Source organism: Punica granatum, chromosome 7 (genome assembly GCF_007655135.1).
Source record: "Punica granatum isolate Tunisia-2019 chromosome 7, ASM765513v2, whole genome shotgun sequence".
In the NCBI taxonomy this organism is placed as follows: domain Eukaryota; kingdom Viridiplantae; phylum Streptophyta; class Magnoliopsida; order Myrtales; family Lythraceae; genus Punica; species Punica granatum.
Window position 1 is genome coordinate 9750156 of NC_045133.1, and position 72089 is coordinate 9822244.

At 37.1% G+C, this 72089-nt stretch overlaps 4 protein-coding genes across 5 annotated transcripts; all 4 read left to right on the top strand.

Annotated features, from left to right (window-relative positions):
- Window positions 1-18568: 18568 nt before the first annotated feature.
- LOC116215721 (putative hydrolase C777.06c) lies at window positions 18569-23237 on the top strand. The gene is made up of 10 exons (XM_031551555.1): window positions 18569-18912; window positions 19526-19661; window positions 20272-20399; window positions 20851-20998; window positions 21102-21207; window positions 21378-21436; window positions 21997-22032; window positions 22109-22218; window positions 22349-22418; window positions 22889-23237. The coding sequence occupies exons 1-9, from the start codon at window positions 18734-18736 to the stop codon at window positions 22404-22406; spliced, it is 960 nt and encodes a 319-aa protein (XP_031407415.1). The 5' UTR covers window positions 18569-18733; the 3' UTR covers window positions 22407-22418; window positions 22889-23237.
- Window positions 23238-26273: 3036 nt separating this feature from the next.
- Window positions 26274-27840, top strand: LOC116213257. Its single transcript, XM_031548128.1, has 3 exons — window positions 26274-26608; window positions 26829-26894; window positions 27087-27840. The coding sequence occupies exons 1-3, from the start codon at window positions 26435-26437 to the stop codon at window positions 27621-27623; spliced, it is 777 nt and encodes a 258-aa protein (XP_031403988.1). The 5' UTR covers window positions 26274-26434; the 3' UTR covers window positions 27624-27840.
- Window positions 27841-36044: 8204 nt separating this feature from the next.
- Window positions 36045-39655, top strand: LOC116214818 (WD repeat-containing protein 25-like). Its single transcript, XM_031550295.1, has 4 exons — window positions 36045-36522; window positions 37183-37347; window positions 37934-38418; window positions 38819-39655. Exons 1-4 carry the CDS (start codon window positions 36258-36260, stop codon window positions 39188-39190), a joined length of 1287 nt encoding a protein of 428 aa, XP_031406155.1. The 5' UTR covers window positions 36045-36257; the 3' UTR covers window positions 39191-39655.
- A 17162-nt stretch (window positions 39656-56817) lies between these two features.
- On the top strand, window positions 56818-60859 carry LOC116214262. 2 transcript variants are annotated; one of them, XM_031549644.1, is made up of 6 exons: window positions 56818-56979; window positions 57405-57579; window positions 58135-58818; window positions 59265-59715; window positions 60028-60109; window positions 60243-60859. In XM_031549644.1, the coding sequence occupies exons 1-6, from the start codon at window positions 56950-56952 to the stop codon at window positions 60459-60461; spliced, it is 1641 nt and encodes a 546-aa protein (XP_031405504.1). In that variant the 5' UTR covers window positions 56818-56949; the 3' UTR covers window positions 60462-60859. The 2 variants fall into 2 exon arrangements, with proteins under 2 accessions (XP_031405504.1, XP_031405505.1); XM_031549645.1 differs by having other exon boundaries at window positions 60255-60859.
- Window positions 60860-72089: the final 11230 nt, after the last annotated feature.

Below are 72089 nucleotides of genomic sequence, written 5' to 3' on the forward strand. Positions count from 1 at the left end.
GTAATTTTGACCGAGAGAGGTTTGGCCAATTTTGACCCGGTCAAGTTCAGTTAATTACTCAAAAAACACTAATTTTTCATATTTTATCAATTATAATATGAACTTTTTCTTTAATCTAAAATGCAAAAACTATCGATTTGAAATCAATTTTATCACGACGTCAACTTTACTGTTAATTTTAAACGGAAATTTCTGACGTGTATTACCAATACCACATGGCTCATGATGTTTTGTCGTGCGGGACTCACAGAAATTTTATTAATAAACTTTTACTAGTAATAAAAAACAAAAAAAAATCAAAAGGGACAAGAGGAGGGGCAATGGGGACCTCAATCCTTGCCATCACCCCTAGATTGAGGTCTCTAGTGACCAGAGATGGCGTTAGCAATCCCAATCGAGAGAAGTCGAAGGAGGTGGTTGGGATTGGGGCCCTATCGACTAGAATCGGAAGAACTCTCAATGGAGATTTACTTGCTTCCTTGGGGTAGGGCCTAGATCCCAGCCACCAACCCCCTAATTGGGGTCGCCGGTCCGCTATGGTCACAAGCGACCCCAATAGAGAGAGTGGTGGCCGGGATCAACGCCCCACCCATCGGAATTAGAACAATCACCAAATTGAGTCAACGGTGACTATAGAGAGTGTCAGCGACCCCAATCGGGGGATTGGTGGCCTTCAGCGAGGCCCCACCGCCCTTCCTTTTGTCCCTTCAATTTTTTTTTCTTACTTTCTAGAATATTTTTCTTATTTTCTAGATTATCCGTCGGTCCCGCTCAAACTATTATTATGAGCCATGTGGCATCGATAATACACGTCAACAATTTTCAGTTCAAATCAATAGAAAAGTTAACTCGTGCTATTAGATTTATAGTTTGTACAGTTTTATGTTAAAAAAAAGTTCGTACTAAAATTGATAAAATGTTAAATGTCTTGTGATTTTTTAGGTAATTAACCCGATCAAATTATGTTTCATTTTGTTCGATTTTGGGCAACTTCGACCGACTTTAGGTAATTTTGGTCGGTTTTGGGTTTGAATCATACAATGATGATTTTTTCTGGCACGTCTAATATTCTAAAATGGGTAAATTGAAGTAACACGTGGCCAAAGTGACATATCTTGTAAAAGATTCATCTGTTTGAAATATACTAGTGAAAAAATCACATGCAATAGCATACTTTAATATTTTCACATTTATATATTTTAATGCAAGACGGAACGAAATCTTACAAAAGTACATGTATTCCACTTGAATACTGAAAATAACACAACTATTTGGTCGAATACTTTAAATGCATGAAACTTAACAACCAAAGAAGCATTATTACAATCAGCTAACAAATTCACCTAATCATTGGAGGTAAACACAAGATATATATCAACCAATGAAGGCAAATTAATTTTAGTATACAATTTTTACGGCTTACACAAATATTATAGTATATTTTCATAACAAATATTACTAAAACAACTAAAGATACATCATATATAATATTAATTTCCAAATTCTTGGACGAAATGCTAAAATATCATTTCTTTAATTCTAAGCATAATTTTCTTTTTTGACATGTAAGAGTGAGTGCTATCAAGAGGATATAATACCTAAATATGTTAGTCTAAGATGAAAACTGAATAAATATTTTTTCTATATGACGAAGATGCATGGATAGTTAATTCATTTTAAAAGAATCGCATTATAATTGATGATGTTTCATCAGCATGTATGGAGCTGGAAATGGATCCAAAACGCCTAAGCAACAACTTTTCGATTCATTTTACATGCTTTGATGATATTAGAACAAATAATATATCCCACAATTTTAAATTCACCCAAAAAAATAATATATTTTGATTGAATGTGACTCTTCACAAACCCATTGTTATTTTAGTTTTAAAAAATGGAAATTACATAAAATAGAAAAATATGCGGAAATAACAAATCCAAGATCGAGAATTCAAACACGAGCAAACCAAGCAACAAAATAGAGTAGAAGATGGGAGGAGAATCTAGAGACCAAGATTTACATGGTAAAACTCAAAGCAGGGAACATTCACGGCGTAGAGCACGAAAAATCTACTATGAAGAATCGAAGATTACACACACAAGCTTGATCGATCATTAGAAGAACCCAAAAACTCCAAATTGCAACAAACCTAATTTCCTCTCTTCTTCTCCTACTCTCTGAATGTGTTCTCAAGTGGTTTAAGTGTTACATTTACAAGAGAATGACAGAGATATATAGGGGACTAAACCAAGTTATTAGAAAATGAATCGAACTCAAATTGGCCCGAAAACAGGCTCCAAATCATGAGTTAGCACAATGTACTGTAGTACCATGTACAAAGCCACTTCAAGGGATGTTACGGCAACTTTTGCTAAGCTGCACTGGAGGGACCTCCAGGGGCTGTGCTGTGACACCTCGGGCATTTTGTTGCGGCAGTTGTTCCCAATTGCTCCCAAACCCCATCTCCCTAATCTTCGATCGATTCCATCCTCCTTAGTCGAGTTCTTTGAGTCTCTCGAGGTCAAGGTGTGAGGCACACATCTCGACAATTCTCCACCTTGCATTGTATTTGACCTCACGCACCTCATGCTCTGTGTTTGCCCCCTTTAGGGCTCCACCTTTAGCTTTGCAAATGCTTACCAAGTCTACTCGATTGTCGATTGTCCTGACTTTCTCAATCTCTACTACTCCTTGACTAGTAACCTCTCAGATAAAGCGTTAACGGACATTGATATGCTTGGGCCTCTCATGGTAGACTTAGTTCTTCGTCAAGCAAATGGCACTCTAACTGTCAATGTATACCACCGACTTCTCTAACTCAACTCCGAAGTCACCAATGTATCCCTTCAACCATATGCTCTCCTTCACCGCTATCGCCAAGGCCATGTACTCTACCTCTATTGTCAACAAGGCAACCGTGGACTACAAGACTACATTCCAATTCACAGTACAACTTGACAAAATGAGGACATATCGGGTCATCAATTTCCTTTTGTCTCTATTCGTCGTATAATCAAAATCAGTGTAACCAATAATCTTACACGAACATTAGTGCCTCTACAAAACAACAAGCCCACATCTGCAGAACCTCTGAGATATCAAAGAATCCATTGCACATCACTCAAGTGATCATTCTTGGGATTGACCATATACTGACTAACCACATGAGTCGCTTTAGTTGTATCAAGCCTACTGCAAACCATTGCAGACATCAAGCTTCTTACCGCAACAGCGTAGGGGGCCCTTGACATGTAACTAGCCTCATCATCAGTAGAAGTTGACATAGCAACAGAGAAACTAAAGTTCAAAGCTAGAGGTACCAATCAACTAAAAGTTAGCATGGTTAAACCGTTGCAAAACCTTCTCAAGATAGCCCTTTTAAGATAAAAATAGTGTCCCTGCAACTCAATCCCTACATATCTTCATGCCAAGTATATTATTTGCAGCTCTCAAGTCCTTCATCTCAAACTCACTATTCAACCGAGACTTCAACGTGTCTATCTCCTCTCTACTCTTTGTAGTAATCAACATATCATCAACATTCAACAGCAGATAAACAATCGTACTTGTTTATAGAGAAATCATTGCTACAGGTAAACAAATCAAACCTCTTATACCATTGTCAACACCCCATTTTGGCACATCAATCCAAACAATAGTATCAGCAGCAATTCAAGCCACGACTTGAGCAGGAATACAGAAGAAGGCTTGACAGAGCAAGAAATCACTATTCATCCTCAAGTCAGCAAAAACAAGCAGATGACATGTACATACAGTAGAAGAACTTCATTGGTCACTAAAAGACAACAGAGTGACTAAAGAGCTCAATAACATCCAAACCGGTGTTTTCAGAATAAAACGCCAACAGCGCTATTTTCCGCTGGTTCGCTCGACCATAAGAAGATAGTCAATATTGGACTCCAAAAATCAACATCAGTGCTAAGCAGATGAAAAGTGCCTTCAAATGCATTTCGCAAATCATTTGCTCTATACATAACAACTTTCTGTATACAGACAATTTTTCAGTGAAAGTCCAAAATTGTCGGTTTCTCATAGGAAAGGTAATTCCAAATGTCAGATGCGGCCATGCCCCACAAGCGTACAGAGCATGAGCAATGCTTCAGATTGTCTCTTGGAAGACACACTGACACTTCAAATGACTTCCAAGTGACAAAACGGGCATATCTCTCTTCGGAAATGCATAACCAGAGACTGGTCTGACGGAATTACGGCAAACGAAGTTCATACTGCATTGCCCTGAAAATACTAGCGAACATTCGCAATTGGGCAAAACGGACAGCAAAAACCTTCTCAGTTTCCCGAGTAACCTCCGAGGAGCAGAAAAGGCCATTTTCAGTGGAAATTCATATCCGGAGGTCCTCTTTGAGGAAACTTGACGGGTGCCTACCCTACACAGTGCTAGCCTTCTCAAGGCTTAATGTGGAATCATCGGAATGAATCACCCAACTCATCTAGACCTCTCAAGCAGTGCTTTAGAGGTCTCAAATGTACTTTTCAAGTCTTTAGAGGTCCGATCTCGACAAACAGAGATTACAGTGATCTTCGGAGCGCCCAAGCAACTCAGAAAGCAATCTGAGAAATTCAGTTTCGGCCTCCTAGGACGTCTCCAGCTCCACGTTTGCATTACCGGCTTAAGGGTCAGTTGTTCACGTTGTCTGACAAAGTACGTCAAAATGATCAACATGACTCACATATACAAAATATGCTGTCAGAAGCGGTTAACTTCGCTCTGATCACCTGAAACGGGTAAAAACGGCTTTCAAGCCTCATATGGACCCAGGGGATTTTTCCACGAAAAGTGGCAATCTTTAGCTCATTGGATCCGTTTTCTCGCGTATATTGACAATTTGACGTTCAATTCGAACCACGAATTTCGAACGCGCGATCAATCGAGACTAGAGCTTACTCCCAACTCAACTCCAACCCAAGCGGGACCCATGGCATCTTCTTCCCCTTGCTCAAGACAAAGCTAGCCAAGTTGCATACAAAATATCAAGCTTTATCCTTCTTACACTTAACCATCACCATCCAAGCCATTAATGCATTTGGCTCTTCCTCATGAAAAATACACGGATGACATTCATCCTCATCTTCATTAAGCTAATTGACTTTTGCTAAGCAAGCCCCTAATTACACTTTGCTTTCACTAATTGCGCTTAAGCTTTCCCTATATATTGCATAAAGTTCATTAAATTAATGACAACACACATTGCCATCATCTCTTGCATTTCACTCAAGCATTTCTCTCTCAAAATCCTCTCAAGACTCCTCATAACTCCAGCAATTTGCAGCAGCAAGCACAGCCCCGAAAACATGTCAAAATTGCTGGAAAGCTCAACCGTTTTCCAGTGACCGCCCATCCGGCTTAACCAAGCTTCAAACAAACTTCATACCCCACATGTATTCAACCTCCCGAGTCCATTTCCGGGGTTAGTTTCAGCATTTGAAGCCTCCAGCCCACCATTCCAGGACTGTCCAGAATCGGGTCCCTTTTAAGCTTTCCCGGCTTTTTGGCAACCATCATTCCGATTTAACTCAGAATTTCACCAAAATTCATACCTCACATGTTTTCGACCCCCTCTATCCATTTTCGAGCTTAGATTTTAAGTTTGAAGCCTCCAACAGCCTGAATCAGGTGTGGTCAGTACCGGTCCAGAATCTGTCCAGATTCGGATCCCGGGTGGCAGCAGACTTGTGCGCCGTGCCAAACCTTATACCGGACCATTGTTGGAAATCTAACTCGTTCATATCCTCATACACTTACCAAGGGTCTTCCAGGAGGAAGGATCCATCAAGCAACCCATTAAAACCCACTCAAACTCAAACTGGATCTAAAAAGACAGTTTTGAGCTTACTGGTTTTCTTGTCTTTTCAAGTTAACGCAGGTTCCCACACGCCACGAGCCACCCATAGGCACCTCCGGCACCCCCTTGAGAGGTTTCCCAAGCCGGGCCAGCTCGTGCAACCATCCCGAACCACCGGTGCAAGCTTGCCAAAAGCGGGTGCATTCTCGGATGAACAGTACCACCCAGGATCCAATTTTTCAGAAAGCCTTTTCCAGCCGTTTTACCGACTTGTCCTCGACCCTCGAGGCTAGGTATAACCATTCTTGACTTAGAGCAATTAATACTTTTACATTATCATTGCGTTTGTGGGGTTATAAGGCAGTTCGAGACCAGTTTACATGCCAAGTTTACTTTCTTATATTTTTTTATGTTATGTCATGAATGACTTAATCGTTTAACATGTCAATCATGTCGGGACGGGTTTAAATCGGAGTCGAGGAGACCGATTTGGCTCGGAATGACCAAAGGAGCTCTCGGCTTAACTTTTGGAAAAGTACCCGAAAGTTTTTCTTGATTTTTCTGGGCCATGACCGGCCTCCTTGCCTCGACTTAAGTCATTTCCCGAGTCTTATGTTTTTCCGCATCCATGAAGTCGGTATCATTTTATTGATTCCGTAAATAACATGTTTGTGCGTGTTTATATGTTTAAATGCGCTTTTTCGATATTATGGCGATACCGACTTTGCAAAAATCATGTTATTTATTGTGTTTAACGTTTGAGCATGCGAGAAATAGTCGAAATCGGGTTAAAGAGATCGATTGAAACCCGAAACGGGTCAAGGAAACCCAAGGCTATTCCCAAGAGGAAAGAGCCGAGAGTTCTTTGATCTTATTCGGGTCAGTAACGATCTCTTTACCTTGATAAAATCCATTTATCGGATTGTGTATAATTGCAATTTCAATATCATTGCAAATCTCGCATTAAAATTCCTTTCAGAATGTCATTTTCCAAACAAAATACATGGATTCATGTATCGATAACTTTTTCGAGGCCATTTGAGTTTCGAGGGTATTTTGGCCATTTGACCAAATTATCCTCAACCTTCCTGGACCCATCTTGGTCGTCGTGTCATGAATCGTTTTCATTAAATTAAGCTTTTCGAGTACTCAGAATTCATTCAATGGATCAATTCATGATCTATCTGATTGTCTATAACCCGCACATTGACTGCATTCGGCATTTAATTTTAAGTTGTAATTCACAAACGGGTTAATCAGGACGCTCACATGATTAAACCCATTTCGCCCTGACAACTTTCGTATGAATTCGTAATTAACTGATAACTCGCATTGATGAGTTGTCAAATGACGTTATTGCCCTTTTCAAAACTTGCATTTTCAAAACCCGAAACGCGCAATCCGATGTAGCATGGACGTCAAGGAAGGACTTCAGTGTCTCAACTTGAGTTTTTACCTGATTTCAAGTAACTCAGGTTAGGATACAGAAGATTTTTTTAGATCACTTCCGGTTAGATCGAATGGTTCTTTGGCTTTTTCGGGGTTCTTACACAACCCTAGACGATCCAGGAATTGGTCGACACCGACTATAGGCCGAGGTGGCCCGCACTGCGATATTTTCCCTTTTCTGAAATAATTTTCAAATAAAGGGCAAAATCGTCTTTTCACAATTCAGTGACATCCCTAGTGTTAGCTTGACATAAGCACTACGGTGTCAGGATAAGAATAGGCTACCTGTTCATGTGCAGGTTCATCTGCAAAGCCTTTTCTTATCCACTGATGAGTTTCTGTCATCCTAGCGTAGACTTGGGTAACTAGAACGGTTATCTCTGTCTCAAAACATGCAAAATGCTGATCAATTGTTCACTCGACCTAACCAAACATTAGACAATGGTTAGGTGGAACTCTAGGTTCCAAATCTAGAGTCAATACATGAGTTTGGTTAATTCAGTGGTATTTCAGTGTCACAATACAGAATAACTGTAAAAGCAATCCACACACACAAGACTTGACTACAGATACCACGTCTGTCAAGTTTTCAAAGCAAAGCCGAATGCAGAATGTTTTACACGCGTTTGCTTGTTTAGCATAGGCATTTGCTTACAAAAACACCCATGAGTTAATAATCTGTTAATCCACGTAAACTCGGCAATAACAAACACATTGTCTGCAATCTGCACGTTATTTGTTACTTTTATACTATTGCTTGTCCATGTGAATCGAGTTCGACCCATAGGACACATTACACTTAGGGTTCAACGCCCTAACCATCGATCACAGGGTCCAATGCCCTATTCACTAAGAGCTCAGTTGAATTTCAGTTTTTTGGTGTTTCCCTGAACTCACGGTGAGTCTGAGCGGAATAATAATCGAACGCGAACTAATTGGGATTCGACCATTTGCTATTTGTAATTTATTGTTTTTTCTGAGAGCACTGTAAGAATTTATTTTGTACATTCATTCTGTAAGAATCACAGTCGGTGAGCGAATGGTCCGAGAGTCGAACTAATCGAATCGGTCTAATGCTTGCCTAGACAAAAGTAATCCTAAGATTTTGTGGTTCTGGTTCACGCAGAAATTCAAACATCATAGTTTGATGAACTGTAACGCAAGATTGTGAATTGATTCCCCGACACACGGGTCTACTTCTCTCTCGACTTCTCAATCGACATCGTTTAGTTCACCGAATTTTTGATGTCAAAACGTGTGAGCCGAGTGCAACTTAATTCACGCGATAAATAATTAAAACATGCAAGCCTAGCAAATTAGAGTACCGAAAGGGCATACGGGATATAGGCCCGCACGTAACATGAACCCCCGAATTCGGACTATCCAGTTCTGCATAGACCAATGCCTTAGCAAAGCTAGGTGTATCATTACCACTTGACCTGGGCAACTCACCGGCCCTTGACCTTCAGGTCGTAAACAGACAGTGGCGACTCCTTCTCACGCGTGTCCATCACGCATCCCCACGAGAAGGTGGACAATCCCAAGCCGCGCGATCCAAAAGCGCTCATGCGGGCCCCGACGAGAGTTCACATTCGGGTCCGTAAACCATTGTCGAGTTAATTATTTGAGCCCATATAGAGACTTCTTCAACAAGCACACGTGGTCCTCCTTTCTGGGAACAATAAATCTCTCCGATTGGTTCATGAAGATTTGCTCCTCAAGCTCTCCGTGAAGAAATGCAATTTTAACATCGAATTACTCAAGCTCGAGGTCGTATAAGGCCACCAATGCAAGTAGCACCCTGACAGAAGTATCCTTCACAACTGGAGAAAATACTTGATGGAAGTCTAACCATTCTTGATGCAGCATAAGACATGGCAAATCGGTACCTCGAGAAAAACAGGTTTTAAAGATCCTGTCTTGAGAGAAACGACCTCCAAAGCACAACTCATGGTCTTTGGCCGTGACTAGACGTGATTTAGGCCGAATTCCATCATTTATGGTCTCAAACGGACAATTTTATGTTATTTGGGCGTTTTGCAAATTTTAGGGAAAAGTTTATTTCTTTCGTTGTAATTTCGTTTAATTCTATTTAAGTGATGTAAGCCTTAGGGCTAAACAGTTGTCTTTGGATCATCTAATAAATTTTGGAGCTATCGTGCTCTTTCGTCCATTCTCGAATTTGATTCAAGTTGGATGCCGATTTCCTAAGAATTCGAAGAATCAATAGGGGATTGAAGGTTGTAGTTCCGGTATTCTGCGAAATCAACGGATCTGTGACAGATTATTCGCATGTACGTTGTGTCAGTTGGTATCAGAGTCGCATTTGCTCTTGGATCAGCGATGTCGCCCCGAAGAACGATTAATCAACGTCGTGCTACAGAGGATGACGAATTGGATCGAAGGATTGAGTAGATCATCGATACCTGGCTAGAGGTGGTGTTGGAGCGTAGGCTAGATGTGGTTGTGGATCGCCTAGCCGAGAAGATGGGAACACTGATGGAAGCCCGACAGGAGGTCGACCCGAGGCGCGGTCGAGTCCCTAATCCGACTGCGGACTAAAGGATGTTGAGTATGATTCATATTCTAAAGAGGACGCGACTGAGTATGTTAGAGGGGATCGTAGGAGAGGTCGATTACTGACCGCAGAAACAGACCATAGGCGATGGGAGACGGGACTTAGGATCGATATTCCCGAATTCTAAGGGGGCTTGCAGCCGGAGGAGTTTCTAAATTAGCTAGCGACGATAGAAAAGGTCTTGGAGCTCAAGGGGATTCCTGATGATAATCTTGTGGCGACTCGACTGCGTGGTAGGGCGACGGCTTGGTGGCAGAAGGTGAAGATTACCCGTAGCAAAATGGGCAAACCTAAGATCACGTCGTGGGAGAAGATGAATAAACATTTGAGGGTTGCCTTTCTGCCTTATAACTTTCAACGAATCATGTACTAACGCCTGCAGAACTTGAGGAAGGGCAGTAGGCCGGTGGACGATTACACTGTCGAGTTTTACCAGTTGGTTGCTCGTAACGAGCTTCAGGAAATCGAGGATCAGCTGGTGGCGAGATATATTGGCGGACTGAGAGTGCAGCTACAGGACACGATCAATTTGTTTGACCATGTTAACGTGTCTTCCGCCCATCAGAGGACCTTGATTGTCGAGAGGCAGCAGAAGAGAGTGGGCAGCGGGGTGACTAGTAGAGGTGTCCCCTTTGTAGGAACTGGTGGGGTCGTTCGGGCTGGCGGTGCTGCTCCTGGGCATCCGTCGAGGCCTGCCTACATTGGGCCTATCAGTAGCGGAGCTAAGTGCTTCAAGTGTGAAGAGTCTGGACATCAGCAGTTTGAGTGCGGAAATGGGGAAAAAAGGGCGATGTTTACCGAAGAGGATCCGTCTGATGACGCAGTTTTTATAGCAGGAGGCGATGGAGAGCTCGAGTTCGACGAGGAAGAGGAGATTGTGACAGGAGATGGGGTGCCTAATTTGGTGGTGATGAGGTCTTGTATGACCCCAGGAGCTACGGACGAAGACTAGCTGCGTAACAACATCTTACAGTCTACTTGCACTATCGATGGTAAGGTCTATCGTTTCATGATAGACTCGGGCAGCTACGATTTTGAAAGAATTCCATAATGTCTTTTCCGGAGGAGATGCCAAATGGATTACCACCTTGGCGGGACATCCAACACCATATCGACATTCAGCCTGGTCTGTTCCTTCCGAACAAGTTACACTACAGGATGAGCCCGGCTGAGCATGAGGAGTTGAGGAGACAGGTGGAGGAGCTGGTATCGAAGGGGTTCATTCGGGAGAGTATGAGCCCGTGTGCCGTCCTAACGCTTCTAGTACCCAAGAAAGATGGATCATGGCGTATGTGTATGGACAACCGAGCCATTAATAAGATAACGGTCAGATATCGTTTTCTCATTCCTCGTTTGGATGATCTGCTTGACCAGCTGAGTAGTACTAGGATTTTTACTAAGCTGGACTTGAAGAGCGGCTATCACCAGATTTGGATTCGGGTTGGTGATGAGTGGAACATCGCGTTCAAGACCAGGGAGGGATTATATGAGTGGCCGGTAATGCCGTTTGGGTTGTCAAATGCGTTGAGTACGTTCATGAGAGTGATGAATTAGATTTTGCGGCCTTTCATTGGCAGGTGCATGGTCGTGTATTTTGATGACATCTTGATCTATAGCGCCGACCTCGAGCAACATCTTACCCACTTGCGCAGAGTATTCTCTATCCTTCGTCACAAAAAACTTTATGCTGCATTGAAGAAGTGTATTTTTATGAGGTCGAAAGTTCTTTTCTTTGGTTATATTGTTTTTGCTGATGGTTTGAGAGTTGACTCGTTCAAGGTCGAGGCAGTCAGATAATGGCATATACCTGCGAATATTATCGAAGTCAGGAGCTTCCATGGTTTAGCATCCTTCTACAAGCGGTTTATTCCCCACTGCAGCAGTATTATGGCTCCCCTAACTGACTACATGAAGGGCGGCATATTCGAGTGGACTGAGAGTGTAGAAGCGGTATTCCAGGAGATCAAGGAGCATTTGACGACCGTCCCAATTCTTGTCCTGCCTGATTTTCAACAACCCTTAGAGCTGCATTCTGATGCATCGAGGTGGGGTTTAGAGTAGTCTTGAGCCAGAACAACAGAATGACAGTTGAGGTACATGGCTTTAGTTCTTTTGCTGAGTTGCTTGAAGTTGACCCATATTTTTCTGTGACACTTGCTAGAGTTCGAGCTGGAGAGAGAACTGAGTACGCATTGCAGGATGGTTTTCTTTTCAGGGGTAATCGCTCTATATCCCTTACTGTAGTTTGAGGGCCCACGTTATTCAGCAACTGCATGGCGAGGGTCAAGTGGGGAGAGATAGGACCTTGCATTTGGTCCAGACATCCTATTTTTGGCCAACGATTCATAAGGAAGTGGAGAAATACGTGCAAAGCTGTAAGGTTTGTCAAGTGTCCAAGGGTACTGTAACTAACGTGGGGTTGTAGATGCCCCTGCCGATTCCCTCGCAGCCATGGGTGGATATTAGTATAGATTTGGTCCTCAGCTTGCCCCATACCCAGCGAGGCAATGATTCTATATATGTGGTCGTTGATAGGTTTTCCAAGATAACACACTTTATTTCGTGCAAGAAGACCACTGATGATGTGCAGGTTGCTCAGTTGTATTTTCAGGAGGTATACCGTTGGCATGGTCTGCCTGTCTCTATTGTATCTGACAGGGACACCCATTTCCTAAGCCACTTCTAGCGGAGCCTCTGGAAGATGGTGAATACCCAGCTGAACTTCAGTACGGTTTATCACCCGCAGACAAATGGGCAGACAAAGGTGGTTAACAAGTCCTTGGGCAATATGTTGAAGGGTTTAGTAGGGGAGCACGTGAAGAGTTGGGACCAAAAGTTGAGCTAGGCAGAGTTGGCGTACAATCACGCTGTTAATCGCAACACCGTCTTCAGTCCCTTCCAAGTGGTGTACTCCGTTACTCCCAGGGGTCCCCTTGATCTGTTACCCTTGCCAGATAAGATCAGGGTCCATGGTAAGGCAGCTGACTTCATTCACAAGCTGCAAGAGATTCATGAGTCAGTGCAGAATAATTTGGAGAAGGCTACCATGAAATACAAGTCCACTACTGATCGAAGGAGAAGGCACGTGGAGTTTGAAATTGGTGATTTTGTCTGGCCTGTCCTTAAAAAAGATCGTTTTTCTGCTGGTGACTACCATAAGCTCGTTGCCAGAAAGATTGGTCCTGTGGAGGTCGTAGAGAAAATCAATCCGAACGCCTATTGGCTTAAGCTTCCCAGCCACATTCGTACTACTGATATGTTTAATGTGAAGCAGCTGATTCTTTACGCAGGTGATAGCTCGGACGATGACGATTCGAGGGCGAATTCTCTCCACCCATGGGAGAATGATGCGGCAGAAGACATGACAAATCGGTATATCGACAAAAACAGGTTTTGACGACCCTGTCTCGAGGCCTTTGTTCATGACTAGATGTGATTTAGGCCGAATTCCATCATTTATGGTCTCAAACGGACAATTTTATGTTATTTGGGCATTTTGCAAATTTTAGGGAAAAGTTTATTTTTTCGTTGTAATTTCATTTAATCCTATTTAATCAATGTAAGCCCTATGACTAAACAGTTGTTTTTGGATCATCTAATAAAGTTTGAAGCTACCGTGCTCTTTCGCCCATTCTCGGATTTGATTCGAGCTGGATGCCGATTTCCTAGGAATTCGAAGAATCAATGGGGGATTGAAGGTCGTAGCTCTGGTATTCTGCGGAATCAACGAATCAGTGACATGTTGTTCGAGTATATGTTGCGCCAATTCTCTTAGTGTAAAACCCTTCACCACCAGTCTCGCCCTTGAACTCTCTCCCACCGAGATTCCCTCATTCCTCCTGTACACCCATTGCACCATACAATCTTCTAATTCTTGGGAGGCTTCACAAGCTTCCATGTTTGATTCTTCTAGATTGACTCGATCTCCTCAATCATGGCTTCTCCCCTACTGAACCAAGTCCTACTTTGAATAGCTTCCATGTAGCTTGACGGGTCATCACCCTTGATCTCTTCCGCTATACTCAATGCATAGGCTACAAAATTAGGGCATATCACTAACAAAAATCTGCTAGCCTTTAACATTGGGTGGGTTATATCTACCTCTTCTCTCTATCTCTAATGAGATTATAGTCTTGGAGAAGTTGTTGTAATCAGAGCAAACTTGCAACTTTCTGTTCCAACAAGAAAGAACTTACCATCTTAAGCACTTTTTCGAGTAAATCAGTGGCGGCTTCAAGTTTTTGCTGTCAATAAGGAATGGTGGTGATGAAGCTTCGTTCTCTGTCAAGAAGAAACCACAAAATGGAGGATGAAAGCTATTCGAACGCAAAGACAAAGGGATTAGGGTTTGAAGAATCGAAAAAAAAGTAAGCCATTTACCTTGCTAATGGAGTAATGGTGGAGCTAGTATTGTGTGTGAAGGAGCAACTCCTTCAAGGTGCACGCAAGGCAGAGAGCAGAGACTGATGGAGGGAGAAATGTTAATGAGGGCAGGTTCACTTATCTATCATCTTTAATATATATCACATATGTACATATGTAGATATTATATAAATTTGTCTGAGAGAAGGGAAAATCCAAGAATCGGCAGGATCTCTTAAGAGATTTCACTATCTTGTGATTTTCTTTATATATATATATATATATATATACTAGTCGTGGAGCGATGCGTTGCACAAGGTATAGCATGATAAATATTTTTTTAACAATTTTATAATGTAAATTAAAATTTATAAATAAAAAAGAGCTAATAATATTTATATAAGCATATAAATTTAATTTAATTTTGCTCCGTAACATATAAATTTAATTAAGAATAATAAACAATACATATATAAAAACATATATGGAAACGTATATAACATATATATAGATATGGATATATATGATTACGGAATTATATATGTGTGTGTGCAGATAATATATTGAAACGTGTGTGTGTGTGTGTATATATATATGCCTTCAAATATATATGTGTGTGCAAAGTTCAAACATTCTTCAATTTAAAGAAAAGAGAATTTTTCATAAGAACATGTTGGTAGACGTAGAAAAGAGGAAAAAAAAGTTGAGATTAATTTATCATGACTTTCATATTTTTTAGATGGACAATTTGATGTGAAAAATATGGACAAGGCAATAGCAAATTTCTTCATTATCAGTCCGTTGCTATTTTCCGCCCTAGTCTTCTTCGCCCATCACAACCCAACTCTCTCCAAGGTTAGTCGTTCAAGTCTATTCCACTACGACTCAGTATATCTAATTGTTTCTAAATTAAGAAAAAGTACAAAATTAAAACAAGAACAACAACAATAATTGAACAATTGATCACCTTATGTGCAGTGGTAGCTGAATCCAAGGACTAACTCATAATTCAGAGAATAACTTAGTTGATAGAAAAATAAAGAATCATCAATTACATTTTTTCTCGAGACTCAAGCTAATTTTTTGTTTCTTATTCCAAGAGAAATAGAAAATATCTATTGGCTAGAGATATCTTTCAATCCCATAAAACTCAAGCTATAAACCCTACTAAAAGAAGTTTAGCTACAACAATACCCGATCTGAAAGTTTTTATCCTCGAAGAATGTCATCTGTTGACCTTGGAAGCTTGACGAATTGTTGAGCACAAACGGAGGGGCCGAATGGGTCCACAATAGTATTTGTCCTCATAACAATAGGGGCAGAGGGGCTATCTGCATCAATATCATCGAGGTGTTAGAAATATTGCTTCCAAAAGTTTAGAGATGAAGATATCGAACGTAAGCTAGCCCAAATTGCTAGTTGGGAAGGAATAAACTTGAGAGAGAAGCTTCAGAATTGGCAATTTCGAAAACAATTTTACTATTTATAATGTACAATAAAGAATCTCTAAAAAATGTAATTCGATTTTTTGAAAATTTTGTAAGATTCTAATTTCCAAAAGATAATTGGGTAAATAAATTCAAAATATTTTGTTGATGATTTTATAACCGAAAATAATTAATTTCGGAAGATTTTGTTTAATTTCGGAAGATTTTACTAATTTCGGAAGATTTTATTATTTTTGAAAGATTTTGTTGATAATTTTATATCATAAAGTAATTAAATCAAGAATTTTAAAAACTAAAAAAACATTCATCCAGAAATGGAGTGTTCCACTCGTCCTTGCTTTCATAAATATAGCTAACCCAAATTGCTATTGAGGAAGGAATAAGACTTGAGAGAGAAGCTCCCGAACTGGCTATTTTGAAAACGAAATCATTGATTTCGGAATATTCTGTTTAATAAGACTTAAGACTTAAGAGGAGATTGTATTTTGTGGATACTCATACATTAAATGTTACTGCAAGTTTCTTGATGTAAATTTCGTATGATCTATCTACGTCTATTGTTCGAAATTTTTGCAAGCGTTACATCGTTAATATGGTAACTTCCGGTTTGGATCGAGGAACCAAAGAGAAATAAAGAGAGGGACAGTTGTATATGTTTTTTTTTTTTCGCTTCCATGCAACTTTTTCATGCCACTCCTCCCATCCCCTTCTTTTCCCCCATTTTTCCTTATATCCAAACAAAGTATAAATAAATCGTACATGGTGGTGTTTAGCATTAGTAACTGCCTATCCAGTCGTCTTGCATTGCATTGCTTTTTGTTTCTCTGCTTCTATTTATCCCTCTCTAAATAGTAATATGTGGTGTTGTGACGATCGCCACTGATAACCCTCGTCGTTGATGCCCCCCGGCGAGCAGAGGGTGGTCTGGGAAGCATGATGGTTGCACCAGTGGTAGCCTCATTCCTCAATTTAATTTTTACATTTTCAAATGCTTGAATTTCCTCTTTTCCCGTAAATTCATCATTTCCCGTCAAAGTTTATAGTAAAATTAATTAAAGAGATACATTTTTCTGTTGTATTTACTTAATAGTCTTAATAATATTTCTCAGAATTAGTTAGGGGGCCAAATCATCGTATGGCAACATGTGCATTTTTTTTTTACTTAATTATATATAAGTGCTAAAAACTTAAGATTTACAATTGAAGTGTTAAAATTTTGCACTAAGACTATTAAGTAAAACTTACTTTGGTAATCCTTCAAAAAAGGAAACTTCCTCTGCATGTTTTTTGAACAAATACAAGTACTAAAGACGACAAGGATGTGATGGATTTGACGACCAAAATATGCTTTGTCGTTGTTTGTCTAGGAAGATTAAAACCGCGTTCATTACTGATTAGATACAAATCGGTGAAATACATTTAATAGAATTAAGTCAAAAAGACTTATGACTATGAATATTGTGCACATTCTTCATAAGATGCCATATCATTAGATGCATATGTTCACTTTGTTCAAACGTGACTTAATAGTAAGATGGAAAGAAAGTAGAAGTGGAATGTTCTATGTTCGAAATAATCATTCATAAAGATTAGGGACAATTACCCAATGATCACGTAACATATGTCTTTTGATATATTTGCCCTTAACTTTTGATCTTGGAGCACTTTGCCCACCCAACTTTTAGTGGCAAGAGATGCAACTCCCAAAAATCATCAAATTCTCTAATGAAAGAACGGGGTATGGATAATAATATGAAAATGCCATTAATGTTTTACTTAGGCTATTCCACCGATTTTGATGTCCTCGAGCTTCATTGCAATTTTGAAACCGAAGCACATCATAGAGCATAACACTTGGATCGAATGTTCATCAAAAGACGTTGGAACTAGAAATCGGTGACTTTACATGTTCATTAACCTTATACACAACCACCTGTAAACCTATCCATATATATGAGCAGTGTAAAGCGATAAGTGATGATATATATTGAGCATATCGGCTTGCAATTGTTCCCCTAGATGACAATAAAGACATATTAGGATTTACAGCCCAATTTGATGATGCCAATCACCACCGCCTAGAGCAAACTCGCTGGAAGCATAATATCTCAAGCTGGCTCACACAGCGTGGTAGTGGCTCCCTCATGTTGTCATGTCATTTTGCTTCTCGTTATATCTCTCTTATAGAGATCTGTGGTGGTCACTACGATAGCCAGTGATTACTAGTGATCCATATTGCCTAGAGATAGAGTCCCACCAATTAAATTACCAGTTATCGATATTACCGCGTTTGATATCTCAATTAACATTATTAGGAATCTTATTTTATTATACCGCACCAAGGTGGGAATCCACCTTCTCATCCCCAAATTATGTACATTACTAGTTGAGTGGGAATGTGTAAATAGAAATGTGAATTGTCATGGTCGAACCAAACATGAGAATCTTGTGAGCCAAGAAAATTTAAATCAACATTTCCATAGATTTCCGTGTGCGGTGTGCCAAATGCTTTCTAAGTTATTGTCATCTCATCTTTCATCAAAGTTGATAGTGTAATTACCAACATGAATTGGCTCAAACGTTGTTTCGCTTAAGTAAGGTTTCGAGTTCGAATGATTGTGAATGTAGAAAATCATAATGGGATAATTTTATTTTTTAGTGGACGATTCGACTTGATTAAATTAGTCGAGATTTAATTGAGTTTTCAAATACGACCGCAGACACCGAAAAAAAAGTTGACGGTATAATTAACGAAGGGGTTATAGAAATGGGAGCTGCTCAGGGGTATTTTCCCCAAAATAAATAAATAAATGAGAGCTGCTCAGGAGTTGCCACGCGGAAGAAGCCCATTCCCAACCGCCAAAACCGTCAACTCGAATAAATTACGAATCCCTTCTTATTTATTCCTTTTTCCTCCCACCCCGCCTCCCACGTTTCCTTCACGCCATTTCTCCTCCTCCTCTGTCCTTTCCGTCCTCCTCTTCCTCCAATCTCTCTCTCTCTCTCTCTCTCCCACCTCCATTGTCACCACCCTCGCACAGAGAGGAGGGATCAAGGAAATCCGGAACCAATGGAGTCGAATGGAACCATGGCTGCCGAGGGCAGGGGATCCTCCGCCCTGATCTTCCTTGGCACCGGCTGCTCCAGCGCCGTCCCCAACGTAATGTGCCTGATCCAGCCCTCAGATCCGCCCTGCCGCGTCTGTTCTCGGTCCCTCCTCCTCCCCCCCGATCAAAACCCTAATTACAGGTCCCCCTCTGCCTTCGCCTCCCCATCGATCTCGTTATCAGGCTACCTCGCTGAAATTGTTTTTTAGTATTTAGCTTGGGAATTGGTTGTTACTCATTGCCTTGGGCTCAGATCTTTGTAATGCAGAATGTAGATGCAAATTTTGGAGTTTGGGGAACGGATGTTTGTTAATCTTATGTTTTACTGTACTGCGCATTTATTCGCTATTGCCCCCGAACTAAGCTATCGGTAGATGTACGAGGTTTCCCTGGTGGCAGTACCCATACTGTCAAACATTGGGGATTAAATGCTCAAAAGGTAAAATTTTAAGGGCAACATCAGAAGATGAGCTAGATCCTGGGTGATGGGCACTTTTAGTTTGTCAATTTGTTGATTTCTGTAATTCGGATCTTAACTTGTCCTACTTATGGAGTTGTGGAGGTAAGCTAGAAGAAGTCTATCATTCCTCAGAAATAACATTTTTAGTGTTCCTTGTTGACAAGAGGCTAAGCTAGTGGTGCATTCCGAGGAATTATGTCAGCGGGGAAATTTGTAGAAAGAAGAAGAGTTTCGTCTCGACAATTTTGGGTTGCTACCGTTTGTTAGTTTGAGAATTTTGGGTTGTGGACTGCAGGTGCAATACGTCACTTCTCATTGACTACTGCCAGAGCAATGGCAAGCACAGCTATATACTGATTGATGTGGGGAAGACTTTTAGGGAGCAAGTACTTCGATGGTTTACCTTTCATAAGATTCCACATGTAGATTCAGTAAGTTCCTCTCTGTACTTCTCTGTCATATCTAGTTACTTCGTTTGTTCATTGTGCCTGCTAAGATCTGATCAAATGCGGGGATTGGAGAGCGAGGTCTGCAAATGGAGGAGGAAAGAATCAAAGGATATTTCTCTTTTCAAAGTTCATGCTATTGTTCAACGAGAAAGTAACCAAATTTGTCTTCATGCATGTTTTAGTTGTGCCCCACTTTATCATGGTATATTCCAAATTTTTTGTTAAATGAACTCTAGTGTCTGACCTCTGAAGCCGGACTTTGAACAGAAACATGATGTCCATGTTACATATTGATGACATGAACTTTGATATAATCAGTGGTATGTGGCTTTTGACGAAGTAATATCGTGATTTTTATTTGTTCAGTATCCTTCATTCTTTTAGATTCAGTCTGATTGATGGAGCTTCTATTAAGTCATCATTTGCTTTACCACATTAATTCAAGATATTTCCAATATAATCATGCTCTTCATGCATGGAGTTATTTAGGAGGATTTCAAGTATCTCAGTTTCCTAATATTTAGTTGCATCCAATTCTTGGCAATGGAAGCACCCGCGAGAATATTAGAACTAATATTTGTAAAAAATGCAGATAGTCTTGACTCATGAACATGCTGATGCAGTTCTTGGTCTGGATGATATACGTGCTGTGCAACCCTACAGTCCAACAAATGACATTGACCCAACTCCTGTATTCTTGAGTCAGCACTCAATGAACAGGTACCTTTGTACATAGGAGTTCATTGTCAAAAGAACAATACAGTGGACTGTGCTTTTCTCAGATCTCCAAATGGCACCTCTTATAGTGTATGAGGTTTCTGGTAGTATTCAGTGTAAAAGATTGCTCAGACACCATTATTTATGGTAGAACTTCGATTACTGCACCAGATTTTGACTAATGCGCTCGATTTACATATTGTAATGGAATTGCTGCCCTATGAATGAGTCCTTGCCTGAGGCTGCATCCGTTATACTATAATCTTAATGTCCTTGGTATCTTCTAATTGCTTCATTTATCATGAGAATGTCTGATATTCTGAAGTTGATGCTGGGCAAGCAAATTTGCAACTTACAAATTTATACAGAAAATGAAAATAAACAGATAATGTGTGGTGATTACAATTATTATTACAAACTGTTGTAACTTTGTCTTGTGTATTTGTTTGGACAGTATTACTGTCAAATTTCCTTACTTGATCAAGAAGAAACTAAAAGAAGGCCAGGAAGTCAGACGGGTAGCACAGCTTAACTGGAAAGTCGTTGAGGATAACTGTGAGAAACCATTTGTTGCATCAGGCCTGCAATTCATTCCCTTACCAGTAACCTACTGCAAACTTTTGAACTTACATATTAAGAAACTGTATTGTTACATATGGGAGAACTTTGTTGTTCCTGAATTTTGAAAACTATATATCAATGCAGGTGATGCATGGGGAAGATTACGTATGCCTAGGATTTCTCTTTGGTGAAAAATGTAGAGTAGCTTATCTATCTGATGTTTCTCGCATTCCCGCAAGCACAGAGTATGGTAGGTGCCTATCTTTCCTACTGATTTATTGGTACTTGGAGTTTTCTACAGACAGAGAGAGAGAGAGAGAGAGAGAGAGAGATGTATGTGTTGGATTGGTAAAACCTTTAGTCCAGGAATATATGACATTGGTCAGATTAAAAATCTGTAAACACTTGTTGCTTTTGCAGTTATTTCAAAAAGTGGAGCTGGACAGTTGGATCTTCTCATCTTGGACACTCTCTACAGGGTTAGTGAGAAAGAATTATGCCACTTTCCCTCTTTGAAGGCCCATTGGAATGATCGCTTTCAAAAGTTTATAGAGATATGGAATGTCTTGCAACACATCATGTATGATACTACCCATAGTTTGTGGAGATCATCACAACTTCATGAGTACAGTGAAATTACTGTGAAAATTCTTTTCAATTTATTCATTTGTTAAATATTTTGTGAACTTTTGTGCAAGCAACAATGACATTTTATTACTGGAAGATTAGCTGGAATGGTACCGTCAACCAAACATCAGAGTTTTATTCTCCTAGCAGCAAATCACTCCTATAACAGATCAAAATTTGATGATAAGTATTCTAGTGTTGCCGACCAAAATAAAGAAACTTAGCATTGTGCCATCTCCACTTGTGAATGGAGGTTGTGTATTGGCCTAGAATTTCACTTAAGCTTCTAGCAATCAGAAAGAAGGAAAAGTTTTCTTTTGGTTTGTTGCTATTTATCTCGAGTCTTGGAAGTTATAATTTTTTTTTATTGTTTTTTGACTTGCGTGTTTTCCTCCTTGTTACATGTTTGCAGGGTGGATCCCATAATACACACTTCTGCTTTCCTCAGGTTTGTTGTGCTTTTCTCGTTAATTTCATAAAATACCTTTGACTACCTCTCAAACTGTATCTGGGCACATCTCTAGAGTCTAGAAACCGTGAAGAGGTTATGTCCAAAGAGAGCTCTACTTATTGGGATGACCCATGAGTTTGACCACCACATGGACAACGAATTTCTCTCTGAATGGTCGAATAGGTACAATTTTCATGTCTTCCTGATGCACTTGATTGTTTTTAACTGTATATTGGATACGCTAATGACAGAAAGCACATAGGGAGGAAAAAAGAATATGAGGTTATGAACCTTTTTTGTATTTTCACTACAGGGAAGGAATCCCGGTGCAGCTTGCTCGTGATGGCCTGAGGGTCCCTATAGACTTATGACAAATGGACAAGGTAAAGCTGTGTCTTTAGAATCTAAGACTAGTTATTATATGAGATCTAGCATCACGTACAAGCTCTCTGAGAGTCATGTTTATGGCCCATTTGATACGTCCAAATGACAAGGTGATGGAATTGTGTTCACTGGGCCCTGCAATTTAGAAGCATGAGAGGACCTTTCTTCACCCTATCATGTTGAACCTAAACCTTTTAAGACAGATATGGACCCCGCCATGCCAAGCTTAATATTGTCTATTCTGCATGAGGTCCATGATCTACCAGCAGCAGGCTGAGCTTAGTAAGCCCTGGGCTAACTTCTTCTTTAGATGGCTCAGCTTCGTTACCGACCCTTCGCTTAATTGTGTCGTAGATGACCTCCTCATTGGCGTGTTCCCTGGTTCCACAGTCGCTTGTGTATGTTAATAGTTCGCAATTGGGTCACTGCATATTTTACTAACGAATTTGCTAATCCATTGTGGACACAGGTCAGTGAAGAGGAGTTGGGAGTGTTACGCACGGGACACATCATTGTTCATGTCCACTTAATTGTTGTAGAATATTACCGCCGTCTGAATTAGTTACACTAATAGCATTATGTTCTACCAAACAATTCATTACTGAGAATTATGACCAACCTAAAGGTTATGTTGTACCAAACAATTCATTACTGGGGAGTAATGATCAACTCGAAGATTATATTTCTCGAACAAACAGAGAACCTGGCAATCATTTGTTCTCTACTCACTCAGGAGCCGTGGTAAGTCTAGTTAAGTAGTCTGAACCTTGTAACCGAAAAAAGTAGTCCAAACCTAACAAAAGTTTCCATTTTGCCTATATTTATCCTCTTATATACGTCTTTCTTCGTATTTTTTGTTTACATTGTTATATTTTTCTTTGTTCATTTCCATGCCTCATATCATCTTCATATCAGATCTGTTGTCTATTTTTTTTTTCTTTTTTTCCCTTGAGCATGCGAAATTGCTAATCATATTAGATAAGAGTCAAAACTCGAATCAAATGGGTTTTAATATTTTAAAAAGAAAAGCCTATATATATTTCAATCTTTCTTAAATATAGGCAAAACGAAAAATCTTAGAAATTAAAGCACAATACTTTCAAAATTATTTTATATATAGTCAATTTTAACTTCCGTTAATTTTTTCGTTAGAAATATAATTTTTAAATTTTAAAAAATAAAAAATAATTATAAAATGCAAGTTGAGAAAATTGAAGATTAGAAATTAAAGTGAAGGGCCTGAAGAGGAGTTTGGGCTGGCAATGGAGGCCCTCGCCCGTCATCACATCCGGATCTGGTAATTTCTACTAAGAGGAAGGATAAATTTCAATGATGTCGGGTCCGAAGCAGGCGACCATCGCTACGTTGTGACACCTTAGTATCATGCCCTCACTAGCCACTGCTTTCTCCATCTTATTATTTATTTATTTTCCTTTTAATTATCTCTTTATTATATTATTATAATTTTTTTAAAATTTTAAAGAAATTAATGAGAAATTAATGAAAAAATGATGGAAAATAAATTTTAAACAAAAAAAAAACACAATTTGTAGCGAATAAATCAATTTTAACGTACATGTTTAAATTTCTATCAATTTCGTAAGTCCCTCAATGAATTTTTGTAATAGAGAATGGTGAAGAACAGGCTGGCTGCTAAAAGGCTGGGGTATGGTAAACCCTAGCTGTAGGAAGAGATGTAGGTTGCGTTTGGTTTCATAGTAGGATTTTAAAATTAGATTTTGATTTTGAAAAATAGTGATATAAATGGGGTCCACCCTTTGACTTTGTATGAGTTATGTTGTTTTGTTGTGAAAAAAAGTGGTATAAATGGGGCCCACTCTTTGACTTTGTATGAGTTATTTTGTTTTGTAGTGGGTAGAGTTAAGTTAGAATTGTGATTCTAAAATAATATCTTAAAACCAAACAGGTCCGTAAACTTTTGTGTAGTGTTTGTTTGAATGCCTTTTGACCCCTTATGTATCTTAGTACTGATTTGAGGTGTCATCAATAAAGTGAGCACTTCGTATTGAGCGAAAAACACAAAAATTATAAGAGTACAACAAGTCTCACTAATGCTATTAGGATCCAGTAATTTTTTGTCCTAATTCGAGGGTAATATCAAAAGCATGACAATATCTCTCTTTCGACATTAATCCATTATAAAAAATAAATAAATTATCAGGCTTTACCAACAAAAATTGATACAAACAGCTCGACATTTATTTTTTTAATTAAGATCTGGGATTCGAGTCTTGTGAATAGAGAAAATCATTGATTTGGAGAGTTTTACCCTTAATAGGTTGACTCGGCTCAATCTAAATTAGTAGAGATCTACTAGGCTATCAGGTACTAAGGTATGCACTGAAAAAATTATCAAGTTTTGCCATGTCAATTTCTAGTCTATCCATTAATTGGAGAAGGGAGTTTCCTAACATGACTTCGAGTGAGAGTGACATTGCGTCCCATCACCGACAGATGCCACAATGCCTCTAGGCCCCACGCGCATCCGACGCGGAGGAGCGCATGTCCTAGTGACCCGGAGTCACTGTAGTCAAAATAAAAATCATGTACTTTTGTTTTATAAATGGATGTGTGCTAGCCTTTCTATATAATGATGTTCTGTTTTTGGCTAGAGCTAAATTCACACTCCATATGGTTAGAATCATCACTTTTATTGTCCATGGATAAAATTAACCTTTATTTCTCCATAAATAATTTCGTAGGGCCATTTTTTAAGGATAATTTTGTACATTTACCATAAAAAGGGGAGGCTCTAGCCATATGGAGTGTGGATTTAACCCACCTTTTTTTAAGAAAAAGGATAGTTTTGGTCTTTAATCTTTCAAATTTCTCTAATTTTTCTAAATCTTTATCTTTTGTTATTTTCGCAATCAACCTTTGGCTTTTTGCTAGTTTAGTTTTGGACGTCCCTTTATATCATAAAAAACACATTTTTCGATCAAAAAAATAATTTTTAAATATTAATTAAAATTGTGAAATCTTTAAAAACTTTTATAGAAAGGGAAGAACGGGGGGGGGGGGGGGGGGGGGGGGGGGGGGGGGGGGGGGGGGGGGTTTTGTGGGAATGTGGAGACTTTGTCCAAAACAAAGAAAGACCAAGGCTTTGTCGAGATTATGTCAGAGCTTGTCATGGTCCATTCTCTCACAATAAAACTCCAAAATTCAGTAAAATTATTGACAATTCCATATCAAAAAAATAGTAAAAGACATTGGGATATATTTAGCTCGAATAAGGATCCAATTACTTATATATTCTCTTAAAATTTAAGATTTTTTTTCTTGGAAAATTATGAAGACTAAAAAATTCAGTATCCGCAATTCCAAAATTAGTTGGTCGACTCACATGTCATGCTAATGGCTCTTGTTGCGGTCATGAAAATAAAACTAGAAAAATGAAACCAATCATATATATCAAGGACAAGGCATTATTATCTAGAGAAAATCAGAAATATTTAATTAATTTATTCTCCTGGTCCTGTAAAGCCTTGAAGTCATGAGAGAGAGCTCTAGAAGCCGTCACTTTTTTCGGTAGATAAATAGGGTTAACGTCCAGAAGAAACTTTAAATAATATCATAACAAATCATGGAAATACATAGTTAATTCTGTCGGTTACGATATGAACCAAATACAAACATTCTTAATTCATGGGTAAGAACGTGTCACTACACTATCTCCTCTTTCTAAATAGTTCATTAAACTAATATAATATATCACTTTCCTGCCTTAGTTCGGTTTGGTAGAATCATTACATACGTATAGTATCCTAATTCAAAAGGGCCGAAGTGAAGCCAAAGACGCCATATAAGACCACGACCACGAAGAATAACTAGAAGAATCGACCAAACTTAACGACTTTGACTGACCAATAACTTTTCAAACCATAGCAATCACTCCCCTCGATTACGTCTACTTCCTCTTGCTTTCCCTGCTCCTCCACCTTGAAGAAGAACTGCCAGAGATAATCGAAAAAAGGATCGACAAGGGGATAAGAGAATGGCGTGTTTCGTGCCTTTTAACAACAGAAACTTAGACGTGAGCTTCTTCGTGTTTCGGCCGACTCTTGTCATCGTCGATGAATTTTTCGATGCTCTCAAACGCTTCTCTGCGTGCACCGAGAGTCTCGGTTGTGTCCAGAGCTCTATATTTACAAGCATCCATGGAAATATGGTGAGTATATTGGCCCTTTCCTTATTCTTCCTCCCTCTTTCTAATTATAGATCTTTAAGCCGGATTTGTCTATTGGGAACTTAATTTTCAATATTTTTTATTTCTTCGTGATCAACCTAACAAAATATATCTTTCACCGATCGATTTCCCGAGATCTCCTTTAAGCCAGCAAGTTTGTTTAAACTGCATGCATCGTCAACCACTTTATAATTCTTTACAGATCATATGGTATGGAGCATGGATGAAGAAATCCAGTGAAAACAAGGAGTCACTAAATGCTACACTTGTAAGTTTCTCTTTAACCAACTCGGGTAGTTGAAAAGCCCTAATTTTCAGTCCGTATTGTTGACGCCATGATTTTCCTACACGATTGATATATATGTTGTTAACCAAAAACATATCCCACGGATTATTTTGTTTATATACATCTGAATGATAAAAGAAATTCATAGTTACCGATGTCATTTTTCGATTGCAGCTATCCATGCTGAAGAGCACATCGAGCATGGCCGTTATTGTTGAGCACAGCTTCTTCAACCCATATGCGGGTGAGTCCCGGGATGGCTCGTCGGCTGCCAAGTTCTTCACTGGCGACATCATCTCTGTGAATGCAGCTGAGTCCATTGCTGCCGATTCTTACCCTGACGAATCCAGGAGTGACGACCTGTCTTTTGCCTGCTTGGCAATCTTCAAGTCTCAGTTCTCCAAGACTGAGGGCGTTAAGTCGGGGGCGTGCCTTAGGTCGCAGAGCAGGCCCAGGGTAGCGTGCCTGTACATATGGAAATCACTGCACTGTTGTTACTCTTGCATTCTGAGCACGGACTACCGGAGGTCGATGATTCCATACTGCGACCAGCTCTCGATTGAGGTCAAGTACGATCTATTTAGGGTTGTGTTTGTGAGCACGGAGATTGGGTCGGGAAAGTATAATGATCAGTTGTATTATGCGGCTCATGATAGAGTGTTAGGGCATGGAGATGAAGAAAGCAATGAAAGGGGAGCCATGCAAATTTAATTGGGAGTGAGAGTGAGAGGGGATTTTAATTTGAAGTGAATATTAGTTACAAATTAGTTATAAGAGAATGAACGGAAGGAAAAGAGAAAGATGAAAGGTTAGTCTAAATTACTGAATCATTAAGCTAAAAATCATTTGATGAGTAAGTGTGTGTTTATTTGGATTTAATTGCAAGTGCTGAAAATTTAGGATCTTAATAAAATAAGTGCTTAATTGATTTAGTAGAAAGTGTTTGTTTTAGTGAAAATTATTAGGGCTGAAATTATTTATACATGATTACCTAATATTTTAATTTGTTTCCACTTTTGCCCCTAATATGATATCTTAAGGGGAAAAAAAAAAGAGGATCGAGAGATAAGGTTTGCACGGAGAGGCAGAGAGGCGGTGGTGGCCTAGATTCTGACCACCATTGCCCTTAATTGTCCCCCCCCGGTCGTCGAAATCAGAGAGAGAGGAATTCTAGACGGTGATGGTCTCTATTCCGGTCACCATTGCTTAGCCGGGGTAGCACACGACCTTTGACGTTGCTGGTGACCTCGATTACAATGGTGGTGGCCAGGATCGGGGCCACCACCCCATTGCCATTAATCACTCTCTGAGCACAAATCGAAATGGGACCAAATTGAAAAGTTCGAAAACTTTAGGAGCATCACTGCAAATATTAGAAAAGTACCCCTAGCTAAGTGAATTAAGTCATAAATAAGGATAAATTTTTTTATTTAAGTAGTCAGAGTAGTTTTTAACTTAACTTAATCAATTAAGTCGTTTTAAGTTGCATTTATCAAATAAATTGAGCTTAATTTAGGTTATCAAACAAGCTCTTTAAGTGAAAATTTTGACTTAATGAAATAAGTCATTTTCCATTTATTGATATCATTAACCCCTAATAAAATATTTTCTCATTCTTATCATTCTTTTCCTCTTCTTATGCATTTCTTTTTACAATTATTAAGTGCTTAATTTTTAAGCACTTAATTTACCAAATGTTACTAACTAAATTCCCTTATTTGTTCCCACCAATAGTGATACCGTCAATGACATATATCCATTTTTCTAAAGAAGCACCCAATATATAATTTACAACCACAAGGAGGTGGTTCAATCGCAAATTGAGATCCCATTGATTAAACTTTATCTATAGTGCTAGGGTTTGAAATTGAAATTTATTCGAAGCACCTCATGGCCAAGATTAAGCTGAGGCCCAAATAAGATTAGTCTCAAGTAATAAGCTAATAATATACGTGGTTTCATAAAAAAAATACTATATGAGATGCAAGTAAATTACTTGGTGTGAATTATTTTACTTGAAAAGAAAAACACAAGTAATTTACTTGGAGGTTCCATACCTTTACGTATAAACCCCCTATATTGCAGGCAAACCCATTATCGTATCTCTTATGTCTCTACGGTGCAATCATTTTAAAAATGATTGTATCAAGCATACCTTAAATTACTTAAAATTGTATTAAAGTATTTCAATATTAAGTAAATTACACGTATTTTGAGTAAGTCGGGCATATTCTAAAATATTAGTTGGTGTATTAAAGCATTTCAATATTAGTTGGGTATATTATTTATTTTCTTAGCAAAGTACTTATATTTTGAAGTAAATTACATGGATTTTAAATGAATTTTACATATAATCTTAGTAAATTACATTAATTTTAAGGGAACTGTATTTAAGTGCACCATAATACTATTTTTTGTTATTACACCATAGAATTTTTCCCTTAGGTCCATGTGTACCCCAGTAATTCGAAAAAATATTTCCTTATTAATTATCGAAGGATTAATTCGAATTTTTAACTTAATCAATTAACCAAGGAAATTAGTTGGTAATATCCGATATCAGAACTTGTTAAATAACATAATATCCATTCCTCACAAGAAAGTTCTTCTCGGTGTCTCGCATTGATTATAAAGTTTCCAATATTCTATTACTAAGAAACTACTCGATTCCACATAAAATGCATTCAAGTTTCAATTATTTTATTTTTGTTTTGACACACTAAAATGTGTCTCTCTCCATAGCCTTTTTTTTGCTAATCTATAATAGCGTTTGATTCACTCAAAATACAACTTTTTTTTTTAATGATCAAGTCTTCGAATTAATTGGCACATGTAAATCAAACTCACATTTAAGCTCATAACTTGCTTCGAATTGTGAAAAGAGAGATATGTACTCAAAAGTTGGTCCAACACTACACGGAGGCTGCAGACCTAACTCCTTAAGACCTATTCCGCTAGAAATGTTCTGTGAAAACTTTCCGGCACATGCGTGTGGCGGTTAAATTGTCAGGCGTGCCAAGGCGCAGTCCCTAGGTAGTGAGATGGTGAAACCACTAGCCATCCTCACCGGTCTAATGCGTAGCACCTCGGTCCCTGAGGTCCGAAGGATTAGCCGGCGGCTAGGTTTCCTTGGAGATGAGTAGGTCGGGGAGCTTTATGATTGGATGAGTTGCAAATGATGTCGCGGCCACGAGGGAAAGACTGCTTTGGTTCTCCTAATGTATGCGTGATTGTGTAGCTCGACTCGTAGAAGGAGACGGCCCGAAAGCCGGCCTCGAAGCTTGTTGTTCATGGTCCAAGGAGGCCCGTGAACTAGCTAGTTTCGGCTGCAGATAGCCGAGAGAATTTAGCCGAAGGCTTGAACCTTAGCTTGGTAAATATCTTGACCCGGAAGTCAAGATTAGTTGTGGTAGTTGACAGATCGGTGGTAGGTGACCTCGGAAGGTCGATAGGGTTGCTCCGAAAAGCGATTTAGTGCACGGTATGTAAAGGTGCGGAAAAAAAATATTGAAGATGCAGTGCGATAAAAGTAAGGATATAAAAGATAAGTGTATTTGATTGATGTACCGAAATGGATATTACAATAAAGAAACTTGACTTACATAGGCTAAGCATGAGTGCCTCCCCAAGACAGCAAAAATCAAGAAATAAACGACTAAACTTAGTAACTAGGTAATCTAAGACTATGTCAAAATAATGTCTAGTTATTCAGATATTTAATAACCTAATATAGAGATTAATTATCAAAAGTAGGACATAGCAAATTTGGGAGATGTCACCATTACTCTCTCCTTTCCATGGACGTCGATTGCCTTCGATGCATGGATGTCTTCCAAATATTGGGCATCCTCTAGTAACATATAAATGTATCTTGCATGGAAAGGAAAAGCAAGACCATCTCGCAAGTAAACATCCCAAATATAAGCTCAATAGAATGTTCTCTTCCAAATGAAGCTACGTCTAGGTTCGTCTATGTGTCGAACAAGGAAACAAAACAGAAATTTCCTTCTTTGAGCCGCTAAACTCCTTAAGGTTGTTTGGGTCGAGTATTGCCACATATTCAGGTTGGGTCGTGTCTCAAAATTCAATTATGGGCTATTCTCCTTGCTTGGGCTAATCTCATAGGCTTCTCTTGATCCATGATACATCTTGCTCCACATTTATCTCGAAGTGCAAAAAATGAGTGTAAATAGGGCCCTACTAAATAAAATTAACAAAAGCATATTTTGTTAATGACTTGGAGGAATGCCTCGCACTCGAAAAAAAATTGGGGCCTCAAGGAGTTGAAATAAGAGGCATGACACTTGGAGGATGCTCAATTCATTATAGGAGCCCAACGCTGAGGAGAGAGGCCTAGTAAAGAAAGAGGAATACCAACGGCCCAACAAGGAGGAAAGCCCAAGAACATGGTTTTGGGCGGAAAGCTGAGTTGGATTTGATTCGCAATCAGTCATAAGCCCAGGCAAGATCCGACTCGATGCTTACAGCAATGATCAAATTGGTCTGCCGAAAATAAAAACATGATGGCTGGAGCTTAGGATGACAAGATCCAAATCGAAATCGAAGCAAATCCGGCACGAAGACATGAAATGGGGGTTGTGATTGACAAGGTGGCTTTCCATAATAATTAAATTCTATTTGATTAGTTTTATTCAAGTTACGATAGGATTCTTGAATAAGTGAATTTTGCCCATATTCTTTTTCGGTTACAAAGGAGATCTATGGGTTAGTATAAGAATATAAAAATCTAAATTCTTAAATGAATGAGTACAGGTGGTCCCACTAACGAAGATTCAATTTAGAATCTCTTAGTTCCTAAACAAGGACGTGTACCACTGTATTGCACTCCGTTTCCTCAATTTTACCCATAATTTTAGGTATGTTTCATTTGTTTGCCACTTTATTACATTAGATGTTTCCAACTTTTGGCATTTTGGGCGATATTGAAATGGCCTATAAATACTAAGTTGGACTTCATTTGTAAGGACTTCATGTTGCGTAGCGATCGACCCTCCAACATAGTCGTGGTCTCGTCGAACTCGCTATGCTGACTACCGATTGGCCAAGCTAGCCACTCTTCAAGTGGTCAATTGGCCGTCCATATCCCTCCAATTATTGTTGAAAATCACAAAACTAAAAGAGTGGCAAAATACCTAAGTGGCCAAATCCTCGAATCATATCCTAATGCTCTACACATGGGCATTTAAGCTCAGCCGCCGGATAACTCTACGAACCTTGGGGGTCATGGAGCTACGCGTTTTCTAGGCGAATCTAACCTGTGTTTCCCGGACAAGTTTTGCAGGGATAGCTCCCTGGTATACCTGGAGGAACCACCTCTTGTTTGTATACATGGAAGCCAGACTTGGATCCCAAGACTTTGTGAGGGTAAACAATACAGTACCTCATCTTTTTGGTGTATTTATTTACTTATTGAAACTGATCTCATTGGAATGTTGATCTGGCCCTGACCTGATACCCCCAATTTATTTTGAGTATTTATAACAAATGGAGGATAATGTATCAGGTCGTTTATGAATGCTTATTTTTATTTTCCAGAAATTGAATCCAAGCTTTTTCATTTTCTTCGGTGCGCAACACCTAGTATTTGGAAGTTTAATGGGTCCCAACTAGTTTAGATCTGAGTCAGGTCGACATACTTAATGATAAAGTTTCTGATTGTGAATTTTCTCCATTCACAATACTTGAGAACTCGAGATCTTGCTTAAGGATAATATGTCATGAACCACCTAAACCAACTCATGTTGGTCAACTTTTTTTTTTTTCATTCATTTTTGAAACGGTCTTAATGTAAGGATCCAAGATTTTTTTTTTTTCCATACAGCATCCATCTAGAGAATCCTAATCTTATTATATATTTTCTAAAAGCCCCAGTTGGGAGGGACACCGTCGTGTTAGGGCTCCCAAGTTCCAGCTCAAATGGTTGTTGCGGGCTCACTAGCCACCATTGCCCGAGCAAGGTTACTGTGACTTGCTAGGCTATAGTGGTCAGCAGGTGAGTCAGCGCTGCCCCTATTATTGCCTTAGTCTCTCTTTGAAGAGAGGGAAGGTGGGCGGGGATTTAAAAAATAACCGAGAGCTAAGGGCCGCTAGGGCCATGAGTACTCTCTCGGAATAGAGAGAGAAGGCTTAATGAGCAAAGCTGATGGGAGTGATGAGCACAAGGCTCTGTTAGTAGGAGCCAAAAGATTTACACAGGTGGAGGGCGTTGAATTTCACGAAACCTTTGCACTGGTCACAAAACTCGTTACAGTTCGGTGCTTGTGGACAGTTACAATAGCTAATGGCTAGGAAATTCATTAAATGGACGTCAACAATGCCTTTATACAATGTGACCTGAAAGAGAGAGTTTATGTGCAGCTACCTCCTGGTTTGACTCCATTCGGGCCAGGCAATCTCTATATGCTGCAGAAGTCGTTGTATGGTCTCAGACAGGCGTAACAGAATTGGTTGTCAAAATTTGCCACCATATTATTGAGGTACGATTTAAACAATGTGGTGTTGATCACTCGCTGTTTACTTTCTCCATAGGCAATATATTTCTTGTGGTCCTCGTGTATGTTGATAACTTAATCATTGCGACAATAATTCCGGTCATCGTGCATTATTCAAATCTTATCTTGATCGCTGCTTCCGTATCAAAGACATGGATTCTCTTAAATATTTTCTAGGGATAGAAGTCACCCGGATGAATTCTGGACTTTATCTCGGTTAACACCAATACACTCTGGATATACTGTCTGAGTGTGGAATGTTGGGGTAGTGGCCTTCAGTTTTTTTTCCCATGGAGCAGCAACACAAACTATCTTCTGCTTCAAGTTCACTACTCGATGATCCAGGAAGCTACTGAAGATTAGTTGATCGTCTCATATATTTAACAATTATGAGGCCGGAGCTCAGCTAATCTTTCATATTCTAGCGCAACTCTTGCAAAATCCGCACCAAGATCACTAGGATGCCGTCACGAGGGTACTCTGATATCTTAAACAGTCTTCGGGCCAAAGAATCTTTCTCCGGCCGAATTCTATGGAACTTTTGGCTTTTTGCAACTTGAACTGGGCCAATTATCCAATGACTTGACGATCCATTACTAGTTATTTCATCACCCTTGGCAGATGTCCAATTTCATGAAAAATGAAGAAGCATACTGCAGTGTCTCGATCGTCAGCTAAAGTAGAATATCGGGCTATGGCGTCAACATTTAGCAAAATTATATTGCTTCGTAACTTGCTTTCCTCTTTAGGAGTATATAATTTCCTCAACCTACTCGGCTCTATTGTGATAATCAAGAAGCACTCCACATTACTGGAAACCCAGTGTACCACGAGCGTACGAACATATTAAGATAAACTGCCACTTTGTTCGTGAGCATATTAAGTTAGGCCTCATTGGTACTGTCCACATCTCAACCAAGCTACAACTAGCATATATATTCACTAAAACATTAGGTCGGGATCAGTTTCAGTTTCTTCTAAAAAAATCGGGAATTTGGAATCCTCATTCTCCACTTGACGGGGAGCATTACCAGATATGTATATTATGTATATTAAGAATTTATTAAGTATTCTTGGTGGCTTTGAACAATTAGCATTAACTAGGATTATTGTCTTACTTTCATAGTTTTTCCTTCCTAGTGAGGCCTTGTAATCGTTCCTATCAATGTACAGATCAATTGATTCAAATCAATACAATTCAGCCCTTTGAGGTCGAAACCGACTTTTAGATCAATCACACAGTTGCATCCAACTCTTATCAACATGCAGTCCATTCCACATGTATCCTATGGTCCACGATGCTGGCTCTTCGATGTTGCATGAATGACCTTCAATGCAAAAGGGGAGATCGAAAACGTTTCTCGAGTTCTCTCTCCTATGAGAGGTTGTGTATATGAGGCATAAGAGAAGATATTACTAAATATCAAGTATATACTCTATTCAGATTACCAAGACAGATCTCACAATTTTCATCGGAATCTGCAAAAAATTACTACGAGTTTATTTAATTTTCTAATAAATTTTTTTACCATACCCAACTCAACTCTATTCTTTCTCAAATTCAACATAACACTACAATCATTATTATTTTACCTTTTTTCTCCATTTAATAATAATTTTTCATTCATATATTTTCCTAATCATTTTTATAATCAATTTATTAATACTAAATTCTCCGTCTACTTCTATATCTATATATACATGCATATATATTCTCACTCATTCATATATTTGTCAATATTTACAACAATTACACAATTACACAATATTAAGTTAAGTTGAATTATGATCCAATTCAAAAACCAATCGCAGCCTAAATAAACGCCAAAGTCTGAAGGGCCTGCTTTAGGCTTTCCTCGCATTCAGGCCTCTAATGGTCAAAACGAGATCCTTTAAGAAAACATTGTACCATGCGAAAAATAATCAACGAGATTAGCCCGTTTGATTTTAGGATCGATTTTTAAAATTTTAACTATAACTTTAACTCAACTCAGTAGACAACAAAAATCAACAACAAAATTATTATTTTTTTCTTTTTCTTCAATTTTTTTAACCATTCAATTCAATTTTTAATACCAAATTCTCTCAACTATATATTACTTTTTCACATTTTTTCTCATAATTCAACAACATAATCATTATAACCAAATTAAAATCAAAACTCAACTCTACGTAAGTCTAAAACCAGACATACTTTAATAAAACCGTGCATAGGGCGTGCATTCATCTTACGAGGATCCTAACAGTGACAGAGAAATTGCTATTAGTGATTTCAGACTAATGACATATACAATACTTTGAATTCTCCAACACTTTGGACGAAATCTTTACCTCCCGTTTGATTTCAAAATTTAATTTTAAAATTTTAATTCTAACGTTAACTCTACTTACTACACAATAAAAGTCAACAATATAATTATTACTTTTTTTATTTTTTTCAAATTTTTTAATCATTCAATTCAATTTTTAATAATAAATTCCCTCAACTATTTATTATTTTTCACATTTTTTCTCATAATTCAACATTACAATCATTACAAATCAATTAAAATCAAAATTCAACTCAATTCAACTCTCAAACCAAACACGCTACATCAAATTAATCGAATCGGATACATATGCAACCGAACCGAATCGAACTATATTTTGTCGGTTCGGTTCGCTCTGGTGCCAGTCTGCTCGATAGCTTCGTGTCTGTTCACTCAGCCAGCACGGCTTGACCGGGGGGTCAGTGGCCATCGTCGTCCGCGCAAGTCGTAGCGAGGAATCGCCGGTGTGTGAGGCTGAGAGGCGCGGGAGGCTGCAGAGGCAGAGAGAGAGGGTTGAACGATCTATGGATCTCCTTTGCAGCGCTTACTCAAACTCCGACGATGACCAAGCCGAACAAGAACCCGAACCCAAGAGGCCCAGAGCCGGAAATCCGACTCCACTGGCCTATCAACCTCCTAAACCTCAGCCCAGGAATGATCTCGGTCGTCAAGGAGAAGCCCCGGTTCCTGGCAGGTATGTTTCAAAGAGGGAGCGCGCTCTCATGGGTTCTGCAACCCCTTCTGTTCCCAACCCTAGCTCGGAATGTGAACCCTCCGGCTCTACTTCCGGTACTTTGCTTCCCTTCCTTTTGAGTGTATTAATCTTTCATGGAATATGGTTAATTTTTCAAGTTTTTGAAAGTTTAGTTTTCCTTGTTTCTTTTGTCGGGCAAGCGTTTAGTTGTTGATGTTACTGAAGTTTGATGCTATTCCAGTGAAAAGTTTGGTGCTTTTAGATATGGTTGAATGAATAAGAAGTGTCTCGGTCCGGAGTTTAGACTGCAATTAGTAGCCAATTATGAAATTGAGAATGGCATGAATAGCTATGTCTAATTTAGTTAGGAAGAGAAATAGGGTATGTAGCTTTGGTTATTTTAGTGGACAATTTCACTAGTCCTCTGGGCTGTTACTTTAGTCTTATGACTGATCACGATACAACAGTCGCAAATCGGCGTTGATGTTCAGCATTGTTTAGATATAAGAGACGTTAATCGAAGTAATTTTTTGTAAATGTAGGATGGGATATCCTGTCATAGTTTTTACGCATACTGAAGATATTGTTTTATTACCAGTAGTGACACAAATGGCCCTTCTGTGCAGTTTTTGTTTGACAAGAGATTATCTGCTTCCATTACTGAGGTTGTTTTGCCCCTCGTACATGCTGTTTGGTGTTTGTCCCGTGGTCTGGATTGGATATTAGCTAGTCACATCGTTGTTCTCTTCTTTCAGTTACGGGAAGTTTATTGGAGTCAGATCTGCACTCTAATATTTTGGCCTTGTTGAGACATAAAATGAAAGGGCGTCCCGAACCAGGCCAACTGCCAGAAAAGCTGTCTATATCTCTAAATGGCCATAAAAAGGCTGTTAATGCTTTGCATTGGTCCATAAGTCACGGTAAGATCTTGTAAATTACTTGTTCCAATATGCAAATTTTTTACTGTAATTTGTTGTTTTCTTGATATCTTTAGCTCATACTCAGTCAAGCTTCGCATGTCCCATAGGTTTGATTCATAATATCTGGTAATGCAACTAGGCATTGGGATGGTCTTGGGTTGCTTGAGTTTCTTTCCATCTCCAAGGCAGTTTCTTGTGCTAATGGACTTACTTGAAGGACTGAAATGTTCACTGGCTCAGTAGATAGGACCTATAACTACACCTTTTCACTTTTCCTACAAACTGCTGAATACCTAGGAACTTGATTTTGCACATTTGGACTCTGGGGCTTTATTAAGGTTATCAATTTTGGTTATCAACTCGCAACTCATTTGTGTAATCTGACTGACAATTTTAATGGTAGAATGGTTTGTAAATAGGTAATTGATGAAGAGCATCCTCTGCCTAGTGCCCTGGATAAGTATAGCATGTTTTCAAGTATGATTTCTAAAATTCATAGAAAAATTGTTCCCCAGAGAGACTTTCGAAAACTTGTTCTCCACTACTGTGTATTATTTCCTTTGTGTTGATTAACGTTTTTTTGCAGCTCATCTTCTTGCTTCTGCCGGGATGGATCAGACTGTTCACATATGGAATGTCTGGAACAAGAACCAGAGAAAAGCACGTGTCTTAAATTATCACAAGGGCGCTGTTAAAGACATAAAGTGGTCAAAGATGGGTTGGCTCGTGCTTTCATGTGGATATGATCTCACATCAAGATTAACTGATGTCGAGAAGGGCTCAGAGATTCGTGCTTTCGAGGAGGATCAAGTTGTTAATGTTGTGAAATTTCATCCTAAAAACCCGAACCTCTTCCTTTCTGGTGGTGAAAAGGGTCGCCTCAGACTATGGGATATTAGGGCTGGTCAAGTGGTACATGAGTACATCCAGCGGCTCGGTTCGATTCTCGATGTGGAGTTCTCTGATGATGGCAGGGAGTTTGTTTCCTCGAGTGATGTGTCCCGCAGCAATATAAGTGAGAATTCCATCGTAGTGTGGGATCTGGTGCGTGAGGTACCCCTCTCTAATCAGGTAAAGAGCTCAGTACTTATGACGGATTTGGAAACAATCTTCAACTGCGTATGAAAGATGAGGTTCTGCTTCATTTTGGAAAACTAGAAAGAACTTCTTTTGACCTTCGAGTTCCATTTTCTCTAAACAAGAATACGGGATAGAAGGAGAAAAATTTGGATTGCGCTACATTATGCATTTGATGATCGAAGACGTCCACTAAACACAAGCCTAATTTATTCCCTCTACACTTATTATTATCTAGAAAATAAGAAACTGGAAAACTCTCCAAGAACGAAATTCTCTTCTTTCATAGGCAAATGGTTATGGTCATTTTGATGTACGTTGGCATTCTAAGCCTCACTTACACCATTTTTTGAGGTGACTTGTGTGTCATTTTTACGGTTTTTCTCCATTTCAGGTTTATGGGGAGGCCTACACCTGTACCTGTATAAGGCGCCACCCTTTTGAGCCATGTTTCGTGGCTCAATCAAATGGGAACTATATTGCCATTTTTTCTTGGAGTCCTCCATTTAGGCTTGACAAGTTCAAGAGGTATGAGGGTCACGGAGTCTCTGGGTTCCCCATCAAGTGCAACTTCAGCTCAGATGGGGATACTCTTGCAACTGGTTCTGCAGAAGGTTCCATATACTTGTATAATTACAGATCAACCAGTCTAGTTAGGAAGATTGAGGCTTACTCGTCTGCGTGCATAGATGTTGCATTCCACCCTACTATCTCAAATGTAGTCGCTTCCTGCAGTTGGAACGGAGATATTTCGGTGTTAGAGTGACTTCTTTTGGTCTTTCAATGGCTTAATCTGTCAGCTTGGGTTCTTAAGAATCCGAAGATTCGATCAGACACTTGATCCGATGTGGCTCAAATCTTCGGGGCATGAAATATTCTATTTTGCAATGGCATCGTTCCAGACAGACACATAGTGGCACAGATTCACCTTGGCACATGTTGATGGGTGATTTGGCTGCACATTCGATTGACGAGCATATGATAATCACTTTCCCTCCGGCTTGCAGAAGACAGTTCAATCCATGAGCTCTTTTTATTCTTTGTTTAGGATTGCGACTTTTTTTTGGGAAATTATGGCTAAGATTATGTGGCGTATCATATGCTTTATTTTTGTAGATTATGTCACTTCTGTTTTCCCGAAATGTTCATATTTAAGAAATATCCACCCATGTAAATCCTTGTACCTTGAATTATCCCTGAGATTTAATTGGAGTTCCTGTCAATTGTTCAAGTCTACTTGTATACACACATTCTCTCCTCCTTTCTTTACCGGGTTCTGACTATAGCTGTCGGAAAATATGGACCAAATACGTGTGTGAAATATTATTGAGCAGTTTTGCGGAACCATACGACGGCGATCTTTTATTCACCTCTTCTTTTAGTTCATTGATTGATGAGATAGTATGATGCAGTTATCGCATCTGGTGTGGAAGCGCGACAGAAAGATGTTTTTGGTGATAACTGTGAAGGTTGAATCATCTCTGTCGACTTGTCACCCTTTGTTGTGTGAGTCAATTATACGGAGATGGAGACATCTTGCACCGAGTGAACCAGATAATGTTCTTATATGCTGTTTGTTAACAGCTCCATTAGGAAGTTGCAGACTCTAATATACGTAAATGTGTTTGATCGAGAGGTCTTTCTGGAGCCTGAGCACATATTGTTGGACTCCGAAGTCAACTGGAAAGTGGCTGACCAGGGCCTAGCAGAGGTCTCTGGAAGAGACTAAAGTCGGTTTGTTCGATGGACCATAGCATACCTTGCCCAAGTATGGATCTTGGGCAAAGGTAATCACCTGCAAAGTGGGCGCTTTCGGTTGTAGGAAGTTGCTTTGTGAGATACTCTTGAGGTAGGAAATCCTTCGATCCCGTGCTTCTTCCATAAGTTCGTTCGTCGAAAGTTGGTGTCAGATACAATCTTGCCTAGACCGCACATTTGAAGTGCACTGCAGCAAGGCCCATAGTGAGCTAGAACTTGTAGATCACACCGCACAAGTAGATTTCAGGCCTCAATGTCAAAAGCTCTTAACCTGCTACGGAGATTCTAAAATAAAATATTTCAATACAGCATAACATAGCGGTGTATTTTGTATCTTAAACCATTTTGGATATACCTTCTTACAAACAATTTTTTCCACTCACAATACTCTTACATTTGCACACAGAGGTACACTAGTCCCAGTCCGTGACAGTATGCTAATCTCATATTCTTATCAGCGAATGAATCTTCAAAACACAACAAGGCTAAGGTACGAGAAATTTCGCATGGTACAGGCAATAGCCGAATGACTTGAACTGCATACATATCGCGAGTACAATTTTCTCTCTCTTTTGAACATGGAAGACAGATCCACACGAGTGCCTAACATTCCAAATGAACTATTAACTACGAGAAAAAATGAGAAGGGGAATGGCTGTCTGACATTGGTTCAAACCGACCAGCCAGTATTGTCATGGCACGAGGTGCACGTGGTCAAAGATTGTACACAACCTAGTCAACTTGCTCCCGCTCATGGTCAAAACCCCAATCAAAATCAAATATATGCAGACCATGCCAATGGATTTCACACCAAACCACCAGAGGACGTACAGAAATGGGGACCAAAAGATGGAGACAAAAGGAACACTACATGTGAGAAAATTCACACAATCCATATATTGAATTATCCATATATAAATAGATATATAGTAGGACCACTGTACTTGATTGATGATCCAATCCTATATATTGTTTGTGATAATGTATATATGCATCTCTATAAAGAATATATTATTGTTTTTGGACCCATACTTAATAATTGGTTGTGATCCTTTTGAGAAAAGGTTGCAGTTAGTGCTTTCATTTAGGGGAGCATAAAAAGAATTAACCAGCTTCTTGGATACCAGGATATCATATATAAAAAATTTAGTGGTCCAACTGGTTTTGCTTGCCAAAAGGAAAAGAACAAAGTGGATTAGGGTATTATTAGGGTTTGTCCTTTGTTTTTCTGTTTTTTCATCACTTTACATGGATGTCCAACGGATCTTGACTAATTTAATTTCAAAGCAGGTCGGCTCATTAAGAAACAGTGAATTAAGTGCCCAATCATTTAAATTAAGGTACATTGGTTCTCCTTAGGATTCTTTACTAAAGACAAGATTGATAACAATTATTATGCAGGATTAAATCCGTTGGCGTTTTGGCTATTTAGAAGTTAAACTTGATGTTTTATTTTGTATATCATTATAAATTGGCCATTAGATGGAGATCGTTGGTAATTATTTGTGAGTGAGAGGTTATTTTTCATTTTATTTTTTTTCATAAAATGGGCCATATTTTAAGGGAATCAAATATATATATATATATATATATATATTACAAACAAATTTGAGCATGAGAAATTCATGTGACTATTTTAAATAATACTACCACCCTGCATGTACTGTAAATTGCAGTATATTCGAGTTAATTTCTCCACCTTTTAAAAGCAATATTAAGAAAACAAATAAAGAACTAAAATGAAAAAAGACAGAATCGGTAAAAAGATACAGTCAAGGTAGAACTTTGGCAAAAGAAAAAAAATGTGATATCACACACGTGAACGTCTACTCTATAACACGAGATTCAAGTCATTCTGCTACTTGTAGTATTTATTTTTATTTTTATTTTAAAAGAGAGTTGGTAAAAAAAACAGAGAGAGAAAGGAAAAGAAAAATATTTTCACAAGGAAATATTTATGAAACTAATTAGTAATTATTTATTATTATTTCTACTGAAAAATCTCTTAATGTTGTAATTTTAAATTTCGAAAATAATCATTAGTGAAATATTTATAATTACTAATGATCATTGCATTAGGTTATGATAATAATTTTGCATAACACTCATCCTTATTTTCTCTCTGCTACTCTCTCCTCTCTCTCCTCTCCTTATATGCTTTATCTCTATCTCTCTATCCAACGCGACCCTCCTTAATTTTTTTACTTTTTAATTTTTAATTTTTATGCTCAACACAACTAATTAATTTTCGTAAAAAACTTGATAGGATCGAAAATATTTCAAGTTTAGAATATCGGACTTTATCTAATAATAAATATTATATTTTTAGTAAATGTGTTATATCATTTTATTATGTTGCATATTTTCTGATGCAGCACAAGTTCTGCCTAATATTACATAAAGTACATAAAATCTTACGGGTACTGCCTAATATAATTGAACAAGCCCCATGAAGAAAAGAAAAAATCCAAAATAAGATGATTTTTCCGGGAGAAATTAGAAAACCCATTGTCAAAAAATTTCTGTTTTCATATATAGAGTGTATGAATATTATGATATACTTGAAATAAATCTGGAAAATTATGGAGAAATTGAAGAACCTTAAAGCTGTTAATTTTTCAATAGAAACATGGTCCAAGCATGTTTTGCCGCAACAATATTTGTTATATGCTGTCAGCCATAAATTAAAGAATTTGACCTCATTTGGCCAAATTATAAATGAAGAAAATTCACGATTGAAAGAGTTTATTTTTCAATAAATTGACTGAGCTTGAATTTGGACTAGTTAGTAATTGGACATCCAAAAAAAAAAATTGGCCCTATTGAAGAGATTTATACTCTTAATTGGTTCCAAATTATTACAACAACAGTTTCACGAATATTGTTTTTCTACTAGTTCATTATAAAATGAATTATCTACTCGTACCTGACATCCGCTGATTAAAGACATTCTTCTGGTCAATATATGAAGATTGAAATTGTAGCAAACATTAACCAAAAAAAGAGTTTATACTTTTAATACAGATTTTTTTTTGGGGGGTTGAAACTTTTAATACAGATAGCTCGCACTCATATGCATCAATTAACATTATTAATCATTAGGTTTTGTGTCCCCCGAGAATTAATAATCACTACAATATAGATTTATGCGCAAGATGCATGTTAGTGCTCTTGCTATACACAATACTTTATAGTTTATAGCTTAATTATACAGGTATATATAATGTATAATACAATATCTCTCTTCATCCAATAAAAGCCTCCCCTTTTCACCTTCTATTTTAAAAAAAATTATTTAGTTCAACATATTGTTTCCGTGCATGGCGAATATAATTGATAGTGATGAGCTAGTTCTGATCCATTGTAGGTCCTTATCCTAATCGATTATATTAATAGGGTGCACAGGTCTCAAATATATATATATATATATATATATAATTATACAAATTAATTAATTAATTATAATTAGTTTCCCATAGTAGCTCCGGTTTTCTGTTTGATCACAACATTAATTCTTTCTCATCCCTAATATTACATTTATTCTCTTTTAGTAATTCCGTTAATTTTTCCTATTATATATAATGTGTTTGAGAAAAAAACCATCAGAGGAAAATATTTTGGAAATAAAGAAAGTGTAAAGTATATAATCCAAAAAATTAATTCGTAGGAGAAAATATTTCTTGTTGTTTACCCCAATCATTTATGCCTAATTTTTGAATGCCCAAAATTTAGGAAAAAAAATATTTATCCATTTTATTTTCAGCCAGTTCAATCTTTTTTTTTCGCGTCATGTTCTGCACGGCACGCCTCCGAATTACAAAAATATAACGAGTATTTGGGTATTTGTGCTAATTCTTACGCTGGTCACTATAAGTTAGATTTCTATTCTCTTCTATGTATGCAATTTTCTTGATTGTCTATCTTATCATAATGAATGATTATCGTTGTTTCAATCATGATTTTGGTAAGTCAATTATCAGAGATATGAAACAATCTTTCGCTTATTGTGTAGTTTCTTTCGATATAGATATATAGAGCTTCTGACAGAATCATATGGAAAATCTTCGAAATAAAAAACTTGACAGTAATAATATGTCGGTCCGATCAAAATAATTTTCTATCCGACTTGACTGGATTACTCGGAGCCTAAATCCACTTTATCTTAATCTTAGGGTATTTTACCAATTAGTGTTCCTTTTCGGTAAAAAAAAACTCTCGCAAGATTCGTATTATGGACCACTTATATTATATATATGTAAGTAGGAACCCTAATTCTAAAGTGAATTTAAAGAGCTTTTACGTATTATTATTGCAAATTAAGTTTATTACCTGTCAGGCACACTCTATAGGTTAATCTTTTTCTTTCATGTAGCGCTTTCGGGGATAAAGTAAACCATATTAATTGCTAGCTCATATATAAAATTACGGCGTCCATAACTACATAAAATTAATCTATATATATATATATATATATATATATATAGCTGCAGGCCGAACACTTGAGACCCCACTGTATAAATTAACAAACGAATCTTTGTTAATGACTTGGAGGAATGTCTCGCACTCGCAAAGAAAGGTTAGACTATATACTAACCATAAAACCAAAGAAAACTGTTGTAATAGAATAAGGAAGTTTATACGGCACCTCAATTCTATTATTTTTTATATATTTGTCTTGAAATTATTCACTGAGACTAATTCCTTTCGAGTGTTTTTTTTTCCCAATAATTCTTTTGAGTGCTCTTTGGACTGGCCTGATATATTCAATTTATTTTGGGTATTGCAACAAATGGACAATAATGTATCAGGTCGTCCATGAGTGTCTTATTTTTATTTTCTATAAATTGAATCCAATTTTTTTTTTCAATATGCACTAATTGATATTGATAAGTCATATGGGCTCCTGCTAATCCATATTTGACCTGGGCCAGTCCATTATGACGTAAAATTCTCTCAATTGTGAATTTTTTCCATTTACATGACTCAAACTTGAAATTTTATTTAAAGAAAAGAGGAATTGAATCATGTGAATCAACTCATATTGATTAATTTAAAGATCCAAATGTTTTTTTTTTAAATTTTCATAATACACTCTTTCAAAGACCCCTGATCTTTTTCTATATTCAAAAGAGCCCCAGTTTGGAAGGGGCTCCTTCAAATTAGGGCTCCCAAGATCCAACTCAAAGAGCCGGTGTGGACTCATTATCAGCCACCACTGCTCTAGTGAGGTTACTCCAACTTGCCAGGTGAGTCCCTATCTTTGCCCCGTTCTCTCTTCAAAGAGAAAAGAGAGGGCTAGTATAGGGCCACGACAATTGAGCACCACCATCGATATTCTTTGCACTATCTTGTAAGAGAGAGGGCAAAGGTTTGAAAAAAAAACGGGGATTGATTCTTAATTTTAGCTATATAAAGTTATCTTTCAAAAATATAGATTCATAAAAATGTTTTCTACGTAGCTATTTTTATTTGATATATTCACTAGACCATTACTTGTCTGACGCGTGAAATGAATATAATTTGTATTTTAAATTATAGTTTTTAATATAAGTAGTTTTGTTCATGAATTTTTTTCTTAAAATGCTATAATATTAATTGATAATTAATGAACGATCTCGTCGGGCCTGTAGTTGCTGAAATTAGGGGGCTCACTGTCATGGAAATGGTCCCCGTATCTCTCATCAGAGAGAGAGAGGAGGCAAAGTGGCATGGTGGTGGCACGAGAGAGAAGGGGACCATTCCTGTGCCGACGGTGTCTGGTGCCCAAAAGAAGTGGCCAGCGATCTCTAGGTACGCCGGCAATCTCGATGGGGCAGCGATGGCCGAAATTGGGCCATCACCGCCCAACACAGTGTTCGACTATGTTCTTTCTTTTTTTGAATTTTGAAAAATATTTTTATTTTTATTTTTGAAAAAGATAGTTATGGCAAATTTGTTCCAAGCCCAAAAAAAAAAAATTATGGCACAATTGTAATTTTGGTCTTATATTCCAATCTCAAATCTAAACATATTCCAAACACTGGATGTAGATATAATTTGCTCTGTTTGGATTCAGAGTTGAATTTTAAAATTTCACTTTAATTTACACAATAAAACAAAATAACTCATACAAAATCAAAAGGTGAGCCTCATTTATACCACTATTTTTCAAAATCAAAATCACATAACTCATATAAAGTCAAAAAGTGGGTCCCATACATAACTATTTTATACTACTCTTTTTCAAAATCAAAATTTGATTTTAAAATGTTACTTACAAACCAAATGTAGCATTATATCTATGGGATTTTAAATCCCAATTCATCCTATTTCAACCCCTATTCTTAACCCGACGACCAAACAAATATAGTATAGTAAAACAAAGGCTTCGGACGATCTCTCTCGGAGATTTGAATAGAGAAAGAGAGAGATGGGAGTATAGAGAGAAGGCTATGACCGGCATTGGCAAACGTCTACCACCGTTGCCCAGGGTAGGTCCATTGGAGACATTTGAGTAGTTCTGACTAAGGGTGATCGGTTCCGGGTATTCTGTATTTTTCACGATATCCGGACTCTGACTTGTAAGGGACATGTTCCAAGATTTTATAATCGGATCCTACCCTGTTGAATCTTAGAACCGGAACCTGTATTATACCACAGGTTCCGGGTACACTTTTGGAACCTGTAAATTTTTGTTCTCTCGCTAAATAAAATCGAAAATATCACATACATAATCAGTAATCAAGCCAAATATCAACAAAATTTAGATTAATCCACAACAAAAAATATATATATGTCTCACCAATCCATCGGCAAATTAAACATTCATAATACGATCTCACACAATAAAGTGCATCTGTTCTGATTCATTAGAGGAGACAGTAACTTTACTCTTTCCTCTTTTTTTTTAAATAAATAACCGGTTCCGGGTACCCTGTAGACAGGAGCCGAAACCGAAACCAATTTTTCACTAATTCCTAATTTTAATACCCAGAACCCACCCTATTTTCAATACGAGCTACCCAAACCTTATCCTAACTGGTAGGTTCCGAGCAGTTTTGAATATACCCGGTACCCGTGCACACCCCTTGTTCTGATGACCATGTTAGGGTGGGTCATAGTTTTTACTTTAATATGGGTTTAGCTAAATTCTGTGCTTAAATGAGTGTAATAACTAAATTGACTTGAAAAGCAAAATGGACGGTAAATTTTATGAGCACTAGGTTTGGAGGATATTTTCCTTTTCTCTTTGGTAATACAAATATGTTGCCTTTCACATGTTTGGTAGGTCGTTAAAAGTTTATCAAAATTTCCACACCCTTGGACATAGATTGATTCAAATAATTTGATACTTAATCGTATTAAATAAGGTCCCGAGTTCGAGTCTTGTGAATAAAAAAAAACATGCTGAAAGAGTTTTACTTTAATAGAATAATCTGGCTCGAATTGAATTGTCAGAACCCATTGGACTTTTAATTCACCTTTGAAATAACAAAATAGAAAGAAGAAAGAATCAATATTGCCTTGAGCTCTCATAAAATATATTCACCTTTGATCATACTTCTCTTCATGGGCAACTACATCAATATTGCCTTAAGCTCTCTGCTGAGTTCTTCTCTTTAATTTGCGTTGCGAGAGCTCGTGAAGGATTGTTGTGCCAGTCTCCTGGTGACCCCCACCTGACGGATGGATGAAGCTAAATACCGATGGGTCGGCTGTGGGTTCACCAGGCAGAGCTAGTGAGGGAGGCATCCTTAGAAACCATTTGGGAGGCTGGGTCCATGGATTCTATCGATCCCTTGGGACTACAAACAGCTTACTTGCAGAATGTTGGGCACTTCGGGATGGGCTTATCCTAACTCACAATTTAGGCATCCAATTTCTCATTATAGAATTGGATGCCTAAGTAATATGTGATTTTCTTTTCTGGATCCTTGCATGATAATCTATTTCTCATGCCTATATCATCTGATTGCAGGACCGTACTCAGGAGATCAGTGGACTTCAAGGTTCGCCGCACTTTCCGTGAAGTAAATATAGTCGCTGATTTTCTTGCCAAACTGCTCGTGACGACTTATTTGATTGTCAAAATGTAGTGTATTTTGATTCTCCGCCTCCTGGGGCTCGAAACATTTTATAAGCTGATATAATTAGTATTATCATGACTCGATTCACTAGTTGTAACCGAAAGCCTATAGCGATTCATTATTAATAAATATATTAGACTCATTTTCTTAAAAAAAAAGGAAAAATAAAAGAAAGAAAAGGAAAAGAAAGAATCACTGACACAATGATATTAATTTAAAATAAATTCCCACTAGTAATTAGTGGATTAGGTGTGGAGGGCACTTCCGAATTTTAGGGTTACTAGGGAAGTAGAAGTCGCAGGGTGACTGATGATTATAGAAAAGCTCGAGGCACGGTTGTCTTTTTTATAGACCACGAGTTGTGTTCAACAGATACATCAAAAACCTGATTTTTTCACATTTAATCTCAAATTTAGCTCTAATTTCAACTTATGTCTCATAGAAATATTCGACTTTTCAATTTTGTCTCGGATAAATCGCGCTGTAAGTTTACTATCACATTTTTCGATGTATCTGCTTACATGGAGCACATATGGTCACACACATGTACAACTCCATTCTCCAGATAAGCAAACGTAATCGGCAACTCATGGATAATTATATTTAACTTGAGACAAAATCGAAAATGGGAATAATTTTATGATACAAATTGATAGTAAGACTTTGGGATAAAAGTGATTATTTGGATTTTATTGATTTAATCTATCTATATCTGTTATAGGATCAGGTTTAGTTCGAAAATTAGAGAGTCGCGATGTGAAATTTTGCTTTCAGATAGGATGTCATCTTATTATATACTCCGAACGCATCTCTGGCACGGGAAAAATGTTGCTGCTTTTTTGCAATAATTAGAGGAGGAAATATTGATGTCCTTGTCCTATGGAATTTTGAAGTGGCCTTGCATCTGACATTATTCTACAAAATTCCTTCTCTCTCACGTTATGGGAAAATTTATCCAGTCCAGTCATGTAACGTTCCGAAATAAACACAGTCAATTACAAAAAATAATATAGTCAATTGAAGTTAAGGGTTTTAGAGTACAATCAATTATGTATACTTTAGTAGTCAACTATATTTATTTGGCCCCGGACTGATACAGGACAAGACCGAATAAGCTCCTCCTCTCTCGATAGCACTATTCAATTCATTGCAATAGTGTCTTTGACTGACGATGACTGCACGATGTATATTAAATAACCCCTTTATTTAATTATTAAATATTAAGATTAATTATTTTAAAAAATACAAACTTTTTACATTTTATTAATTCCAGTACGAACTTTTTTCTTGACTTAAAAATGCATGAACTATCAATTTGATATCAATTTTAGCACGTCTCAACTTTTCTATCGATTTAAACGAGAATAGATGGTCACACCCCTTGATCAAGGTAGCCGAAGTTGCAGAACCTTCTAGAGTGCCGATGGGTCCCGATGAGACCATCATTGCCCGAATTTGAAAAAAAAAAGTAAAATCAAGAAAGGAATGAAAGGGGTAGGCGGTGGGACCCTCATCGACGGCCACCATTCCCCAATTAGGGTCACCCGAGATCTTTGCCGTCATGAGTGACCCGGATTGGGTGGGAGATGGTCGCCATTGAGGCCCACCAATTGAAAAAAATTAACGTCATGCTAACATTGATAATAAATTGATAATTTGTATATTTTTCGGTCAACAAAAAAGGGTTGTGCTAAAATTGATAAAACGTCGAAAGTTTATATTTTTTTAGGTAATTAACCCTAAAAATTATAACTACTTCTCTTTTTTTTTTCCCCTCGGAAAATAGAGAAATGGATAATCTCTTAATCCAATTGCGGAAACATCTACAAGAAATTTTTGTTTCGGGCCCTCTGCACCACAATGGTTTTTTATATTGAAGTTGTCATTAGAATCGTTCTCATATCATCCTTTCTTCACTAAAAGTCATAAACTAATTCGTGTTACAAGAGAGATTCACGAGTTTAATATTGTGGAATAAAAATTCTAAAGAATAATAAATAAGTACGAATAGTCCTACTAAAACGAGATTGTGCACGATTGTGCATAACTGTGCTACAGTCTCTTTGATAGTTATAAACTAATTTATACTATCAAGATTTGTAATACAAAATACAAATAATAATAGAGATATGGTATGAGGTATCACGTGCTTTTGTAGTATTTTGAGATATAAATAGTATTTCACCTTTGAGTGAGAAAAAATAAAAAAAGAATAGCATAGAATCCGAATTACGGTGACTTATTTGGGCCTGAAAATAAGAGGGACTAAATTGATCTAAAGGCACAAGTAGAAGGACCCAACATGCATTTTCATCACTTATTATAAAAAAATAAAAAAATAAAAAAAACATGCATTTTCATCACAGCAGAAAAGGAGCTTTTGCGTTAGAATTTAGAAAATGATGGCGGCGAGATTAGCGGAAGTAATTGTTTCTTTTTTCCTTTTGGCCATAATTGTTTCATGATATGATATGAAACTAGTCTTACGTAAATTTATAATAACATGACGGGTTGATTTTGATATACATCCTATAGTTTGAGAATATCTCAAAATATACGCTATAGTTCAATTTGTTTAAAAAATACTCTGTAGAAGTAGTCAAACTGTCAAATATGTCCCAATACGCTTCAAACCGCTATCACCGGTGATGTTTAGATGGGAAAAGATGCATATGCGATTCACATGACTCTTAATATGCATAATTGAAATTAAACAAACATCAATATCTATATAATGCACAAAGAAAGATACTAAATTAAAAAAAGAAAAAGAAAAATAGTTATCTGTTGTCAATATGTTATGTTTTCGAGTACAATTTCAACAGTGTCGAGTTGAGAAGAGATAAGAAGATACTCCTTCAGTGGCGGCCAAGAGACTTCGGCAAGCAAGGCAAGAGACATATAGCGTTGTTGCTAATTGTAGTATGGAGCAGAATAAATGAGAACCTGAAATGATTGAAACCCTTTTGCTCTTTCTCTTGAGCAATAGAATGAGATTTGAGGAAGAAATGAACAAATTATAGTAAAAATAGATGCAGTGTCCCTTATGAAACTCTCTTTTAATCTTTGGTTCAAATGTCCCCGATAAAGACTCATGTAAATCGCACATGAACCTCTTCCCATTTTATACACAGTAATGATAATAGCAGTTTGGCGCGCATATCGAGACTGTTTAACTATCTTTAGGGAATATTTCGGGACAAATTGGACTATGGGGTATATTTTGAGACTGTCCCCAATTTTTTTTTTTATAACTAAAGTGTCCACAAATTACATGATTTAAAATTTTTAGCACATTACTTGATATTTCCTCAACTCACTTGAGGAATTAAACATCCAAGTAAATAAATAAAGAGATATTTTATTATATATAACTCATTCACATATTTCTTCAGAATAATAGAGATCCACCGACGAATTTCTCCATTATACCACGTCGGCATATATAGTTAGGAAATGCCACAATTTTGTCTCCCCTTCAATGCATAGCTCATGATGGCGTACAGTATAATCGACTATGCATAATTCTTTCTTTTTTCCTTTTCTGTTTCTAGTACAGATTTGTCCCATTAAAAAGAATTGTTTGGCAGGGAAATAATCATCTATCTCCGGAACCATACTGTGTGGGAACATGATTTTCTATGCTAGTTCACGTCGAGATAGGAGTCACTTCAGTCATAACTATATCAATAAATAAATAAATAAAGATTTTCTGCCTTTTTTTTTTGGTAGTAATATTTTAATTTATTTCGCATTGAAGAAATTAAATGGGTATCCAACAATCGAAAATAATTAATTCCAAACTGCCCTCTGAGTCTGAGGAGAGTCGTTGTCTGTGAACTCGAAAGAAGAAAATCACAAGTTCACTGTGCCACAAATATTTTCTCCAAAAAAACAAATCTTTCTTTTTGTGGAAAAAGAATATTATTTTGTCTTTTTTTTTCTTTGAATTATGATTATTGTGTCCACATGTGTCTCCTTTCCAGACTATGACAAATCTAGGTGCGTAAAATTGCTTTAATGGTAAAAATGATGGAAAGATAATATAGCAATTATTGATGAGTTATTTGCAAGTGTTTACTAACTGATTTATTTTGAAAAGTTAAAAGGCACGAGTGCAAAAAAATTGAATCAATCCCGACCAATTCAATTCTAATCGAGTCAAGTTCATTAAAGAACAAAACTCTTCCAATCGATTTTGTAACTTTATTCTTTTTTACCATGGTCTAATGACCACAATGAGTAAGACTTGAATCAATTGTCTTACCATTTTACGTCTAAGTTTTCTTTCGTATAGTCACGGTTTTGGTCACCTGAGCATTGGTAACATTGTTTGTAGGATGGTACGCTTGACTTGGGAGAGTGCACGTAAGCTAACCATCGTCAACCTTTAGTACTTTGAAAGTGGATTACTCCTTGTAATGGTAGCTATGTCGGCCAGCAACTGTCAAGGCTCGAGTGTGACTGCTCACTACTTCGAATTTCATTTTCTTATCATTAAAAGAAAAAAATTTTTTTTACCGTATATCCTATTAAACAGAATTTAAATAGATCCTAACTAATTCAATTCGAGTCCGATTGACCCACTAAATGGTAAATCTTTCCCAATCAAGGACATTTTTCAATCTCTATTTATAAAACTCGAACAAAAAGAAAAGCAAGCGTCAAATTTGCATGAATGAACCATTATTGGTTAAAAATGAATAATTTTCTCTTTTGTGCAAAGTGACCCTAATTGATTGGCAAGCTTTCCAATTCCATTATAATTAAACTGAACTTCTACATAACAGATCCAGCTCACCTCCATCTAAGGTCGGTCCATACAGTTCCTTTCAAATCCAAACAAGCTCTCAAAGACCGACAGTAGAGAGAGAGAGAGAGAGAAGGTTTCTGTTTTTCTGTTTTTTTTTTTAATTTACTAAAGAGAGAACTTAAATTGCAGTACGTGCCATAATTGGAGAAATTGAAATGTGGGATACTTATCAGAAAAGGGAATTGAACAGTACAATTTGGTCAAAGAAAGAAGACATGAGGTGAAGTGGGGGACCGAGGACTGTGCCGAGGGAACCTAGAAATGTTCAAACACCACCAACTCTACAGTCAAAATTTCCACGCACCCCATGACCAATAAATGATGGTATAACTTTCCTCTTTGCAGTGCTAATTATTAAAGCAAGCAACACGAGGGGGTGAGGTGATGGCAGTCTGCCAAAAATGCTTATATTAAATGGTTTTTGATTAGATTGATTGACATATTAGTTGGGGTAATTATTATTTTACCTTTTATTTTCCCTTTATATGATGCAAAAAAAAAAACCCAACAAACTTGCAACAAATGAGAATATATAATATATGCGCAACACGCTCAGATTGTGAGACATAATTTTGCTTAATGACTAAAATGTATTGGTTCTCAATTATCAAAAAAAAAATGTATTGGTTCTCTCGACATGTCATCGTGTAATTATAATTCAGCAAAAAAAAAATTGTGTAATTATAAGAAAAAAAAAATCTGAAATACGGAGCTTTCGACATAGCATCAAGATCATGATCTAGACATGGTCCACGGAGGTTAACCTAAAGAGGTGCCAATGTCGTGAACTCCAACCTTGTTACTTTGTACATGAGATAGCTGTAAATGACAAATAAAACAGTATAATTGACGCGAATAAAGTTAATCCATATCATACTAATTTTAAATTATGATAAATTTTATAAACGTTCCATGTAGTTTAATTATAGGACAATGACATTTCCTATTCAATAACGACGACACTCCTTGTAAGTTATTTAATTAACACGAACATCTTTTATAGAGTTTCAAAATACATCTATTTGTTTTCAAAGTGAAATTTAACTTCATTTTTTTCTCAATTTAATAACGCAATGATTACTTTTTAATTTTTTTTAAATTCTCTCTCATACTTTTTCTTATATATCATTACAATTAATTTTTTAATATCAAATTCTCTCAATTATACAATATTTTTTCCTCAATTCAAATCACAATAATTACTTTTTTATTTTTTTCTTCAAATTCTCTCATACATTTTTCTCAATTATTTTTGTCTTCATCTCGTCAAATTCAACTAAATTAAATTTAATTTCGTTACCAAACACAGTGTATACCACCTCTTGCATGAGGGAAAACTTAGTGTCCGCTTTTAAAATTTTTAGGGTTACTAGAGTCCTTAAATAGAAGGTGTTAGGGCCTTATTTTAAAAATTACAGGTATGAGTGTTACCCTCCTATACGAAATCATAGGGGCGTTTGTATAATTTACATGTTTAATTAAATGATTTTGAAATATAGGGCAGGCTACATAAATTGTTAGGTTTTGCATTAATTTGTTGGAAAAGAAAAAGAATTGGGGTTGGTTCCCATCATTCCGTTTGCTGGCGCTGTTCTAAAACCCCGCCCTTAATTCGCTCTCAATCATTTTTTTTGTCCTTATTTAGCTGGAAAAAGGCAGAAATCTATCAGAAATGGTATAAATTAAGAAAAAATAAAATAAAAATAAAATGCCATTTTAAAAAAATACCGCGAATTACTCGGCTACGACGCTGAAAAGATCGCCGATCACTACGGCAGCTGCATACTCCACTGGGATTTTGACGCGTCAGCAGCAGTAGTTGAGCTTAGTTCAAAGAGGGTCAAAGGAGATGACGGGGCCGGGATCAGGTAAGGTACTGAACTTTCTGTACCGTAGGGTAAACCTAAATCAGTAAATCAGGATCATGGGGCGGTCCCCTCTTTGGAAAAACAAAGGGCAAAAAGAGCCGAAAAAGAATGAAAATTTTCCAATGAAAAAAGAAATTTCACTTTCATTTTTTGGTTTTCCCATTTCTTTTGCTTTTTTTTAACAGAATCATTTTTTTTTATTTTTTTCTTCAAATTTTCTTATATATTTTTTTTCAACTACTTATATTTTCATCTCGTCAAAGCCAAATGCAATGTATATCTCTTGCATGATGAGAAACTCAGTGTGCACTTTTAAAACTTATAGGACGCCAGCGTCCTTAAATAAAGAGTGTTGTTGTCCCATTTTAAAAATTAAAAGTATGAGTGTCGCCGTCCTATACGAAATCATAGGGGCCTTTGCATAATTTACGAGTTTAACTAAATGATTTTGAAATATAGGGCAGGCCACATAAATTGTTAGGTTTTGCATTAATTTGTTGGAAAAGAAAAAGAAGTATATGATTTCCTCCTTGAATGCATCGGTATGCGCCTCTTCGGCCCGGATTAGTCATCGCCATGACTAGACAGGATGTGATGATACTATGACCTTTTATTTTTTCATCCATTATCCAGTTTCTCGATATCAATATTCCACTGTGTTATGGTATCGAGAAGGTGTATGTAAAGACTGCAGAAGGCTGGGAAACTTTGATACCCCGGTGTTAGATCGTGTAATAACATGACCTTTTCTATCTTCTAGTATCTCAATAGCAATATAATTTATTTCGGCACGGAGAAGGTACACATGGAGAAGGCTAGGTATATGTGAACCCTCAATCTTGTACTAACTCGAGAGTTTAGAATATATCTTACACATATAATGTACCAGGGTCATCTTGTGAATTGTTAGATTAATTGCATTATATCGATCTCACTTGTTGTCAGATGAGATTAATTGCATTATATCTAGTGATTCAACAAAAGATATTGAGATTTGTCTGGCTTATCAATAGCGATCACCAACTTACTTTAAGTCACGATACGACACGTATGACTCTCGATATATATAGTTGTACACCCTTTCTCTATTTGAGTTGATTTCCACCATTATACTTTCCACCGTCTTCACCATACTAAAGCAACAAAAATTGATGAGTATTCCAAAATTGTATGTCGTATGACTTCGTTAGGTTCTTTCCCTCTTTACAAAGCATGAGCTATGTGACATTAAAAGATCATGGTAGGTCGTAATTTGTACGGTCTTATCTTTTTTTTTTTTCGGGGTAGGGGTCAACTGTCTAGGATTCTCATGGTGGTTGTAACATATTTTTCGGCAATACCATAAGGTGCAATCAATTTATTAACACACTAATTCTTGCTCGAATCTAGGTTGGCCCCGTCAAAAATATGCTTTTTGTGTAAGATTATGGATATTTTTAATCTATTGATCGAGACTAATTTTCATTCGTATGTCGGTTTGATTCTAATAATAATGTGCTTTCAGTAAGTTTTATATCCCTACATTATACGTAAATGTTGTCCAATGAAAGCTTGATTTGTTGAGCCACACCCTTCTCGCGATGAAGCATTGTATATTTACGTTTGAGCTAATTGAGAAAGAGGGTGTAGCATAGGGTGCATGTCTTCGTATGTCAACCTAGAAGTTCCACATTTGATTTTTATTGTGGAACTCCACGTGCCTCTTTATTAGATATTAGTGTTTTTATTTTTCATTATCTTAGAGCCATAATCTTTTTTTTTGTAACTGAAAAAAATTAAGGTAATGTAATGAAATTACTTTATTTTCGCGAATAATGAAAAATAATTAAAAAGAAATATTATGGTCTCGGTACATTTCGGTTATAAAAGCACTTGGTAAAGCAAAATAGTTCGAGCTTGGAAGGTGTAGTCCCTTCCCTTGTCTTGACCGAGAGAGCTTGCACTAATCCTCTCTCTCTCTCTCTCTCCACTTCTTTCCACCTTACAGACAATTTCCTAGAGAGAGAGAGAGAGAGATCTAATGGAATACGAGAGGATACACAAAGTCCAGGTAATGCCAACACCATTGTTGTGTACAAACCTATGATTGATCTTAAGTTCTCGACCTTTCATTCGGGGATGATTCATGAAAACACCATTTCTTGAATTCTTCTGTGAATGGAAGGGATTGGGTCATTCCTGTGATGGGTTCTTCCCTTCATGAGATTCCCCAGAGCTTACTCTGTTGTTAATGGTGATTGGATTTCTTAGAGTTGCTGGTTTTTGGTTGTCTGAGAAGAAATGGAAGAAAATTGTGGGAGTTTTTTTCAGTTTAATTGAGACGCTAATCATCATGACAAGGTTTATTTTTTGTTGTTTTATTACTAAAGTGGGGTTCCCTTCTGCTTTTGTAGAGATTCATTTGGTCTCATTCTTAACTTACTGTTTTGCTTCTTTTTTTTTTTTTTTGTGGGTGGGTGGGTACTCACTCATCAGACTGGTATAATCTCTCCAAGTAAGTTGAGGATGAAGCTGATAGGGCCCCACCACCACAAGAAGAAGGATGGATCCAACAGCAACTCTGCAAGAACTTCTCCTTCCAAGCTTGAGGATTCTGAGTTTGTCAAGAACAGCTTGTTGGCCTCCACAAATCCCGACTTCGGCGAGGAAGGTGTGTACATCTTGTGTTTGCCTGCATTTGGTATGGCAATTCCATTCGATTTGGCTTCCTTCATTAATTGGTGTCTGAACCTGGCAAGTTCTTCAGAGGATTTTTATTTTTCTGGCCAGTTTACGCGGACAGGTCCTCATGCTGACACTTTCTCTGCAAAAATTGGGAATTATCTTTTATTTTTCCAGCTTCCTATTCTTAATATTCAGTTACTCTTATTGTTGTTTTTTCTTTACTTGCCATTGTTCTTTCTTTGTTCAGTTATAGAATGAAAGACAGCAGTCTTGATGCATTCACGAGCGAATGGCTCGACTTTCCTGTTGTCTTGCCGAAGAAATAAATACAGATTTCACTGTTCTTCAATTTTTTGATAAAGATAGATTTTTATGTTTTCAGCGAGATTGACAATAATTCTTTCACACTGCAATTTTAGCAGCATCCCCTTGTGTTTTCCAAGAAGAGGAAAATGCAAAAATGGGACACTTTTCGAAAATTTTAAATGAGCTTTCTTTGAATTCAAAGGCTCAGTGATGTAGAAGAATGTTTAACTTGCAGCTCCAACTGTCGAAGTCAAGCCAGTCAAAGTGCCTGATGAATCGGTTCCAGGTCCTGCCCAACATGATCAACTTCCTGTCTTCACCAAAGACTCAACCCCGAGGGAAATTGAGCATCTTCCCCGTGTTAGGATGCACCAATTCCCTAAGGGAGATGGCAGCAGCACGATTCACCCTCTAAGAATAATGGAGGATGAAAATCTTGATTATGATAGCAATGCGAGCTCGTCGAGCTTTGAGTTTCACAAGGCTGAGAGAGCTGCAGGGCCTTATGGGGGGTCAAGATCGCTTTCTAGGCCCATGCCTTCTAAGTGGAATGATGCTGAGAAGTGGATAATGAGCAAGCAACATTATTCGCAGCCAAACGGTAACTATCCGAGAAAGAATGTCTTGCAGAACCAGACTAACCGCTTGCCTCCGAATCATAATATGGGTCGGGTTGCTCCTGAGTTTACTGGTTACAATCATAAGCTGCCAATTGATATTAGAGCTGCTGTGGACACGAAGAGGGTTGACTTTTGTAAACCTGTGCCAAACATGGGAGTTGAGAGGTTCTCTTTTGCCCCTGAGGTTCAAGTTTGTGGAGGGAATGGGAATGCGGCAATGAGTTCTGAGAGTAAGGATCTGAACGTTGTGGTTCTTGCAGACCAACCCTGTATTGAAAACCCAATGGAGGAAACTTCAGGTATGGATTGGATCGGTGGATTTTATGTTCATGTTTTATTCACAGAATGAACTTTGAGAAGTGCCTTTGACTCTTGTCAAATTTTAGATCTCTGCTTGACCGTATACATTCAGTTTCGGGATCAATCACCTAGCTTTTTCTTGAGCCTTTGATGAGAAAAAAATAGGCAGAGCCGTTAACCAATTTTGAAGCTCAAGTTTCCGACTTGGAAAACTTCATTTTGAGCTTGGTAACTGAAGAAATGAAGATACGACACGTGCAGACCCCGGTTTATCTTTCCCATCTTAAAAGATGGAGATAATGAAAGTAACGTGTTCAACTCCAATGTGTATGCCCTATTTTCTGGCTTAACATGCATTGCAGATTTTTATCCATGAGGTCTTTTCTTGTAGACAGTTGTGAGTTTTTTTATGGTTGAACAGTGAGATTAATTGGAATATCTGCAGGCATCCTTACTGTGAGAGAAGTCTCTATGCGGGACATGGGAACTGAAATGACACCTGGGGCCAGTCAAGAGCCCTCGAGGACCTCAACTCCAATCGGGTCCGTGACCCCTTTTAGAAGTCCAACTTCCTCAGTTCCGTCCACTCCGAGGAGAAATGAGCCCGCTCCCACACCATTGGATCCCAGTGCAGATGATGAATCGCACCATCCGATAGGATGCAAAAAGAGGGAGCTGTCAGAGGAAGAGATGAAGCTCAAGACAAGGCGAGAGATTGTGGCCCTCGGAGTCCAACTGGGAAAGATGAATATCGCTGCTTGGGCAAGTAAGGATGAGCCCGAGAAGAACAAAGCTTCTTCAGGTGAAGGTGTGACCCCTGAAGAACTTGAGCGGATCGAGTTCGAGAAGCGGGCAGCAGCATGGGAGGAGGTAGAGAAGTCTAAGCACACAGCTAGGTTGTTGTTTTCATCCTTCCTTCTTAACTTCCTCGTTTCCTTTTGGTGTTTCTTTCTATTTATAGGATACTTTGGGATGTTAATGAATGCTCTCACATCGGTGGACTCACCTGATCACGTTTAACGAAACATGCGAGGGTTTGCAATGATTTGCAAAGAATAGAAATGTGTTCCATGTGAATTCTTAACCATGATAGCTGCAGAGACGCTCATTGTTATTTCTTAGGAATGTCTGAATATTTTCTGGGCCTGCATGTATTAGCTATATATGATGTCTCTTAAATCTGAAAATGATGATCTTATAATTTGCAGGTTCAAACGAGAGGAGATCAAAATTCAAGTGTGGGAAAGTCAGCAGAAGGCAAAATTAGAAGCAGAATTGCGGAGAATAGAGGTACTTATCATCTTTCAGAAGATTTGAATGAATTGCTGCAAGAACAGAGATAACAAAAACACTACGACACCTATAAATTTTAACGAAGAGCACCCTTACTATATTTTTCCGAGCCCTGTTTAAATTTCGGAAGGGACGTTTTCAGGCACAGGTCGACCAAATGAGAGCCCAAGCCCAGGCAAAGATGGTGAGAAAGATTGCCATGTCTAGGCAGAGGTCGGAAGAGAAAAGGGCTGCTGCTGAAGCCCGAAGAAACCGGGAAGCCGAAAGGACTGCAGCCCAAGCAGAGTATATTCGTCAGACGGGAAAACTCCCATCATCACAGTACATCTGCTGTGGCTGGTTCTCTTAGAAAAGAATGTGAATGCAACATAAGAACCTAAAGAGGAACGAAGCCGACATATCAAATCAAATTCGGTTTTAGTACAGTTCACAAAACCAAGGGTATCCTGAAAAAGGTTTGTTCTCTTGTATCTGGAAAGCCAGTGCTCCTCTAGTTTAGCAAATGGGTGAGTTGTATATGTGGATTGGTTTGTGGGTTCAGCGGAGTGCTGGATCGGTTTTGGATGCTTGTAGGCGTCAAATTGCTGATTGTAGAGTCTGAATGTTTTTGAAACCAGTGGTCCGTATACAAATAGATACCTGGAATCTTCCTTCTGCTTTCTTCACGGTCTGTTTCGAGTTGTATTCCTTCACTTCCGCCGCCCTTCTAGAGTTCTGTTGAATCCATGAATCAGTGAACTTTAGGTCCATGAATCTCTTTATGTAACCGATAATGGGGTCGCCGGCTCATCTTCTCATCCTCCTGCTGGCTGCCAGTTCTACGAATGGCCTGACCATAATGCCCTTAATTGCTCTATGTTGCCTCCCAATGATACCTTTCCTTCCACAGTTGCTCGGGTTCTTAGGTCTTATGGAACTACAAAAAATGTTCAAGCTGTGGAAAAGTGAATTCAGGTGCAACTCATCGGGTCACGATGGACTTCTCTGACCTCAGTAAAACCAATCTGGCCCGATCATCTCTTGGTTGATGATGGTATAGATTCATCTCTCTGTAGTCTTTCGTGACTTGTCTTTTCTTCGTACCTCTACCGATACAAAATAAAAATATCATGTGCGCTCCCAATATATTCAATTCAAGATTATTATACTTTCTATTCCTACATTTATTCGCGAGAATAATTGTTTCTTTGAACTTCAGCCAAACCACTTTGTTGTGATAAATGTGCACACCCACGAGGAACTTGGGATAAATGTGCGCACCAACAAGGGACTTCTACGGCGACCACTTTAGAGATGGCTTTTACTCTGTTTTCTTTTATTTTCTTTTTTTCATTGACTATAAAGCTTAGTACAAGGAAAAATAAATTACATTTTAAATAAAATATATAGATAGTCTCACCGATAAAAATTAAACTTGAAACTTTTTGATTCTTAAATGACGATATATGCCATTACACAATGCCCCTTTCCTCGAGTTTTACTATGTGCATTTGTCTGATTGGATACCCTTCTCCTCGAGTCAATCTTGTTACTTTATTCGGATCTTCTCTGACACCATTGATTGGGTCATCCCACATTCTCAATCCTTTCACGGCGCTTCATCCGGTTGTCAACTGATTAAAATTTCTCAATTTTCTTTTCCATGACAATTGATAAAACTAACTGCTTCTCGTAGTCATCACCACTCTATGTACTTTTTAGATTTTTACAAGTATTATGACATCGGTCACCATAATATATTCGATATTTTAATTTAAATATTTAATACTTTTAGTAATCATGATTAATATAAGTATTTTTTACTTCTATTTCTAATTTAAGAGTTTAGTATTGAGGTTAAAGTGTTTAATATTTTGTATAATTCATTACGAATAGTAAAAGTAAAATACTAAATATTTGAACTAAAGTACGAAACGTGTCATCGACATCATGTTAGAATTCCCTTACAATAAATTCTCTTGGGGGAGCGTTTAGTACATTGCTGGCAATCTATCCTTTTTTATTTTTTAATTTTATTTTTGACGACTTGGTAGTCTTTCCTTTGATAATAAATAGAGCCTATAAATTAGTGAACTTCTATATTATAGTGTTTGGTGTGCTAAAGAATGTTAGATATACATTATGGAGACATAACTATCTATATTTACATCTCCATCTCCATCATTGTTAAATGTGGTCTATATTATAGTGTTTGCTGTGCTACAAAATTTTAAATTTGATCCCTCCACATTTCAAGGTGCAACATGTCAACTCTAAAATTTTACTGTTTTTTTTTTTTGTGTTATCTGATAAAAAAATTCTTTAAGAAATAATAGGCAACGCGTGTAGTCAGCCTCACCTACTTTCACTTTCTTCGATTTTGCCTCATTTTATTCCTTTTTTATTTTTATCTTTTATTCATTTTTCTATCTGTGTTGAAAAAATGCCTAAAAAGTAAAAAGTAAAAATTATTCCCGTTTTGTTATTTCCCACATTTACTTTGGTTATTTTTATTAATTTTATCATCAGAAAATCAAATATAGAGTGCAAGAGGGATCTGACATTACAGAAATATAAAATGTGGATACCAGCTTACTTTACATGGAGTGCAACCATGTATTTAACATTACAGAAACCATCAGTTGAAAAACATTAAAAGATCCAAAAAGATAATAAGATAATCTATCTATCTATTTTTACATTGAAAACATGTCTCAATCTGAAACCCAAGGATGATGTTCATGCACATGCCAGTGATTTCTTTTTTTCTCTATTTGGATTATGATTTCTATTTCATTGTATTAATGGGCCTTCCTTATCTCCAGAAGTAATGTAGGATTGACCGGCTTCTCTGGTTTGATATATCTGCATATATTGTGTTGTACCTGCTGCTTACCTCCAGCCTTCATATGTAAGAGAACTCAGAACTTTTGTCCAAAGAGTTGATGACATTAACCGGAAGATGAACAGCACAGAAGAATATTCCTTGTTTAGCAATATCTCTTGCAAGTCCAATGGTCGATACAATTCTTTGTTCTACTCATGACCTCAAAGAACTATTCCTACCCTATCGTTTCCCCTACGCGCCATGAGATCACATGGTCGTTTCCTCTTTATCTTTAAGAAACAAGAAATTTTGCTCAATGTCCTGATGAAGAACTTCAAGTAGTGTTCCAGGAAAAGGAAGCTAACCACTGTGGAAAATGAGAAGAAACACCACCAGAAAGAAAATGAATTGGCAAAGCGAGAAAACGTTGCTTGTTTTGCTTGTTCGACATGCAAGAATGTCATTCAAGCGCGCGAATAAAAAGTAACACACTAAGGTCGAGATTCTATCAAGAAGATTATTGTGTGGTCACCTCAATTATCGGTATCCCTGATGATGTCATAAGGGACGCCAGGGTGTGCTAAGACCTGACAGAGGCAACTTTACCCGAGATTGTTCCAAATTCAAGCTTAGTATTCCGTAATCAGGACACATGCCTCAGAAAACAAAATCATAATGCTTTAGCGATTAGTCAGAAAATGTTCACATCGTATATGAATTTCTTTTATTGATATTGCAATGGAGCAATCGGTCAGAAGTCGTTTCGATGAGGGATCATACTTCGAGTGCCCCCCTGAACAAGAAAGCTGCATTTCTTTTCTCTTCAAGCAAGGTCTCGTAAATGTTTCATGCATGATGTCTCAATGAAATCAAAACCATAAGCATCAAATAATATGTCATACTTCCAGTGCCCCTTCTTGCCTAACGACCGCATTTTCCGTTTTGACATTGCACTAGCAAGTGCTCATTGACTAAAACTATAAACGAGAAAGAGAAATGTATGTTATCAAGCCACGAGTTCTCTAGCGAACAAGCTTTCTGGAGACTCATGTTACCGGTGGCAGCAGCAACAAGAGATTGATCATCTCATCAACGTGACTCCCTGCAGCAACATGATCCAACTGGAAATAAAATGTCAACAACTCCAAATAACTTACCGAAGATTCATAGGATTCAGGACAAAAGGAAACAGCTAATCAGCTCACCTGAGCCTACGACTATGAGAGTGCTGTAAGTTTTCGGAGAATTCAGACCGAGGGGTTTGCCGCTCTAATATAAGACGTATGCAATACGGATCAACATGAAAACTGATATGACGATATAAACGCCAAGGGTAATGCCCAGAGCCATGATACTAAAGCAATGGTCTCTGCCGTTTCCTCTGCTAATTCAAGAACAGAACTTGGCCTCCCCTAGAAGCCCATAAATCGATCAACCGATTACAGTGACCCGTTTATAAAAACAGTTAGTTCAATTTTCCATTCAATGAATAGCGAATCAAAATAAGTAGACGTATAATTTATTAATAAAACTCTATTTTAAATATTACAAAAAGAATTCAATTTGGAAAATGATTTGCCATGACAATCCACTCGCTGATAAACAACTAAAGGAGCAGAAAACAAATTATCTTATTAGAATAGGTCTAACATGACGGGCTCCAAAATGTATTGGTTGAATATTTTCAAACCACGATACCAAGCTGGCTACCCTTGGTACGGCCGGGCTCCAAAGGACCAAAAATAACTTAGCTCGAATGGGAATTTCTTTTCCGAAAGATCCACCATAAAGTCTTGTGTCATGAACTGTATACCATGCCTCTAGAAAGACGAAACCAGCTTCTGGGGAAGTAATCACGATTCGGCAGATTTTTGTTTTGTTCGATGCTTATATGCTAGAATCTCAGGAGGTGAGAAGAGAAGAGAAGAGAAGAGAAGAGAAGAGGAGAGGAGACGGGAGAGACGGACGGATGAAAATATGGGTTGGGCCTTCATAAGATATTGAGACAAGCCCCATAGAAAACTTTGCATGGGGCTCTCCAGATCGGTTCGATTAACCATTGTTTTCATTTTCTAGGACAAACGGGTTAATAGCTAAAAAAAAAAATCACAAAATTTTTATATTTTAACGATTTTAACATTTTTTTTCTTTTGCATAAAAAAATCACAAGTTATCGATTTAATAACAATAATAGCATGACATCCATATCCTCATTAATTTTAACTAGAATTGCTTAAGTGTATTTGATGGTGCCACGTAACTCACGGTGATGGTCCAGTGGGACCCAATTTTTTAATAAAAATTATTCTGAAAAATAAAAAAATGAAGGAAAAAAAGTTTAAGGTCGAAAGGGAGGAAGAGGGGAGTTGGCCAGTGGTGGGGGCCTCACTCGCGGCAACCACCCCCCTGGCGATCCCAATTGGGGCGGTGGTGGCTAGTGTTGAGGCTCCTACTGGTCGGAATTGAAAAACCTCCAAATTTGATGTTGTCGTAGACACCAATTGAGAGCTCATGGCGGGCGGTGGGGAACCTACCGTCTGCCACCTCCTCTCTTCCTTCCCATATGGGTTTCGAACTTTGTCTTCATTTTCTTTTTTGTTATTTCTTTATTTTTCATAATAATTTCTATTTTTTAAAAAAATTTGGGACTCACTGGACCAATCACCGTAAGCCAGAGGACCATCAAGTACACGCCAGCGACGATTAAAATTTATGGAGATATTGATGTCGTGCTAACATTGTTATCAAATCAATAGTTTGTGATTTTTTGTGCAACAGAAAAAAATTTGTGTTAAAATCGTTAAAATGTGAAAATTTTGTGATTTTTTTGTTATTAACTCTTAATTAAAATAGAAAAATTATGGCCCACACCTAATGGAAAATTAATTCTCAAACTCACGCGTTTCCAGGCCCATATTTACTCTCCTAAAAGTTTTCTCGAATGAAACTTAACCTCATTTTTATGAAAGGGTTAATTGTACCGCTGGTCCAAAAGGTTTCATGAATGTTTCAAGTTGGTCCAAAATATTTTTTTTGTAACTTGCTGTACAAAAAGTTTCAAAACCGTTTCAATATAGTACATTCCATCAATTATCCTTAACGCCGTTAATATTTTGCTAATGTGGTGCGTCCTATGTGTCATTTTTGTTACGTTAAATCAATCATAGTGCACCACGTCATTTAAGAGAAAATAAAATTTGAAAAAGTCTAATAAAAATACAAAAAAAAAGAGTAAAATTTTAGAAAAAAAATTTTAATTTTTTTAAAAACTTATAAAAATTAAAATAAAAACTTTTAAAAACTTTTAAAAATAATTTTAAAAATAATTTAATTTTAAAAATAATTTAAATTTTAAAATCTTTTAAAAATAATTTTAAACTTTAAATTTTAAATTTTAAATTTTAAATTAAAAGTTTAAAATTATTTTAAAAGTTTTTAAATTTTAAAAAATTTTAAAATAATTTTAAATTTAAAAAATTTTATAATAATTTATTTTTTTCTAAATTTTTACTATTTTTTGTATTTTATTATTATTTTTTTCATTTTTATTGGATTTTTTTCATTTTTATTTTCTCTTAAATGACGTGGTGCACTATGATTGGTTCCACGTAACAAAAGTGACACATAGGACGCACCACGTTAGTAAAATGTTAACGGCGTCAGGAGCAATTGATGAAATGTATTACATTGAAACGGTTTTGAAACTTTTTGTACCAACAAGTTACCAAAAAAATATTTTAGACCAACTTGAAATATTCATGAAATCTTTTGGATCACCGGTGTAATTTACCCTTTTATGAAAACATGACACACCTTCTTATTTGACGATGTTAACTAACGCCTTTAGAATATTCCACAAAATAAAAAAAATAAAGACATACAAGTTGTGGGCCTCTTCGAGGAGGCTGGTGGTGCCAGCGAAAAGTGGCCACTGTTCAGAGCTTGAATAAAAAATATACATACATATATATATATATATATTTATTTAACTTTTTAGTAATTCAAAAATTGTGAAAAGTTAAAATAATAAAAATAAGAAAAAGAGAAGGAATGTCGTTCATGAGGCGATGATTGTCAACAATGAGGCTCCCAACACCACCCTCAACCAAGAATCTAGGACACTGTTTGAATGTTACGTGGAATTATCTAGTTAACTTTTTTAATAAATTGAAGTAGAGTTTAGTGCTAACATTGAAAAACCCGAACAATCATTATCGCAAGAATGACTACAACAGTTTTATCAGCAGACAATATTGCATTTTTGTCAAAGTTTTAAGCCATTTCACATCTTAGTGTTACAAATAACTCTGCCTAAAGAAAATCATGTTATATTATAATCTGACGGTTCCTAATTAATTATATATATTTTTTATGGGCAATATAGGAGAAGGAAAGTGACCCCAACATCTTCCTTCTTTCATTTGTAATATAGAAATATATTTGTTCGATTCAAATTGATACACCTAAATTTAGGCTTCGTTTGGAAGTGCGGTGACGATTGCATATTTTTTTTGTTCTTTCTTTTTGTTGATTTGTAAGTAAAAGTAGTCTTTGGAAAATTATTTTAAAATCATGATTTGATTAATTTTTTAGCGATTGAAAATATGATTTTTTCAATAAGATTAATAGGCGTTTATAAAAATTATTTTTGCTTATTCTTTATTTTAATCATTAATTTTAATTTCGATGGACGTTATCTCCCAAATACTCTTACTTATTCTGAAATCAATACTTATTTTTTAGTAATTATATTGATGTACTTTTATTTCAGCAGTAGTACTCCCAAACCAAGTCTTATGTTGTTTGAAAAACAAACAAGAGTTAAAATTTTTCAATATTTAATTTAAATTTCATGTTGATACGTTGAGATTATTTGTTTCCTAACTCGGTCACCTTTTGAGCCTATAAATAGGTCAATTATACCTCCAAGGATAAAGATGATGATTTTTACCAATGGAGTTATCGGAAACACACTTCTCCTCATCATCATGATGATGATTATTAATCGGAACACCAGAAACAAATGATTCCTTTAATATCATTTTGTCTATTACCATTTTGTCCATTCTGCCTTATTTTAAGCCATTTTCCCTTTTTTTTCTTTACATATCCTTTTTTTTATCGATCGCTTTTCGTCACTTTTGCTCTTGATTATTCACTTCTTCATAGGTTTCAATAATCATGTATCCTCTTTTCACTGATAAGTTTATCATTTTTGTTTTCTAACGGGTCGATGTGTATCATGAGGCTTGTATTTTTGTTGAGCAAATTTGATCAGCATCCTATATTATCTTTCTCACCTTCCCTTTTAATTAGCTTCATCTCTCTTCATGTTTATCAAATCTGCCTTATTATTTACTCTCTTTTTTTTTATATATCATGTTTATTTGTATCTATAGTTAATAGTTTTTTTTTCTTATGTTGTTTAATTCTAAGATGACCTTAAATGATTCAAACTAAACGAAATCATATCGTAGATGTGAATAATTTTTGCAAACAAAATTATTTTGAGCTTACAAATATCTTATCTATATTTATACACTGTTGGGAGAAACTTGCAAAGAATTTTGATCGCCAGAGATAAAAAGATAAAAGATGAATAACGTCATTAATACCGGAAAACCACATGTGACAGATCAATTTCTTGAGCGGCCACCGCAATGCACTGCAAGGAGGGATGGACGAAGGGGGTGTTTGTCGGGTCAGTAGTCGCTCCCTTAAAATTTTGATGTTTTATAAAAAATTATAATTTTTTTCATTTTTAGTAAAATTACTTATATTGGCTCTTCAACTTGACAAAATTACTTTGTCGACAAAAATCTCGGGTCCAACCAATAAGAGTCGGTTCAAGCGGTTCGATACTAAATAAAATCTCGAGTTCGAGTCTTATGAATGAAAAAAGTAATTGATCGGGAGAGCTTTACCCTCAGTTAGCCGACCCGGTTCGAATTAGTTGGACTTTTGGATATTAGAGTAAAAAAAAAACAAAAAACCTGCATCCGTACCTCTCGCACCCTTCCTTAGTCTGAGCTAGAAAACTTGAGAGAGAGAGAGAGAGAGAGAGAGTTACTCCTTTTTCATCCGGACGAACGATCTTTATTCTTCAACCTCTCGTCCGTTGTCTTTCCTACCCTTTTCCTTTATCATGAACTGTATCCAAACCAAACACGCTATTGGGGTTCCAAGTACTGCAAGGACACATGTTAAACACGACGAATAATATCATTTGCCATCCTTTTCTCATTACATTGTGCTTTAATAGACGGTGGGACCAACTTCTTTTTTTATTATATATCTTTTTCTCTTATCATCTCATATTTAAAAATTTAATAAATTTCGATTAATTCAGATTCGAATAAGATCAAATCACTGAGAGATAATCTCTTTTAATCGTGAATTTTTTTTATTTACAAGATTCGGACCCAAAATCTAAATCAATTTAGAAATATAAAAGTTCAAAAAAGAAAAGTGAAAATTTTTTTGTCGTTCAAAAAGGGCGTCCCTGGGGCTCCTCTTCAGCCCTACCTCTAATCGAGAGGACGGCCAGAATGTCCTATGGTGCCCCATCCATGTCAACATTCCATATTCCAGTATTTAGAAAGAAAAAAAGAATAGCATTTTCGAAAGATAACAGATCATCATAGCAACTAGAAATTGATTCCTTTCAAAGAATGAGTTTCGACTCCGTTTAAGGCCGCGATATCTATACTTGTGTATTCAGTCAATATTCATGATTAATACTATATTCTCAGAGTTCAATCAGCCTGCCAATCTGACTTGGGAGCAAACTAACAAAACCGATTGGAGCATTGAGAAAATGAACTCCTTATTCTTTCTTTAAGGAGAAAAAAAAAGGAGATATATATTTTTGGATACGATGATATTGTTGCATTTTATTCAATAATGTCGTCCAATATATATTTTAAGAGCTGTGCTACACCCTCCGATTCGGAAGAGCTGAATCAAAGGGGTGGCATTTCCATAAATATCATATGATGTAGGGGCACTTTCATTATCAAAGGGTGTCGGAGGATATTCCTGCGAAACTTTTCAGAGGAAATAATTTTCCATATTTTAATTAGTTATATATTACAAGTCATCTTTGTTGTTAGCCCGATTAAGTGATCTCATTAAGTTTCAAGTAGTGGGTCTTAATGACATCTCGGTAGACTATGGGATCTAATGTGCAGTTACCAAAAGGTAATTTCTGATTTTATGATGGGCAAAATTAGAAACTACAATAACATCGAGGGTTTAGACACAATTGAGGGGTTGTGGTCTACAAGTCATACGTTAAATAGATTGAGGCCCATTGCTTAGATAGGGAAACAGTAAGTATCGACTTGGAACACAGCAAACCCGAGCTCTCGACTTTTACAATAGGTTTAGGTATGCTTCTGCTTCATTATCAACTTAACGATTTTAGCATGTGCAATCCTAGGATTTTCAAGAAATCAATTTCTAAGAGAAATAACATATTTTCACAGTAATTAATTGAAGAATGATTCTCTTCCTTCCGTGAAGGGTCATATATATATATATATATATATATATACACTTTCATATTATCATAAGCAAAAGGAGTCTGATCGGCATAGCAATCCTCCCAAAGAGTAATCATATGGGTCTAAATCCCGCTGCGAAATATTCAATTTGAGTTATAACTATTCAGAGAACCAGGAGAATGGGCTTGTTACTGCTGCCTCAATGAAGTTACAGAAGAATACCACCCATTCACAAGGCCCTATATAGTTAAATTACTACTGTGCAATCAGTTTTGACGATAAAGAGGAGTCTTCCTCCCATATTTGCTCCCACATCTTAAAAAAAATTGAACCTCTAATCTGAAATTTAAAATATCAGCACGTATCAATTAGTTTGTGAGTTTCTTATTCGATACATAAATATTCGAGCATAACAATGCATAAGATATATGTGTAGTGATTCCATCAGCACTATCACGTGGGTTACCAAGCCAAAACGACAACCTAGTGGAGCGCTGAGAAGCCTCAACAAATTTTTGTTCGTCTTTGTATGAAACTTATATAAATTATATTATATGAATTTTCATCTAGCTTTCATATGCTATGCTCGATAGATTTTCGGATAAGGGGGACCCAAATCAGGAAATTAGAGACGTTCATTTCCTACGTTTCGCAAGTGGCCAAAAGCAACCCTACCCGAAATTCCACAAGGAAGAAGACATCTACCGGAGAGAATAACGGAATATATCGAGAGAATCAAGAAATATTGAAGAGTATTGGAGAGAATCAAGAGATATCGAAAAATACTTGAATCGATCTTATTTTAAAATTTTGTGTAATATATCTTTCCGTATATGTTGTATTTGGCTTACTATAAATAAGGGGACCTTCACACTATTCAGTGCGTCAGACATTCCATCAATCTCTCACTCATTTCTAAAATCTTATAACATCAACATCATCCAACTAGCTTGAAGCTCTCAGTCGAGTTAATTATGTTCAAATGATTGAAGAAAATAATATATATATATATATATATATATATAGAAAAAGTATAAAAATTACGGGACGATAAGTGAAAACACGAACTTAAAATTATATGATTCATTATATTGACGAAATCACTAAAGAATTTTTATTTACGCTTGACTCGATGATTTTTCTGCAAGCCCAATCGTGAGTTCCGTCTTTGGGCAAAATTTTCCCATTTTTTGGTGAAAAGCTTTTCCTTATTTCCTTCTTTTAGTTGTCTAAACTGAGTTCACATAATTTTCTTTCTTTTTTGGGGGATAAAATATCATAAAATGAATATGCATGATCCAACGTCTGAGTTTTCTTCTGCTTTTTTCTTCAAGATTCTTTTTAGAAATTGTATTCGCCAGTTTTTAGCTCTCATCTATTCCAAATATATATATATATATAATATACTAGAAGTTGACCGTGCTACGTTTAGAATAAATTATACCCACCCTAAATTATATATTTTGTAAAAACTTATGTTTTATATTTTAAAAATATTACTTTATATAATGCAAAATATAATATTTTGTTTAAATTATAGATTTTGAAGGTTTATGGTAAAAATATATTTAAGAATAGAATTATGGTATATTGGTGTAGTGAGGATAGAAAAAGAATAGAGTGGGTGGAAGGGTAAAATAGAAAAAAGAGGAGAGCGAGGGAAAGA

Bases quoted from the DNA above. Each gene is read 5' to 3' on its own strand.
- LOC116215721 (XM_031551555.1), top strand. From the start codon at position 18,734: ATGGAGTCGAATGGAACCATGGCTGCCGAGGGCAGGGGATCCTCCGCC. The intron at 20,999-21,101 runs GTAACCTACTGC...ATATCAATGCAG, and splicing joins TGCAATTCATTCCCTTACCA to GTGATGCATGGGGAAGATTA. The intron at 22,033-22,108 runs GTTTGTTGTGCT...GCACATCTCTAG, and splicing joins CACACTTCTGCTTTCCTCAG to AGTCTAGAAACCGTGAAGAG.
- LOC116214818 (XM_031550295.1), top strand. From the start codon at position 36,258: ATGGATCTCCTTTGCAGCGCTTACTCAAACTCCGACGATGACCAAGCC. The intron at 37,348-37,933 runs GTAAGATCTTGT...GTTTTTTTGCAG, and splicing joins GCATTGGTCCATAAGTCACG to CTCATCTTCTTGCTTCTGCC. The intron at 38,419-38,818 runs GTAAAGAGCTCA...TCTCCATTTCAG, and splicing joins AGGTACCCCTCTCTAATCAG to GTTTATGGGGAGGCCTACAC.
- LOC116214262 (XM_031549644.1), top strand. From the start codon at position 56,950: ATGGAATACGAGAGGATACACAAAGTCCAG. The intron at 59,716-60,027 runs GTTGTTGTTTTC...TATAATTTGCAG, and splicing joins AAGTCTAAGCACACAGCTAG to GTTCAAACGAGAGGAGATCA. The intron at 60,110-60,242 runs GTACTTATCATC...AAATTTCGGAAG, and splicing joins CAGAATTGCGGAGAATAGAG to GGACGTTTTCAGGCACAGGT.
- LOC116213257 (XM_031548128.1), top strand. From the start codon at position 26,435: ATGGCGTGTTTCGTGCCTTTTAACAACAGAAACTTAGACGTGAGCTTC. The intron at 26,609-26,828 runs GTGAGTATATTG...AATTCTTTACAG, and splicing joins CAAGCATCCATGGAAATATG to ATCATATGGTATGGAGCATG. The intron at 26,895-27,086 runs GTAAGTTTCTCT...TTTCGATTGCAG, and splicing joins AGTCACTAAATGCTACACTT to CTATCCATGCTGAAGAGCAC.